Below are 70,851 nucleotides of genomic sequence, written 5' to 3' on the forward strand. Positions count from 1 at the left end.
TCATTCCTGCTTACGATCTTTTAAAGGCAGGTCACAAATTTACTGTTTCATTTTTTAAAAAGAAAAGTCGTAACACGGCTGGTCACTTTAGCTCTAGCAAACATCACTCAGACTTGAGTAAACTGTGTATTCGTTGGGGATTATTTTTAGTCAGGGATTAATGGAAATCTGGTGCTCTGTTGAGTAATTCATGGCAGCAGGACGGCGCATGGTGAGCTGACTCAAAATAAACTACCGGGCCCGTGTTCACGTTCCAGAGGGAACATGTCATCCAGTGCTGTGGTGGGTCTCACTTTCGCTGAGATTAACTGATTATATAAAGGCTACATATATTTATTTATAATAGTTTTTGAAATATGATGGAGCTCTACGGCACAATAGAATAGAACTATATCTGGCTTTGTATGGAATTTGTTGACAGTAGGAAAAAATATAAAATATCACAACAGAAGTATGTCATTATTCTCTACAAATAGAATGTACAATAACGTATTAGCACATTTTTAAAATGCAAGTCTCTGTAATTCTCTAAATCAGCACCAACACTGTGACTCCTCTGGCATTATCTCATGTTATCTCAGGTAAACAAAGAGGCACATCCAGACTGTGCTGCTGTACCTTCTGTCTGAACGGACACTGCCTCTCTCAGAGCGAGGGCTCCCTGCTCCAGACATCCCGCTGCCGGCGGGGCTCCCTCCATCTGAGCGGTGGACCCCGTCCTCGTCGTCCTCGTCCTCATCTCGATGGCCACGCTCCGAGCCGCTGTGCTGCTCTGCGTCAGAGTGATCGTTGTCCCCCTGGTCGGAGTGCATGCTGGCTTCCGACTGATTCCCCGACCGGTCGGACTGGTTGTCGCTGCCGCTGCGTTGGCTGTGTTGCTCGTCCTCGCTGTCGTCTCCAAACAGCTCCTATTATGAAGAAGGAAAGGTGAGTAACTTTAGCTGATGCGGAGATTGCCCTCATTTCTGCACGCTGTCCGACCCTACCTGTCTCCCACCCGCGCGCGCACACACGCACATTCATAATTTTGCAAATGAAGAGACAGGTTACTTAGTATTTCTCGCGTGTTGGATTTTTGGCGGATTTTTCCATTTCCCCTCTTGGTGTGATAATAAGCAGAGTCTAATGTAAGTGACTTCCTCCCTTTACAAAGCGTTGGAGGTCACTGAGGGAGTTGAAGCAGCGTTTGCAGAGCTGATTTTTCGACAGGGGTGAGACCGGCTGGCAGAGCATGTCTGACTGCTGTCCACTCTGTCCACACTGCAAGACCTGAATCCCCACTGTTTGTCCTGGGCGTCATCAGTCAAACACAGACACACACCTTATTCATACTGGGTTTTCCAGCCTCCTGGCCGTCCTCTTCATCATCGTCGTCATCCCGTTCCCTCTCACTGTCGCTGCCACTGCCTGAGGCGTTGCTGGCAGATCGAGGTCTCTCCTGCTCCGAGTCTGAACCGGAACCAGAGCCGGACTCTGAAACACAAACGAGCAGACTGTTTTTTCTTCTGGCACATAGTACATTTCATCAGTTCACAGCGGGTGAATGTTGCGGTTGCTACGTGACACATTTAAGCACTTTACAGTTTTTTCTTGGTTGCTTTTGTGAAGTTCTTGATTGCCAATCATCATTCTGGAAACAATGCATGACCCAGTCTACGCTCATAGATCGTTTTTCTCATAACAGTACAGAAAGACTTCGCTCCTTTCTCAGAGAGTAAGCCTTTGCAACCGGAATAGATTAAGTTGCTTTTTTTTAAATGAATTGTATTTCTCCAAAATCCATTTATAAATGTATAAAATGCCTCACAAAATATTCCGGTCAGCTGTCAGTACCTTTCAAAATTAGATGTTTCATCCATTCAACATCACAGCGTATTGCTACAAGGGAAAATATCACATAAAGTAATGTGGCCATAAGACAGCAAGATCTGCGGAGGTTGTTTAGATTTTATTTTACATCTCATGTCTACAAAAGTAGATCATTTTCTTTACTGTGCAATACATGTTTAGTATTTTCTGTTTATCATATTTGATATTTGATTGTATTTTATGTTAGGGGTGGGCAATAAGACAATATATATGCCATGCCAAAAAATTTGCAACCCTGTACATTTATCTAGAGATCTTACCATACCGACTACAGTCTGGTAGCCATCATTTTAACATCTCGTGGGTGTATCAGGTCATTGTTAGGAATGTGACAAATCAAGGAGCAGGTCTGCCTTTTGGCAGCACCGGATATTTACACGAGTCTTTGATTTATCGGGTGGTGTTTCATTTTCAGCCTCAAACAGACATTCCTGTCTGGTTATTTCATCTATTAATGATTTTCTCCATTGATTTTCTGGAAAATGCGTTGTATACTACATGCAGTACTTTATTAGGCACCTTTACAAAGGTGACCGACACTGTCAGAGAAAGATGAATTATACGATATGACTATAATCGAGGTTGTAGTCTGCGGTGGTGTGGTCCTGGACTGCATTTTACTGAAAACTACCACTACAACCATATAGTTAAAAATAATTCTCTCTGACATTGTCAATTAAAACATTTTTATCTTTGTAAAGGTAGAAGTTATGGCTGAGCTGCTGTATTGCTTCGCATTAGATTGTACAGATGTACCTAGTAAAAGTCAATATCAAATTGAACAAACATTTTGTCCATGTCGTGCACCCTAAAGCAAGCTGTGAATAAGTTCCACACCGGATAGGTTGAAGTAACCTGAATGGGTATTTTTTACAGCTGCAAATGGTGGTCGTATGCGAAGAGGATCTGCCTGATACTTTTGGTCGGCAGAGAAAAAAGGCAAAACAAAAACAGATGTCACGCTGCTGACAATGCTGCGCCGGTCGCGAATGAAATCGAGGCTGTTTATAATGTTCCCGCGACCGTCATTTCGAGCGACGTCCACCTCATTCAAAGGCAGAAAGAGTTCCGTCCGTTTCGTGAGCAGGCACTTTCAGTCAACGCTGGCAACTCGTTTCCAACAAGGAAAACGTGTTGGGGAGAAAAGGAAACAACCAAGAAAACCAAAAACCCCTGAAGTTAACGTTCGCTGATCTCGTGCGCATGAGACGAGGGCAGTGTAACGTCCGGGAAACATCGTTACCTCGCTGATCATTGTCGCTGTCCCCGTCGCTCCCGAACAATTCGTCCATGTCCGCCATTTCTGCCGAGCTGCAGCAGCGAATCGTGACCTGCAGGAAGGAGATGGCCGCCGGGGCGCCGAGGCGAGGTTTTGTTTCCGAGGTCAAGCTGGGGGCCGACCTGCGGGTGCAGCGGGCCCCGGCGGCCACGAGGGGGCGGTATGCGCCACGGTAAAACTCACGGTCCGGGCCTCCGGGCGCGTATCTGTCAAACTGCGAAACGGAAAAATGTGGATTTAAGTGGAAGATAGAAGTAAAAATCGTTAACTTTCACTCCTACTCATAAACTGTTTATCATATTACTTTCGTTTCTTTTTCTTTCTTAAAAGTGTTCTTAAATTTAAGAGAGCTCCATGCCTCTGTTTTCTGTGTCTTTGGGATAACAGTAATAATAATTATTATCAGAAGAATAGAGTGGTTTTAGTAACATGTACCTGATTATTTTATACGTCTGACAGTTATTTTCTTTATTAAATATTTGTTTTAGTGTTCTAATGCACATTTTAGCAGCTGTAGATTCATTGGACTTGCCGTCCAGTGTTTCCTTGGTGTATTCTTAATTATTTCCATTGGTCTGGGAGCCATGTGACTGAAGATATAAGCTCGGCAGTTAATTATGTTTCACTTGGCAGCTGCTGAAACACTGAGTCTCATTTTCCTAAACCCGTGGTAGGGCTAAACTGTGAAGGTCTGCAGTGTGCTTTGTCACCTATGTTTGACGACGCCTGAAACCCCTGACACCCCAACACAAAACCGGCAGCTGACTGACTGAGTGAATTACTGGCATCTCTCAGATCGAAATCTGTGCTACCAAATTAAAAAAAAATAAAAGATAAAAATCCTTTAATCCTAGATCTGTGGTGCCTCTTAGAGGCAGGAGGTAATGTATAATAGGCTAAAGATAATTACTGACAGCACGGAAGAGAAACCATGTCGGCTACCAAGTGCTCTGTCACCCTGCAGTAAACCCTGTCTTTCCCCTCAGCCATTATTTATTGATGCACTGACAGAGATCTACCAAATACCGTATGTACATGTATTTCTGTTGCAAAAAGAAAAGTCTAAAATGGCAGCAAAGCAGTCTTACGCTCAGTACACTGCAACCCCTTTAGCCAATTGCCACCATCCATCTGATTTTAGCAATAGGCTACTGATGTATGTTTCAGCACCCACATATCCTCCCAAAGTTTCTGTGTTACATGCAAGGCATCTTGTTACAGCGCACCTATTGTGTGAACCGAGAGGGTACATGAAATCCTATCTCCGCTATTTTGTAGAACAGTTTAGTAAACAGAGGATGAGCTCTCCTTGATCCTTACAGTCAAAGTTAAGGTGAGGTTCTTAGTGAACAAAATGTGTTTCGTGTGTGTGTCTGTGTGTGTATGTGTATGAGAGAAAGGAGAGAAAGAGGGGAAGGGAAATGTTTTAGTTTAGCACAGGTGAAAAGGAGATCAGGTAAAGCGTTCAGTCTCGGTGCAGCCGCAGACACAAGACTGAACAATCCGTGTATCTGTTTGATTTTCGTATGTGTGTATGTGTATTCCCACCACTACTTTTACATTTAGCCCGAAACACCACAACTTATCACACTTAACATTTACTCAGTATAACATTATGTATGTAATTAATTACTTCAGTCTTAAGTGCTATCATTCTGATTCTTTCCTATTTCTCAAATTGTAATGCTACCACTGTCACTTCTCTCTGCTTTTTATATATGACAGCCACTCTGGAGTTTTTTCCTTATCCAAAATCTCGAGTCCGAGCAGAGATGGTGCAATATGCATATGCTGTGCAGATTGCAACAGCCTGTGAAGCAAATTTGCAATTTTAGTCTGTACAATATAAATCACCTTGACTTGACTTATCGCTCTATTTTAAGTGTTCTCTGTGGCTTTGTTTTGTTCGAAACTAACCTATGTATGGAGTTGCTCAATTATCATGGGGATGTCATGCATAATTACAGTTGTATGCAAAGATTTGCGCACCCCTGGGAAAATTACATATTTTGTTGATTTTTGAAGTGAGAGGAAGTAAATTCAGCCCCTGCATACAGTACTTAGTACCTCTTCGTTTGCCAGCTGTTAAGCATGGGGGAGGAAATATTCTGCTTCGGGGTTGTGTGCCAGCAGCACAGGAAACGTTGCACAGATAGGGGGAAGAATGGATTCAACTAAATATCAGCAAATTTTGGATGCAAATGTCCTGCAGCCAGTCAAGAAAAGAAAGAAACTGAAAAGAGGCTGCCTTTTGAAACAGGACAATGATCCAAAGCCAACCTCAAAATCCACAATGAAATACTTCAAGAAACGAAAGCGTTTGGAAAGGACGGTGCCCTGAGTTACACATCACTGAAAATCTGTGGGTAGATCTTATGCTTCGCCTACAAGACAGCCCAAGTATTTCAGAAATTAAACTTGTGCTCTGCAAGGAGAAGTGGATAAAATTCCCAAATTCCTAAATCAAGAAAGAAAGAGTCTTAGATGGCTACGAAAAAAGTTTGCAAGCTGTGATTTTTCTCCAAACACTGTTCGCTGCAGGGGATGTATTTACTTCTTTTCGTTACAAAAGTCAACAAAATATGTAATTTTCCCAGGGGTGCCCAAACTTTTCCTACAACTTTATCATAATGAGTAGTGAGGCAATCATTTTCAGATTTTCAGCCCTGGTTCAAAGGATACAGTTAATGCTTTTTTCATGGATGATGACAGTTTCTGTTCTGTTCTTTTCTTTTTTCTTCTTTTCTTTTTTTTTTTTTTGATTTGATTTGATTTGATTTTATTTCATTTCATTTTATTTTCCTTCCCGTCTCTCATCTTATTGGTTCTCCTAGATGAAGAGGGCGGGCTAATTTACGCCATTGGGTCACACCAGGCAGAGTCTTTGTCTATTGGCTCAATCAGATGTCACTCACAGAATGTTCCGTTGCTGTCTTCCTGTGTTGCCGCCCTTGGGCTGAGTGAGAAATCAAACGCTGCAGATATCGTATTCATTTGAAAGACTGGTCTTAGTTGGAGATTCTCCCGCTAGGTCCCGTTACCCTCAGGTAAGGAACTAGAAAGCTCGGAGGTTTTGGAATTCAGTCAGCGTGCTAGCCATACTGTTTTACACACTGTCACTTGCATATGCGCTCCGTAGCTGTTTAGCCAAACGGCTAGTAACTTGACTCAACTGCAGAGGCTAGCCTGTTAGCAGCTAGCCACATCCAATCGGGCCACTTCGCATGGTCTCGCTGCATCCGACAAATGTAGCTAAGTTACCAAAGTAGGCGTCCCATTAACGGCTTGGTTTGGCTTTAACTGTTTGTCAGCTAATGTGTGGCGACTTCAGCTGGGCAATGATAATCAGGATCAACATGTCAACTGTCAGCGTGAAAATCCTAAATATGTCAAGAACATGTCAGCTAACGTCGTTTAGTCGCCCACTGTGTCTACAGGAGGGGGAGGAGGCAGCCAAGTGAACACCAGTAACTTACTTGATGTAGGTAAGGCTATTAATGCGATATGATTTCCTCGTGTTTTATGGCAGCACCAAGTGTCATCTAATGATTCAGGTATCTGTCTCTGTCTGTCTGGGTAGGATATGAGTTGCAGTATTTTTAAGGACAGTGGGGAGGGTTCGGGAAAGCCTGTGGCTTCAACAACAGTACCACGCATTAGCTAGGTGGGAGGTCAATGAGTCCAGTGACACACTCTTTTGCTCGAGAGCTAATAGGAGTGCTTATGTGCGTGTGTGTTCACAATGGTAACTTGACCAGCAGGGCTCAATGTTGAATGAAGGGTGTGGTCCAAGCCCTAAGGAGGACGTCTGCTCAGGGAAATGTGGTTTTCCTTTTTAGCCTGAAGGCAGGTGGCCTTCCTGAAGCTGTGAAGCAGGTATTGTAACCGAGTGGAATGCCGTGATGAGGCTGACAAGGCATTTTTTTTGCTGATGCCTCCCGTCGTACCACCCTTTGCGGTACAGTGTGATAAAGTGCAGATAAACGGGCTCCTCAGATAGGATTTGTTTAACCTGCATACCTTTTCACCAGTGAAACCTGGACGTAGGGGCCTAGTTTCACCCTTGGTGTAATGCAGCCACAATAGTGAATAGTGGCTGTTATTAGTCTTCACAAAGGCGCGGAAGGTGCAATCTTTCTTGAACCTATATTATTCATACTCTAGCCCTTGCAAGTCTTTGCTGAGCTGAAAGGCAGGGCACTCCCTGAAATCTGTTCTCATTATATAATAATTGAGTGTGTGTCTGGAGTGTGTGGCTAGAACAGGGGAGTATACAAATCATGTGTGTTTGTTTGAGAAAACACCCTACTTCCTGCCTTGCCCTTGCCAGGTCTGTACAAGAGAAGAACAACTGAGTGAATGAACAACATAAATGTTGGTTGTTTTCTTTTTCCGACATATGGTTTTTACTGACTGTTAAAGTGGAAAAATAACAATCACTGTGGGTCTAATAAAAAAAAAAGCCTGGTCGGCATTCACTGATACATGGTCAAACATCAGTACCATAACTATTTAAACACTTTTTATTCTCCTGACACCTATATCTTCTTACTATTTTACTTGTTTTGTGTATAGGAGTGAATATATCCTAGTGATAGCATGATCAAACCCTCCGTTGCCACCTATTCCATGTGTTTTCCATCATTTCTGACACTTGCAGGCGCCTTAGTAGGCTGAACATGGAAAGGATAGAGGAGAACTGAGTAACAACAGCCTGGAGAGACAGAATGTTAGATAATAAAACTGGAGAAGAGTAGGTGGGAGGAGGAAGTGCAGACTCTTATCCCATGGGTAGTAGAGCTGGGTCATTCTAACTATAGTCATTTTTGCTCTGTTGGGGCGTTCTATAATAATGTAATAACCAGTCATTACTTCCTGTTCATCACAGAGCTGTAAACTTCTGTTCATACAGCTTCTGCCTCTGAGATCTAAAGTAGCACAGGCAACCTGGATATTGATTGCAAGAATTATACTTGACAGAGTTTTTTTTTTTTTTTTAAGCTGTTAAGAGTTCTATAATATAAGCCATACCTGGCATGGTGTACTTACATACTTAATGGCCCAAATAATCTTAAAATTTGTCTGTGTCTTTTCTATTACCGAATTATAAACAGAACTTGGTCTCTTATGCACACATACAGAACATGAGTGCCTTTTTCTATTAAGGTGGGTTTAACTTCGTAAATGTGGTAATACATCTTATAGCCTTGCTTAATTCAGTCAAGTTTTTATCACTTGTCCCTTCAGACTGGTTATTGCATTCAGGGGAAGAAATAAATCACAAAACGTCTAGCCTGCGTGGTGAACTTAAATTGTGATATATGTGGCTCTGTCCCTGTGCAATCCTCAGTAGCACGTTTATGTGCCCAACAGTAGCCTGAGTGTACAGGTCAGTCAAGGAAAGCTCAATGTGAGTATAGAATGCAGACAGGTTTGCAGTATTACTGGCTTTGAGCCATCTGTTGTTGTCTTGAGGGATTAGCAGAGTTGAGAAGGAGAAAGGAATCAATCAGATTGGACTAATGGATCCTCTCTGTGTCTCCACCTCTGCCTGAGCCCACCCATGGCCATCATTATCCCTGTCTGCATGCTCCATTACTCTTCTGTCTGCACACTCTATAGTACTGGGCTTCACTGTGAACGGTGGTTGCTGTTTTAAATGTCTTGAAATATATGTCAGTCAAGTGGATAGTGGTTTTGAGGAAGTAGATAATATGGTAAACCGTGTTATTTTGAGCTGATCTTATCATAAGAGCATTATATGTGCGTTTGTATGTGTGTGTATGTGTGTGCACTTGTGTGACTTACGCTTATCCCTGGCTCTAGCATCTCTGCTTTTTCTAGATCCCGGCCAGAAATGTCACCACATCATTGCATTCTGCACATCTCAGAATTTAACTGGGTGATTTAACCAAAATTGGGACCATTCAGTCATAACTCATACTCATACTCACACTGGCTAGCAAAGATTTGAATTGTGCAAAAGTAAATGACAAGAGTTAGGTCTGGACATGAGGCTTTTTGGCAGAAAGGATCAAACATGTTTTTTAGATTCTGGAAATCTGGCAAGCTGTAAAGGCAAAATATACTCATGATTACAGTAAAAAACGCAATATGTTTTTTGTGTCTTGGGACATTTCATTGTTGATTATAAAAGATGAACAAAACACCCCTTTTCAGAAAATAGCCAGCAAAAGTTTTGTAATGATATAATGAGAAACAAATCCTGGTGCTGTTCCATGAACTCAGCACGAAAAACTACTGTATTGTTTGCATCACGCAGAACTGTTTTCATATTATTTGGATGCATGAGATTTAATCTGTCAGATGTAATGTTAAAGTTAAAACTTATTTGGATATATGTCGGTTCTCTAGTGTAGTGTTGTGTGTCCATGGTTCTTCAAAAATAATGATTTCTGAATTGATTTCAGCATTATGTAATTTCTAGGATTTTCTTCTGTAAGGCTATATAAATTCAATTTTTTATTTACATTATTTTACAGCCTGCCACTCTGATTTGGGCCAGATTTTAATAGCCAATTAGATCGTTGCACCACCTTACTTGCCTACCATCCTTAGCTTAGCTTCACTGCAGTGCCATTGGCTTCACATCAGTAGCTCTGATAATATTTGGCAGTAGCACTTTACTAGACATCACTGTACTGACTCTGTTTTCCAGGCTCTGATTAAACTGCTGTATAGCAGAACATTAGGGTGAGATTATTATTGTATATCATATCGAAGCAGAACATTAGGGTGAGATTATTATTGTATATCATATTTATACGCTTTGATTAAAGCCATCAGTGTTGACATTTTATCCCAGCTTCATCTGCTGGAACTCAGGGTTGCGAATGCCTCTGCCATGACTCTCATAATCGAATCAGAGAAGATGAGGGTAGTTGTAGAGGTCTAATGGATGAGGTGAGGGCAGAATTAGCCCAGGACAGAGCCTGGTTTGTGGAGACGAAGGAATGAACAGTACGAGAGACACACACTGTGTCAGACTCTTCAGGGAGTTCTTCTGAACTGGAGAAATCACTCAGGCAGCTCCGGGGAAATGGCACTAAATGTTTAAAGAATCCTTGGCTAAACCACAGAGTTGAAACACAGGGTTTTTTCTTCTGCTGTCACAGAGTTTAGATTTCGTGCTGTATTTTACAATTGACATTAATGAGTTGGGTTGATGGAATATTTCTTTGTAGTCTAGTGCATTTACAGGTAGCAGCTGCAATTAAGTACTTGTACTTATTCTGTATATACACAAACACAATTTTAGTCACCTTGAAAAAGAACTTTTTTGACTAAAGCATGAGCCAAGTATTTGGGCAAGTACAAGTTTCAGTTTAAATGTGTATACGGTTAAACTGAAACTTGTGTGTGAGTGATTAGGACTAAGACCATCTGTGAAGTCCTGCAGGGACATCACGAGGTCATTTTGTGTGTGGACTATGGCGTGGGAGAGGGTGCTGAAAAGTGCTGAAGAGCCTCTTCATTTTGTTTGACAGGATGCACCCTCACTCCCTAACTCATTTACTTATCTGAGCTTTATTTAATCTAACTGTGTTGTTATGTTCTTATAAATGTACTTAGAGTTTACTGCATTTCCTGCCCGTGTTACAGTTTGTTTGTTTTGTCGGGCCCTTAGTCCAAAAAAGAAAAATATAGTCATGCATTTTCACATCTACTAGAATAGGCTTCTTTGGTTTCATCCTTTAAGATGATAATGTTTTCTAAATTAGCACAAAGTCGGTGTTCACAAGGAGATGCTGGTGATTCTCATGATCAGATGATTTGTCCAAGTGTGAGAAAGTTCTTCCTTTGTTCCAGCTGTGTTTGTGTGCTGCATCATTGCAAGGCTTCATTATCCAGCCCAGCTGTGATCAACTATTGTTTCACAGGGATGAGATACACAATGCTTATCTCTGTTTACAAGATTACATTGTTTTAGTCAGCTAAAGTAAAAGGAATCCTCATAAATTTTTATTTGTGTTTGTTCCCAATATTTTTCTTAGGTAGCCTCTCCGTGGTCTGGAGCAGTGAGCCCAAGAAGGAACAGTGTGGCTGTGGTCTGCTGCTCAGTGTTGCTTAGCGAACTATAGCTGGCACCATGGCGTTGTCGTACAAGAAGGACCTGGACAAGTACAAGGATCTCGACGAAGATGAAATCCTCAACAAACTATCAGCGGAGGAGCTCAAACAGCTGGAGACAGCCCTCGAGGAGATGGATCCTGAGGTCAGGGCCCGGTGAGGGTTGGAGGAGCTCCAGGGCTCTTAAGTGGGAGGGAGTTCCTGTGGCAAAGGGATTTATTGGGAAATGGCCAATTTAAAAATGAAAAACAATTCCTGCATTTTATGCACTACGCTCATAAAATCCTTTTCAGCCATAATTCATTTTCTCAAATAAGGGACACTGCTGCAATCTTAGACATGCCCCAGTTTGCAAAATATTAAAAAAAATTACACCTAGTTTTACCTGGTACTAACACGTTTATGCCACTTGTCAGGGTTGTAGTAAGTCACTGGTATCATAGTCTGTGAATGGTAGACAGCGGACATCGCTGAAGCAGATTAAGGGAAAGGGAATCCACCAAAAAAACACATTATACCATGTCATCACAGTTAAACTTCCTGCATGCAATGAACTTCAAATCCATCCAAATTAAAATTCAAGGATGAATTTTTGCAACTGCACCGCTTCCAGTCTGTAGCCCCTATGGTTGGGAAAATAAATTAAAGGGGGAGTCTGGGTTGCAAACCCTGCCAGCGGGCTGCCAAATGTTTTGTGTAATTATTTGTGAGTAGAGCTGTAGAGTATAATGAAATCCCTTTCGGGCCCCTGGATGTTTTTTTTTTTTTTTTTTTTTTAAATTCCATCTAAATGGAGTGAGAGAAATCCCCCTGCATGGTGATCACACCGGGTACACAGGAAACTGTCAGCTGCAGAGGGAAAATATGATTTCTGGATCTCATTGTCAGGTAAAATTTGGTGTGCTCACAAAAAGCAGCTTCTTGATTGCAATAGTGGCAGTGTGCACAAATTATAAATTGTCACGCATCCTTTTTCACCTCCCCCAGGTTTTCAGTCACCTAAAACAAATGGTCCATAATAAGTTGTTTTTTTATGCAAGTCTTTAAAGTCATGAGATTTTGGTTTATATGCATCAAGTTAAACTAGATCAGAGTATGTTTACTTCCTGTTTTGAGGAACTTTTAATTCGTGTCTATTTTCCACGTGAAACAAAAGCTCCTAAATCTGGCACTGATGACAACCACCTCACAGACCTGACGGTGCATGGAATATACTGGCATTTGCTTTCAGCGCTCTATCTGACAGAAGTTTGTAAACATGCCAAATATTTAGTTTGGAGTAGGCAGCATTTTCTGCCTGTTTCTGCCTGCTACATAATTGTAAAATATGCTTTAAGAGCAGAACAAGCTGCTTGTCTTCATTTGATGTTACAGTGATGAAAATACCTTTAAAGAGATACTCTGATACTACTAGCAGGTGTGGGGGCAGTGCACTGAAAAATTTCTCCCTTTTATTTTTTAATGCATGATTCAGTTGCAGAAATGATCACATAATTGAACACATAGTTTTTCTGAAGGCAGACAGATACATTTACAGCTTAAAAACATAATTTAGTTTTTACCAGTTTACCAGTCTATGGATAGAAGATTTCAGGTCTATAGTGAGTGTACTGCATTCTTCATCAGTTGACAGGTCTAATGTGTCTCCTTGTTTCCTCTCCCCAGAATGCTCTTCTCCCAGCCGGTTTACGTCAGAAGGACCAGACATCCAAGAATGCCACAGGACCATTTGACAGGGATCGTTTGCTCAAATACCTGGAGAAGGAAGCCATGGAGTACAAGGACAGAGAGGATGTAGTCCCCTTCACTGGAGAGAAAAAAGGTGTGTTTGTGTGTGTTTGTGTGTGTTTGTGTGTGTGTGTGTGTGTGTGTGTGTGTGTGTGTGTGTGTGTGTGTGTGTGTGTGTGTGTGTGTGTGTGTGTGAAAAGCAGGTCATTTCTACATGAATATTTAGAGACTTAAAAACCAGCATCGACTTAAAATCATTGATGGATGCTAAGGATCTGTAAGTTTTAAAGTATTTGAATGATTACTCATCTCCATGAAGAACCGTTCCTCTTCCTGAGGTTTCTTCTTTTCCCTCCCTTTTATTTCCGGGTTCAGACTACACAATATAAAAGCTAATAACTGCCTGACCCGACTGACGTACGGCGTCTGGACTAAAAAAGGGCGTAGGACACGACAATTGATAATTTTGTCTCATTTAGTGTATCATGGTGGACGGCAACCGATGCTGCATCTGGGACGCCTCTGGAGGTCCACGGAGACTAGCGTGTCAAAAAGGAGCACAGAGCGCTCTTCAGTGCACATATGTAAACATAGCATAAGTGGAACTGTGAAACAGATGAAAGGTTTGTGGAGCTATGGCAACCACACCTCTGCATTTTTACTGTGTGCTTGGAACACAAGACAGCCATTATCATATGCGCCGCTTCGGACTCAATCCTGCATTCTTCTTCCTGGAAGCTGGTCTGTAGCACCTCCTTCTGATGACATCATGCCGGCCGTGGCAGACGGCAAGCTGTGTTTCGTCGATGAACAACGCATAGTCTGTCACATCTCTTGGCCAAGTCACAGCAAGAATTTATGACTATAATCACCTAATTTGACACATTGGCCATCTAATCAGTTAGACATATTGTGTAGTCTGAACCCGTCATTAGAGTTTATAGAGAGTTTTTCCTTATCTAAACTGAGGTCGAAGTGTTTTTAACGCAAATTTGTGATTTGGGGTTATATAAATAAAATGGACTTGATATGACATGCATTTAGTTGAGTTGTTGCAGTGCAGTTTGACTTGAAATTAACCTCAGTCCTTACAGGTAAAGTAGAGATCAACGCATATGAAGAACATGATTTGCAATTGGAAAAAAAGTTACAATGGTCAAGTATTGCAGTTGAAATGATCACAAAAAAGCTCAGCAAATTCCAGTAATGATGATATATTTAGCATACCATGTCTAACATAAATAAAATCAGTAATCTGGTGCTACCACATGTTAATACTGTATTTCTCAGGGGAAGGAGAAGCAAGGCGTGTCTGTGTATGCCTGTGTCTGTGTTAGCAGTACTGTTAATACACAGCAGTAAGTACTGTTCTGCCGTCTTTGCGGGTATTATTAATGCATGTCTGCTCTTATGCAACATACAGCAGTGTGGGGGGAGGGGTGTTTGTAACAGGGGATAGGAGGTAGGGAGTGTCAAAGGAGTAGATGAGGTTAGGATTAGATGCCTTGAATTAATCTATTTATAAATCTTAGTTGGTATATTTATTTTTTTATCAGTTCAGGGTCAAAAGGTCAGTAAGGCTTGACTTGATGTGCTTAAGGGTGAGGCTCAGGTTGTGTTTTTTTTTTTTTTGTTTGTTTTTTTTCTCAGAAGATTCTATGTGAATCTGAGCCTAAAGCCTTGTTTGAATGGGAGTGATTTCTCAAATTGACAGATTTCTTTGTCTGTTTGTTTTGACTTTTTTCATTGATTGAAGATGCATACTGTCCAGCTGTGGACCTCTGTCCTATGTCTTACAAAAAGTCCAAATGTCACAAAAATAATTATTAATTTTACAGCCATTGGAAGTGGATGTATGTAATACTTACTGAGTTATTTAATGAGGCTTTTTAGCAGGCAACTGAGCCTTTAGTGTTGGTATTGAAGGAGTGAAAGGACACAAGGTATTGAATGTGGGATGCATCATCTTTACACCAGACTTCATGGAGTTGTCTACCCAAAGGGGAATGTAATTTTCAGATGGTATCACAACCCAGTTGTTGTTTTTGGCAGGATTTTTATTTTTTACACGAAAAGATTAAATAAGTCACTGCTGATCCAGATGGAATCAGTGTTAAAACTGAAATAATCTGACTTTCTCGAGAGAAACCAGGTCCATTCAAACAGGTCTTAAGACATACCTGTGGTAGTCACTTTCTAGAAGAGAGAAAAATGAGATGCTTTATCTGACAGCATGACAGAAAAAAACAGAGTAGTAAGTAAGTAGAGTAGAAAAATGACTGGGTAGAAATTCTTTTCCAGAGGAATTCCTTTTGTTGGAGTCCTAACGTTACTCCCTCTCTGGAAAGGAAATATGGAACTGACATCTTCCCCCTGACCCAACCCTGGCCTGTTAGAAATTATGATCCCCGTGAGTGTGTATGTATGTGTGCAGCCATGCTGGTGTGCACACCCTATGACAACATGGAAAACTCAAATCACTCTGGTGGTTCTGTGGAATGTAGCTGGTTCTCTTCCCCTTGTTATACTCACCCCCTGCTGATAAATAATGTGGTCATGAGTGTGCGTGTCTCCTTTCAGTAACGCACATAATTTCAGAGGAAAACAGCCTGCTTAAATGCCATGGCAACCAATGCTCCCTTTTAACCACTTAAATGTAATTACTTTGTAAAAAATCAGTCCTTATTGCTTTTCTGTAATCCATATTTTCTGATTGTCCATTCCTTCTGTTTGTCGTTGATTTCCTTCGAGGTTTGTCAACATTATTAACATTGTGAAGTTCTGGCTGGATAGTGGTTGAGGTTGATTAAATGTTGAAAAGGAAAATGTGCATTATAATTGTATTTTAGAGTTGCACACTTATTGGTGGCATGTTCAGTGGGGTTCGGTTGAGGTTTAAATTGGGCACAGTTAGTCATGTGTGGGAGTAAAGGAATATTTATTACTTGTTATACTAATTGGAGCATTCAAGGCATGCTTCCACTGGAGTCTGATGAACATCATTTTTGTTGAGGTTACAGTGAAGGGTGTGGCTGTTGCACCAGTGAAAACACAAGCACATGAGGTCTGTACCGCATGACTCCAGTGTTCAGTTTGCTTCTTTCACAACTGAGGCATTGGCATTTGCCAATAAGCGGCTCTATGTAACAGGGAACTAATACTGCACAGGCGATAAATCAGGTACTGCAAATTTACTGCTCAAGATTTAGTAATAGTTTAGTTTAAAGGATTATTCTGGTTTAATACATCATATCTTTGTCATTTTTGTTCTGTTTCTGTCGTTCCCTCACCAAGACAATTGCTGTAATGTGGTGAACAAACCCACAAGTAGTGCATTAGTCGATTAATCCATTCGTTGATCAGAGAAACATAATCGAATGATAATCGAATAATCCTTTAGGGTCATTTTTTTTGGCAGAAAAGCCAAACACATTTAGCAGATCCAGCTGAAGATTGATGCATTTTTTTGTTGTGCATGAAAGTAAAATGAATATCTTTAAATTTTTTGACTGTTGGTTGGACAAGACAAGATGTTTAAAGATGTCATCTTGAGCTATAGTCACGTGGGAAATTCTTACAAGCATTTTTCCCATTTATTTTTTGACATTTTAAAGATTAAACAATGACTCGGTTAATCGATTAAATAATTGGCTGATTAATCCATAATGAACATAACCATTAGTTGCAGCCCTACATACAAGTGAGCCAAATTTATTTGGTAGAATGAACAAAAGCCAAAAGTTCATTTGAAACATCCATCCCTGTGCGGTCGCAGTAATCCTGTGCAGTTGGGGATTATTACCACCATTTGGTTGTGCTCAATTTCAGTTATACCTCCAAAAATGTTAATTTGCTTTAACTGCTTTTTTACGGCCTGTTTGATTTTCTTAATGCTTATCTCTCTTGCCTCGTCTGACTTTGTTGAAGAGATGTGAATGGATTCCCAGACCTTATCATTAGAGATGTGAAACCAATCCTAAAGATCAGGATTGGGTGCCAATCTGGGCATATTTTAATTGACTAGTACTGGCTGAAATAAAGCAGATCAAAATCTCATCATTTCTTTAATATATTCTACCTTGTTTTGCCCACCTCTAGCCTGCTAGCGTTGCAGCACTGCTCTCCTTTATGACAACCTACAGTGCAAGAATTGAGTGAAAATTAGAGCATGTAAACCTCTGTTCAGACAGAGAGGGTGTTAGAATTTGTAGAATTCACTAAACTCAGTTATTAACGAATCTTTAATCTATCCTCCCCTCCTTGCAATTGTACAAAACTATTCAGGCTAGCCTCTTCTTGTTTTTAGCCAACACTCTCTGTTGCTTATTGGATCGGACTCAGAATTGGCAGATACTTAATATTAAAGGACGGGTTGGAATCGGGGCAGAAAACCTTGATTGGGACAGTCCTACTCAGCAATTAGTAAAATGTTCATAAACCATAGAAATTATTTCCAGAATTTCAAAAATAAATTCCAAGGAATAAATTGGAATGATTTTTTAAGGTCCATACCATTATCTCGTTTTTAAAAACAACAAAAGAAAGAAAAGAAAATATACAGCACTGCTATCAGCATGCACAGCACCAGGATGATGTATTCTGTGTCTAATTGTTTCCATCAGACCAATGGCAGTGATGAATGACTCGTCACAAAATCTGCTGCCTTGATTGGGGAAAAATGATGGCCTTTTTTGAATTAATGGGACGGAATGCACATTTTCAAAGAGGCTATATTTTCAGGCTTCTCCTGGGATCATGAGTGTCCAGTCAAAACCCAGCCTTTTCTGAATCTGTCTGAGCCTCCAGATACTCCTGTTACAGACAGACGTTGCTTAACTGACGTTCCTGTTTTCCCTCCACATTTGTACAATGTTTTACCCCAATGTGTTTTCCTCATTTTCTTTTCCTTGATGTGCATGTTTGATCTTGTGAGATCATACAGATGACAAGACTTTGGGGTTGTCAGTCCCTTGGCCCTGTCATTCCTAGCTTCTGAGGGGCTAAATGTCGCTCCAGAGGGACTGGCACAGGATGCTGCCTGATGACTGTATTTACTGTTTACTGGCTTTCAGGAAGTGCCAGAGCCCCCACTAGGGACCAGTTTGAGCAATTTGACAGCCTTTACTGACTTAGAAGTAGGGAAGGGGGGGGGGGCTGTTGTTGGGGTGTTTTTGTTTAAGGAGACAGGCGTATAGAGACGCTGGATGGTCTCTCTGTTCAGTGCAAGTGTTTGCTGCCCAAGCAGTGAAGTTTAGATTAGACTCAAGTCATTGTTCCATGACTTCCTTCGCTCCTTCCGTTTCTTCGCTCAGATAGGTTACCATGGCAATACCACAGTTGTCAGAGTTCAGCTAGTCTGAATCACTGATGGTTAGGGAAGGCTGTGTAAAATAGCAGGAGGACCAGACTTATTTAAAAAGGAAATTGTTGTTGTTCACACTTCACCGCCTTGTCAGAAAGATTACCATTATTATATGCTGGCCTAAACAAGAATTTTAGTGAATTTTATATCAATTTAACTGCATTCAATCACAATGGATATAATGATGGATGTAATGAGGATGAGAGATTAAAGCTCAAGTATAAAGGAGAGTGTTGACCATTTCAAAGTCCTGCTCTGATGTGTGTTGTCTGATGTCGAAGAAAAAAAGTAAAATGTGTCGTTGCTAGAGATACACGACCTGATTAACGCTATGTATGTATATTAATTACACAGTCTCTTTATCTGGGAATGGGCCCATTTGCTTCTAGGCACACCCGCTCACACAATCACACAGCAGTTGGCAGTCATGCAGTCTTATGACTGTGGCACAAGGCAAGAAGATACAGTAGGAATGGCTGTAGAAGAATATTGAGTCACATTAACTGACAGTTAACAGCTGGAAATGTTTTATAGAAATGGGAGGTTGTGAAACATCTCTTAAACCCTTCACCTGGCCTGCATGTACCCGTTTCTTCTGTCTATGTTGATGTTAAAGTACTTTATTGCCTGCAGATTTTTACGAGGGCTGAATCATCTCCTTTGAGTTTAGAAATGGAATTAAATTCTCATCTCCTTTCCTTCTTTCTCTGTAGGTAAAATATTTGTTCCTAAGCAGAAACCAACAGACGCATGCCAGGAAGAAGTCACAACCCTCGATCCAGAATTAGAGGAAGCCCTCTCCAGTGCCACAGATACAGAACTGTGTGATCTAGCAGGTAAGAATGAATAAATACCTTGGGGAAAACTACTAAGAAGTTATTGTTAAAAGGCTTTAAAAACATAACTCTGTATGAGTGTGTCTTTGAAAAGGAAGCTGTTCAAACAGTGATGCAGATGTGAGAAACTTTCGGTCTGCCTGAGCCTTGTCTATGCTCGGACTTTAAAACACAAGCTCCTTTCACTCTGGCTATCTTTCCCATGGCCCCATCCTTTACTCTGTGTGTTGATGGGGGGAATTAAAGGGCTCACTGAGCAAAATAAAACCACTTGTCTGCTATGGCCTGTAGATCTGGTTTCCCTTCATTCACTTACTGGTGCCTATTTGAACCCCGGGGAAAACATGCGTACACACTTATTCCTCACCACAGCTACTGAGTCTGGGTTTGCTTTTGTTTGCAGCAATCCTGGGTGTTCACACGCTGGTCACTAGCAGTCAGACATATGATGGGACTGGAAATAAAGAGGGTTACAACAGTAAGTACAATCATAGAATTTAACTCTGTTAATTCAGAAGTCCCAAAAGGATCAATATCTTGACTCCTGCCTGTCTCTCTTGTAGATGTGATCAAAGGGGAGAAGATGAATCCAGTGTTTGATGAACCCCCCAATCCCACTAATGTAGAGGACACCCTGCAGAGGATAAAAAGCAACGACAGCTCCCTAACAGAGGTCAACCTCAACAACATTAAGGTACACAGAACCACAAGTTTTCAGAGTGTGTATATGCTCTTCTATCCCTGGACTAATGCCAGTGCGTCTCTGTTGGGTTTTTTTTTTTTTTTTCAGAACATTCCCATTCCCACCCTGAAGGACTTCGCCAAAGCCATGGAGAAGAACACGAACGTCAAGAAGTTCAGCTTGGCAGCAACACGGAGTAACGATCCAATCGCTGTGGTGAGAGGGAGCGATTAGCAAGCTTTAAACTGCTTTGTTCACACCCGACAACTCCATATTTATGTCTTATTTCCTCTTCCTTGTCCCAGGCGTTCGGTGACATGCTGCGGGAGAACAAGACGTTGCGAAGTTTGAACCTGGAGTCGAACTTTATTACAGGGGCAGGGGTCCAGGCTTTGGTTGATGCGTTGCGAGACAATGATACACTCATAGAGATCAAGATAGACAACCAGGTACAAAATGCTTTGTGACACATACATCCACTAGCAAACCAGGATCTTAAAATCTTTTAGAAAGTTCACAAAATTCCTGTGAAATTAGATATTATGAGAATAAAGAGTTTTCTCTTTATTCCTCCTTGTTCACTTGTTTTTATGTTGCTGTCATCATTCAGGATCGCTGTAAGTGATTACAGGGAACTGATGACTGAGGAAGTCTTTGCACTTTAAATAGAGTGCTTTCACACAGCCTAAAGTAGTATAATATGTTTGTGTTATGCACCGGGCAGTTGAAGAAAATGCCAAACAACACAAACAACTCCCTGAATAAAACATAAAAGACCAGTTGAGCGTTTCAAGAAGTAGGAAAGATGTTAAAACTTATCCACTGGTTTCTTTTCTGCTGTAGGTCTGACTCTGATGTTCAGATCTTGACCTATATTTGTGTGTATTTCAGAGGCAGCAGCTGGGTACTACTATAGAGATGGAGATAGCTAAAATGTTGGAAGAGAACAACAGCATAGTGAAGTTTGGCTACCACTTCACCCAGCAAGGACCTCGCTCCAGAGCTGCCGCAGCTATCACCAAGAACAACGACCTGGGTATGAAACACACACATACTGCACATACATACATACATACACAACAATTTGAGATTTGTTTAAAGTTGCAAAAAGCTGGGTGAGTTGCTGCCCATCGCACTGCCCTCCACGTCGTATCTCTTTATATGGGAGAGAGTGCGTCATGACAAATTGTGGTGACGTAACCATCCGAAACATCTCAGCAGTCTGTCCGGCTTTACCACGTGTAGTATCAGTCCACAGTGACAACCTCTGCTCTCTTTTAGCTCCTCCTCCTGTCAGAGCAGCGGTAGCACAGGTCTGATGCATGGGTGTGGCCACCAAGTGTGTCAATGCATCCAGGATAACAGCAATTTCTTTCACTGTGTTTGAATGGAGCTATTCACTGCATTAACAGTATGAAGATTGACACGGTGTGGTCTTACAGCTTTGAAAGTGACTACATCTAGCTTCTTGTTTTCTGTACATGCTGACACACGCTGTTGAAATAGCTGTAAACTTTGACCACATAGCTATTGATGACTCACATAGTGTTTTCATGATAAACTAACAGACCTGTGGAGGTTGAAGGTTGTGTTGCATGTTTGCAGTTGTTCATTCTTATGGTCAGTCAGCTGATTTTGCGAAAGATTTTTGCTTTTGGCTCCTTTTCACTCTACTTTTCCTCTGTAGTCCGCAGGAAGCGAGTGGAAGGGGACCAGTAGGAATGGAGCTCAACCTGTCTCCCAGCCAATCCTGTTTTTTCATCTCACTGTGTGGAATAATTTCAGCCAATGCCCTGGTCTCATCTCACTGTGTGGAAACTTTAGTCTTGTGCCAAACTGTGGGGCAAGGCACGCTCAACCAGAACATACATCTGAGAAGAAGGGAAATAACTGGAATTGCCCTCTCCTATACACATGTTCATACTTTTGTTTATTATTATGTTGTTATTGAAGGTGTAAATCTCATTAGTTTTTAGTCATTTCATTTCAGCTGCTCCCTTTTTTTTGAGCCTTTATACGGTCTGTCCAGACTTTTTACATGCTTTTTTCATTTTATACTATGCTATAATCATGTGAAATAAACATGAACATTACCAAGTAACAGAAGCAAGAATAACAGCTTTGTAAAAACAATAACTAACGCTGAGAAAATTCTGTATCCTCTACCATGATAGTTTGCTACCGAGGCTTAAGCCTCCAGTGGAATTCCTGTACTGAAACAGCAGAATTTGTCATCAGAACTATGGGAATAGCTCTGAGGGTATGACTACTAGCCTGCAAACCTTGTCTAACCGTACCACCATCTGTTACCATGTAATAACCAGAGATCACTGTTGTGCATTTCATGAGCAGTTTGGTTTGCAGGTTTTGTTTATTGGAGTTGCCTTGTAAAGCCAGCATGACTGTCGGGCTGGTGTGTGCAATGGTTGGTGTGTGCAAGAAATGTCTTAGATAGATATGGGCTTATACTATTGTCAGCCTAAAAGAGGATTCTTGACTTGAAAGTCTGCTAAAGACAACATGCTGTTGGCCCCCTCATATAATACTGTAAGTTTCAGTGCATAATGTCTATACTGCTTTACAGTTTTATTCTAATTAAAGATGTTGTTTTGGTACAGTTCAAATTCTGATTAGGTCCATTCTAATCACTAATATCTCTTAACAGGAAATTGAGAGGTTTTGATATTTCGGATCAAGTGAAAGTGGGAACAGGATATTAACTCCATTCTAGACAGAAGAGGCTTTGATCTGCTCTCACAAATATTGTTCTAAATGTCTGCTCAATACACTGGGTTTCTCTGATGCTTAACCATGCCAAAGACTAACACATGCAGTGCTTAAAGTATCAATATTGGACTCAGTGGTTAATGGTTCAGGTTTAGGCTTTGTCAGCTACAGTCACTTCCTCACAGTACAGATCTGATAAGGGAGTAGTGGGTTAACAAACAATGATATAGACTCTTTTTTTTTCTTTATTTTTTTTTTTTTAAGATGTTACCATGCCATTAAATCCCTTTTTGTGGGTCATTCATAGAAAAATGTTCAGCAAGTAGTGCAGTGAGATGTGAGTAAGAGTTGACAAACAGTTTGTGTGAAACTTCTCAGTTTTGCTTCTCGGGTTTCAACTTCTTGAGAAATGTTTCTATGAATAACACCTCCCGGAGGGTTGTGCACAGATCTTCAATTTTATTTCTCCTACTTCTTCACACAAACTCTTTCACTTGGCTTTCAGCGACATCTAGACAGTGGCATGTCATTCATTATGTAACAGATATCAACATGCTATGTGTCCCTCAAAGTGAACTTCCCAAGGCACACTAACCTGCTTGAGATGGGAATAACAGGACTAATTCAGGAGTTACTTGAAACTTGTATATACTGTTTATGTGTAATAGGAACAATATGCTGGCATGAAGTCATCACTTGTGAACATCATGTTTCTATCGACCAAAAATGTTTTTTCATCTTAACAGCCTCACATTCCTGGGACAAGAGTTGTATGTTTTATATCTGTATTTCTTCCATGACCATATTTGCTAGTATTTCTCTTGAACCTTTTCATTTTTACATTACTGTGCTTTGCTGGTGGACAGTCAGCTAAAATGGAAAATTGCTTCTCTGCTTGGGCTTGTTAATAATATTCTGTGATTCATAATATTCTATGTATATTGATTGTAAAATGCCATCTCAAAAGTGTGTGTGCGTTTGCAATTTGAGATGGCATTTTACAATAAATATACATCTACAGAACTCACTGCTGAGATTTTTTTGTACCTTAATCAAAACCCAGGTGTAGACTCAACATAAGGAATATGTACTATTATAAAACCACAAGACTGGTAAAACGCACTGCTGAATATAAAACATCCTCAACAATAAATGTTTTTACATACTCTGTCTATGCTCCATTTTTTGTGGTTTTTCTTTAAATTAATCCTTCACATCTATTAATAAGACATAGATTATTGACCCAATTTCCTCTTAAATTTCCATGAGTAGCTTTTAATAAAATAAAAAAAAAAACCTCATTCAAGATTGGAAAAAATATTTCTCAGCGCAAGGTTCACTTCTGGAAAATGTTCATAGCTTTCAGCTTCATGTACTGAGTTCCATCAGCAGATGGATTTTCCTCAGGTGTAGACAAAAGGAGTACATTCCACTCACGGAATAAGGCCACCAAATGTGGCTGAGAGCTCCAGTATATTTCAAGCAAGTGGATATATATATATATATATATATATATATTTTTTTTTCGGTCAAACTACTATTTCCAAGGTGAATAATGAAACTTAAAGCTCAACTATATTGTAGATGTCTTGTGCATATTCACAATTCCGTCTGGTTTTATGTGCTTATGAAAATCTCGGCATGTTAATCTAAAACTGAAAACTAAAATCAAAGCTGGCTGTGGCCAAATCTCAAATTCAAGGAGTATTTTTAGTGACTGATGGACGGGCGTTTTGGTTTGGGAGGTACTCTAGGTGGTGTACATATGCACCCTCTAATCAGATCCAGTTTTTGAGATCGTTTGCACATGCCTGAGAGATGATGTCATGTATATGACTCCATCCCCTCTCTGGCTTTCCTGTGCCAGAGTGCCGTGGTGAGTTGCTGTCAGAGAAAACTCTGCGGTGGGGTTAATGAGCCAAGAGTTTCCACTACTCTATGACAATAGAAAGAGAACGAGAACAGCAGGTTTATGTCATGTCTGTTAAACGCACCAGAAGGCATCAATTCAAAGGAAAAAGCCAAGCCTGCAATCAGAATCTGACAGTAAAATATACAGTTGTGTGCTTATGTAAGTACAGTACAACTGTTCCCTCAGACCATGACTATTAATAAGCACCGCTCCCCCGCATGTGGAAAAAAATAGACTATAACTAACAGCTTCTAGTCCACGTCTTTATTTGAGGTTGATGTTCAGAGAGCAGCGTCATAAATAGGATCTTATGTTTGGTTTTAAGTAAAGAGCTGAATCTCTGGCAATCCTTGAAGATGGAACCTAAAAAGAGATATTCATAGGTCATATAAAGCTTATCTTGCAAACTGATTGTACATCAGCCCAGGTTATTACAAAACTGAGACTAGTTGCATTTAACAAGCAAAGGCACCAGCTGATAATGAAAAGAAACCAAGCCATCAGTAAGTGAATATGAAATGGATGATTTTCTTTGGCACGGGCAGTCTGATCAGCCATGATATCAGTGCAGTTTTCGGTCAAGAGGTTGGATTGGGTGTAGCCCGGGCAGCGATGCTGTCGAGGATTAAACATCATCGGACTGGACTGACTCCAACAGCAGAGTCCACTTGCCTGCGCATGAAATGGAGTGATGCAAAAAGGAGCAGATGTTGGACAATTACGGACATGAACTCGTGTCCTCTGATCCTCCCCAAAAAGGTCTGTGCCGACATATTCGGCTCTTCCTCTGCCACCTTCCACGCAGGGGGCCTTTGTTTCATAAACAGGTATGTTCACCTGCAGTCCTGCAGTTGATTCCCCGTCAGAATGAGTGCTGTAGGGAGTCCACCCAGCCAGTCCTGAACAAAGCTCTTTTGAGCAGTCTGTCTCTATCATGACCTCATGCATTTGGTAAACAAAGGCTTGCAGATTACATGGCAGAGGAGAGAATGGGAAGGGCACTTGTACTGTACTTTATTCACAAACAGCCAAAAGTGTGAGTCAATCACTGAATAAATAAAGTACTATACCACTGGTGATATGTTGATTTTTAGAGGAAAGCGGTTGACAAATTGCACTTACCCCCCGTTTTAGGCAAGGAAGAAATAAAAATCAGATTACAAAACCTGTCTATTTATTTTTGAGCATTTTTTTCCATCGCTGAAGCCCCTCAAGGTCAGAGCTGACATGTTAGTAGGACCACAAGAGAAATGATGATGTCCTTCAAACACTGCCTCATACTGCCTGGGTTATGTAATCATCCTAACTGCAAACAGTGGACACTGAGAAGAAATATACAACATCTGTGAGTGTGTGTTTGAGCTAATCCTTGGAAGCCCGAGCCTATGCAACTGTTTGGCAACGTATATCTTTGGTCTAATTATTAGGGAAAAGCAGACGGATCACTGTTTATATCAGAAGTGATGGTGGGGTTATTGCTCTTTAGCAATTTGAGTTCAGGGAATAATAAAAGCATGAGTAGCCCTAATGAATAAAAAGTGCATCCTTCCCTAAATGTCAGATTTAATGTGAATAACAGCCATCTCCATTACAAGGCAGCCAGAGCAACACTGTAGTATTCATTTTCCTTCCTTTTGTGTTAAAAATAGTAAGTTCTCTCAGCCTCATAATGTCAAACACATTCTGCCAAGTGAAACTGCCAGTACAGTCCCTGCTCAGAGTGGAAAAATGATTGTTAACGGTGCTATAAAACGACTGGCGCATAAAATCATCTCTGTGGGCTTGATTGTAATACGAAGTTTAAACTTTTTAGAATGTGGATGGATAAAGCATAATTTTCCATTATATGAAGGAGTGGATCCCTTTAGCAATTTGTTTCTTACTATGCAGATTCGAAAACTGCCATACTACGAATTCTTCAGCTTTGGTTGTTCATCCGTCTTTCATAATGGCTCTGCTTGTTAAATATTTTTGGATAAACAACTCTCACGGACGAATCCTGTGTATAACCGAACCAAACCAAACCAAACCAACCGACGACGAAGCGCCCATTCTTCTAATGTGTGTGGACAACTTAAATGCAGATAAATAATAATGTAGGTAAAAAATGTGTGTAGTGACCAATGCATGAACAGGTTTTTTAAAAAAAAAGCGTTAAATCGTCAAAGACGAACACTTTTCACTTCATTTATGTGTTTCAGAAAGTTACAGGACTGACCGTTGATTGACTGGCACCATCTGGTGGATGAAAACGTTGACTTGGCACAAGGTGCAATGCCAAAAAATTTCCAGTAGGGGTCAGAAAAAAAACGTACTTATACATTATTGTAGATCTTAGTGAGAAAGATCCTGCAGGTGTCCTCATCATCCTAACATTGACCTTATGTAGATGTATGAATTCCATTTTATTGTAATCCATAGACAGCATCCATGTAACACCTATAAACTACCTGTTTGTAGATGCTCCCGTCCAATTCACTCGGCCAGCCAAGTTTATTTTCCTCTAACGATGATAGACTGCCACCAACTTCGGTGCCTTTCGCCACCATAGAACCTGAGGTCCTACAGGCCCACCGACGTGGCCCTCTGCCTACCGAGTCTCCTTGCAGGCGAGGAACTGACAGCGCGAGCGGCATTTGCACTGATTACAAAATCTGCTCTCCCGAGACCTTGTGGGTGCGGTTGGGTCAAGAGACGGCTCAAGAGATTGTTGTCATGGCAATGTTGTCTCACAGTGTCGTGGCGTCTCCTGCCCCCGCTCTTTTTGTCTAGCCTTTGTTTCCTTTGTTTCCTTTGTCTGACCTGCCTTATAAGAGCAAGAGGAAGTAGGGTGATGCCGATGCAGTGATCCAACTGTGGTCGGTCTGCCAGTGCGACCTCCTGTCGTTGTTTGGAGCTCACTGTCGATATGGATTTAAAAACAAAGATCATTTTTGGGGGAAAGTTGCATCATTTTAAATTTTTTATGCCTTTACCTTCACACAAAAAAAAAAAAAGAAAAAAAGAAAAGCAGGGATTTCTGCTTCTTAACTTTAGCAGACTTGTACCCAGATGCACTGAATAAATCTCGGCCAGAGATGTGGAACAAATACAGCATGAATAATGAACTGATTTGCAGTTCAATCTAAAAACTGTCATCTCACACTGAGAACATCATGTATAATTAATGCATTGAGCTCCCTCCTCCTGGTCTCTCTTTGTACTATTACATAAGTTTAATGACCTGATTTCAATTAGAAAATGCCAGAGAGTGAGATTACCGCAGCATCATCTATAACCAAGAAAGACTAATTGAATAAATCAATCATCCAGAGATCCTGAATCCACTTGTTGCTCCCCAGTATTTGTTCCTCCGCAGATTAAATTTCATGTCGGTTGAAGCTGTTCACAAAGAAGCACCTGTAGCCTTTGTGTTCCTGTTAAGTTACGTATTACCACCTTTCACCAACACTACATTAAAATTACCTTGTATGTTAATAAAACTTGTACCATTATTGATTTCCACTGCCAGCAATTTATTTGTATGAGTGAGTTATCACATGGCTTTATCTTCCAGACACAGTGATCCAAAAAGGACCAACAACTTCAGAGAACTCAGTGCCCTTCTGGGTGCTACATAATCATGAACCACACCAACTGCGCAGAGGACAGGGACAGGGGCCATTGAAAATTTCCATCATCTACCGTCCAGTAATGAATACATGATGAGAAGAGTTCTGTCCTCTGAAACGAGTTCATAGATTCACATAACTGGGTTATTTAACTGGGTTTTATCTTGTTGTTCATTTATGGTCTTTCATTTATCCTTCTACAATGATTAAACTGACCTGTTGCTCCTTTTCAGTGTCCTCACAGGGTGGGGTACTCACACCCGGGCTGCAGGGTGAAAGCTGATAAGAATAAAGGATAAGCAGGTTTTCATCACACCAGGTTTAAAGAAAAAAAAGATGAGATGATACAGAGTTTTATTACATGTCAAATTGTACAAAAACTCATTTATGTTTGCTATGATCAGTATCATTGCTCAGGCTATCGACAGTGCCATACAGTGAGAACATTAATATACTGAAAAGTTGACGTTCAAAGGGTAATTAGTAGTATAACCACACACATATAGTCCACATTATTTTGATATAAAACAGTACAGCCGGAATGGCAAACATCCATTACGTGTTCTCGAACATGCCAGTATTTACTTTTAGCATCCAAAATCCTATCATATGTTTTAAAACATGATTTTGAAGGAGGTAATATGGACCCTGCAGATGGGGTGTAAGAAAATTAAAATATATTTTTTCATAATTATAAAAAATGCTTGATTTTCCATTTGGGTCTATTTACCGTAACTGCATTGACTCAGTTTAATTCTTTCTTCCCATTCTAAAAATAAAGCTGAATGTTTTGTTTGAGCAAATGTCATTATAATTACTGGAAATATGAAACAATTAAATAGTCAGTTCCTCATTTGGCAGACTTTATGACACTGATATCCCCCTGGGAAAATCCCATATTGTTCATACGTTCCACTGTGCCGTGATAATCGAAAACACATTATTTTCCTGCATGGCTGATCATGGGACCGTTTACCAGGTTCCTCTCAGACGCCACCCAAAGTGATCCTACTAGCATTGGCTCCAGATGTCGCATGCAGTAGTTAGTGGTCACAGAGACCTGTGGAATGTTTCCACCCAGTGTGAAAAAAGATCTCTCCAGCCCTTCCTCATTATTTGTTACACTAGAAAAGTGAGTTAACTAATAACCAACTTAATCTTGGACCTAAGGGCCTTTCACTGTAGCCATCTAACGAGGGACTATTTTACTGCTGTTTTACACAGTCAGTGTAATTTACAAAAAGTATCTCTCTGGTAAAAGAGATAACCAGCATAACTCTGAGTCCAAACTCCTGGACCAGTTTTGTATTAGTTTGTGATCAATAATTTGGTGGTGCTGACTATATCAAACACAGTTTTATTCAGTAAAATACCCTATGTAAGGATGATACATGCTAAAACAATAAAGCCCCTAAAACTAGATTTTAAATTGGGGCCCCTTTACAAGTTGGAGCCTTGTAGAGGGGCCACTGCAACGGGCCTTACGGTCGTGTATGTATACTGGGATTTAGTGGTGCAAACAAATTTGCAGTCTTTTAATTGCAAACTCACTGACACACAGTGAACCTGGTTTCTTCGGTGCCTCTGAGAGTCCGGGGCAGTTTCCCGCTCTGCGCGGTGGGTAATCCAGCCAATCCTGGAACTTTGGTCTAAGGCGTGGGCCTTGCATTTCTATTTAAATAGGTGACAAGAAATACAAAGGTGACTCGCAACACTCTTTCCTCTCTCCTCTTTCCTCCACTGGCTCTGCACATGAAACCGCACTTTGTCATATCTTCACAGTGTGATGAACGTCTGGCTTCTTTGGAATGACAGATTGATAAATTATAGCTTTGGTAGTTTCAGTTTCGAGGTCCCCGCTCCGCTCAGAAAGGTGTTTCGGTCAATGTTACCTCTCTTGGATGTTTGATCTTCACTGCACAGAATGGTGTGCGGGCAGATTCTACACTAGAAGACTGTTTCTTAAATTCACCTGCTGAAAGTGGAGAGTTTCTCTGTGCTCATCTAAAAAGCTGAATTTAAGGCACGATTTCTGACATCGCCACTAGATTATGGGCCAATCCCGGTTCAACAGACAACTTACACGTGTGTGATGTGGAAAGTTGAAGCTCACATATTAACAATACTTGCCTATGCATAGACTCTCGATTTGTCAATGAGGGAGGGAACCCAGATGTCATTTTAAGACTTTCCAACCGGGTGACTTTACTTTTTTTTTTTTTTTAAGGAAAAAAACCACATCATACACAAATTATCATTCAAATTCTTATTTTTTTAAAATTTATATCTTATCTATCTTTAAGAAAATACTGCACGTTGCTGTTTGAATTAGTCACACCTGCACCAATCAGTGTGTAATTGTGATCGGTTACGTGTTTGTAGTTAACCAAACGACTGGGGCAGTTTATTGCAGCTGTTTAAAATTAGCTAACCTTAGCTATAATAATTTAAGTCTGGGACAAGCCGGGCCAGGGAATGTTAACGTATTGTCAATACAGATCGTACTGTAGTTTCCTTTACGCCCCCTTGACTTTTTTTTTTTTTTCGGCTAGAAAGTGGTTGCAAATTTATTAGCAACTTTTCCTTTATGGGGAAAACATGACGATTTAGGTCTATTTGAGATCTTCAGTTGAAGCACGTTTTACATTTGAGTTTACTCCATCTTATTCTGAATATGTATACGCCATAGTCATTTAGTTTAAAAAACAAAAACAAAAAAAACAAAACCCTTCAGCCAGTGTTCGTAATGGTCGTACCAGTCTAAGGCACTGCGAATTATTTTGAAATCGCAACCGGAAACTGTATGATGGACGTTCCTCCTGGACGTGTTGACGCTCCGTACGTATCAGGTTTATGACAAAAAGCGAGCCGAGTGGCAGCGGCCCCCCGAAACATGTCTGTAATCCCCGGGATGACACGGTGAACACCACCGGGGATGGGAATTTCCCCGCCGCTTAGACCAGCGAATCACCAGACCGCGGCGAGGCCACCGGGGCGTTAAGACGAACAGAGGCCACCGGGCTCTGCGTTTATTCAAGAGAAGATGGCGGAGTTCTCGCCCGTCCTGCCGATGCGGGATGGAGGAGGACGACTCGGTCAGCCCATCTTCCCCCGGTCCAGGTCCGGTTCCGAGTCCGAGAGCGAGCTGTCCCAGAGCCTGGCTCGCACCAAGATCCGGTCGTACGGCAGCACAGCCAGCGTCACGGCCTCCCTGGGGGAGAAGTACATAGAGCATCGGGTCACAGACAGCGATACCCTTCAAGGGATTGCTCTCAAATACGGTGTCACGGTAAGGTCCCCGCACAACCACCGGCTCGGGCTCGGTGTCCACGTTGGCGAGAAGACATGGTGGCTTATGAACTCAGGCGCGATGCAGTGTACCACTAGTCTATTCGCCGACAAGAGGAGCCAGCCACAGCATCCCGCCCGTTTGCTACATCACGTTTACTTCTGTGTCCACTGATCTGCCAGCACACCAGGGTTTGATTTCCCCCCTGCGAGGTCCAGCAATGGACCAAAGTGAACTTGAGGCCAGAAATGCCCCCCATTAAAGCCGAAGGTCCTCAGACTTCCAGCATTCTGGAGAGAGTTGTGGCCCGGCACGTTACCATTATTTATGTATTTCACTTCAGCCGGTGGGAACAGGGGCATACCTCTCGATTTTGTAATTTCATTGTCACAAGGTGTGCCATCGCCCATTAAAGTGAAGAGTGGTGGCAGCTCCGGGGAGCTCCCGACAAATGCAACAGGGATCATTGTTGTTCAGTGGTGGACAATGGCGACAGTTAGTTTTCCTTTAGGTGGCTCGGAAGTTCCAGTCACAGTCCTGTCAGCTGTCCTGGGGCCTGAGATCCCCCCAAAAAACCCCAGTGGGCCCGAAAGCCCCAGGTTCACTGTGTGTCAGTTTGTGATTTGATTAAATGCATTATTAAGTAACTAAATGGGGCCAAGCAACAAAAAAATCCCGATAGTTTAATCAAGCAATCCTCTAGCTACTTTCTTAAAAAAAAAAATGTATTTTAGAAAACATTCTACATTCCACTTTTTGGACAATTGCCTGTCGTGAGTCATCCGCTGCTGATTTTCATCCCTAAACACACTAAATGTCAAAAATGTAAAACATCAGTCTGATGTTTGATGAGAGGCTAAATCTCCATTTAAAGACTTTGTAAGGATTTTCCCATCCATTTAATTTAGCATGCTCAGACAGCTGCTAACAAACCGTAAAGACTCTCACGTTACAGATTCAGTGAGTTTCATTGTAGAGTGTGTGTCTAGAGATGGTCTGTATGCTGTTTTGGGGAAAATTTCTATCCACATAGGAATGCATGTATCAGGTAAAAGCCTTTTACTTTTGTTTCACTCGCAGAGGAATCAGAAAGATTAAAAGACTGACTGACTGTCAGGTGCACACATTATCAGCCAATGTTGATAAAAGATGTTGTGTTTTTCTAATGTGTGTATTTATATAGTGAGCTATGGTGAATTCCCATTAAGGTCTTATGTGATAAGGCACAGGACAAAAACAGAAGTGATACTGGACATGGCGGTAGTCACAGAAAAGCAGCTGTTAACAGTATCCTTTTTGTCATCACTCTGATACGACAGATGGAGCAAATCAAGAGAGCCAACAAGCTGTTCAGCAATGACTGCATCTTCTTGAGGAACAGCCTCAACATCCCCGTGGTGTCGGAGAAGCGCTCCATATTTAATGGACTGTCGCTGGAGTCTCCTGATGGGGACGGTGACGCAGCGTGCCCGGAGGCCGAGACACCTTGCATTGTGACGCAGGATATCGAGGGACCCTCGCCACCCCCTTCTCCGCCCGCTGAGGTCTCCAGGCGCCCCCAGCCCCAGCCCCAGCCAGAGGAGCTGTCTGCCAAAGACTTCTTACACAGACTGGACTTGCAAATTAAACAGTCAAAGCAGGCTGCGCGTCGGCTGAAAGAAGAGGAAGTAAGGTGAGGTGATGAAAAAACCCCCAGCCAACTGCTACTTCTTTTCTGTGTGTTGATGAGAACAACTCTTTGAGAACAGGCTGTGAACGCTCACTGCCTGTACTTTTCCTTCTGCTTTTGACCGAATTAAAATACGTCACCCGGATCAGCTCTTCCCTAATAGTCCGGTCGGACCCGTGCGTGTTGAGCATGGCATCCAGTCAGATGGTGTTTGTTGTATGATTTGACTTTTGCCTCCATACAAATGATGGATACCTGTCACTGCAAATGGTTTGGTGTCTTCCACCGAATGATCATGAATGCTAAGTCACCTTTTTTCTGCCTGCCAAACCGAGTAGTGGTTGCTGGTTTATAGAGTTTGGTAGACAGGATACATTTTCTGTGATAAAGCCCCGCATCTTGGAGGTAAAGTTTGGGTGTTTGTCAGTGTGCTGTTGTCACTGATCACAGCCCCTTTTCCCAAAAGCAGATGATCACAGCTGATAGACTCACATTGGGACTAAGATCACCTTAGGCTTAAGGTGCTTGTAGGAAAATTGGGCCCAGGCTCCCGTCCCTTAGCTCAGTAGGTCAGGTATTGTCAGAAGTTCCAGTCGGCAGGAACACGGACCAAATGCAGGGTTGGATGTTTTCACAGATGGTAGATCCAAGATAGGAGTTAGGCTCTTCCAGATCTGATATAGTAGTCAGATGCCACGTTATGCAACGGTCAGGTATTTAAGCAGGAGACTTGGCTTGCTGAATCAGGCCTGAGTATGTCTTCCTGACACTGCATGTTTAGACAGGGAACACTTTCACGTCTGCTCGGTAGTAATAGATGCCTGGCATACACCCATTCATAGAGAGACAGGCTTTGTTGGTGCTGTCGGCTAAGTCAGGACTGAGTCACACTGCAGCGGTCTGCTCTACAGACACATACGCTGCTTTTCCACGTCGGGCTCTCTAAAAGTATCGTACTCATACTGTTTTTTGTTTTCAGAATGGATACATGCCCTCCTGTTGGCCTCAGGGTAACATTACCTGACTGCTCTGGTAGCTACACCAGCATCAAGTGTCCATTATACATAGTTCCTATTATCACTGTGGTCTGAAATCATGTTTCATGTTACAATTTCCCCTGAAAGAATAAGCAGGGTCGGTCTTACCACACAGATCTACTAAACAGTTCATACCGTATTATATCCCTATAATTCAACACTACTATCTGTCAGCGTAAGTGTTTCCTTATTATATCGCCACTGACTGCATAACATTTCCTATTAGTTTTATCATGAGGGGCCAGTAACTCCAGAGTTGTCTTTTGTTTTGAGAAAGGCACGTGCCTTGAGTAAATGTGTAAGGCAAAGTTTAATTTCTCTTTGTTTACCTACCAACTGAGGCCAAGCCGAGCTTTATGTTAAGCCCAGTCTCTGACTCCAGCCACATCTAAGGCCGGCTGAGGAGCTGCGGTGTGTTATAGACAAACAGAGGCTCACTTCCTTGTTTCCACACAGTCCCAGAGCAAACACAGACCGCACGCCTGCTTGGCTTTCTCCCTAGGATGAAACAACCCGCAAACCTCTGAAGCTCGACTATGGGCAGTAGTTTAATGGAATAGCTGAGTGATACATTTCCCTTAGAAGAGCCCATATCATCATATAGCTCATAGTTTGATATCAGTAACTATGATATCACTATGGGTTTAGAGTATGGCGTTTTTTTTTTTTTTTTTTTTTTTAGCCTGAAAATGTCACATTACTCCGCAAACTCAATCAATTCTCTGCATTCCTGCAACATCCTGCCTATCTCTTACATTTACTGTAATCATTTTAATGTTTATTTATGCAGCACTTTTTAAAACAGGAGTAACAAAGTGATGATAACGGATAATAAAAAAAGAAGATTATGAGGATAATAGGGTAATAAAAAAAACACCAAGACATTGAGCACTCAGAATTCCCAGATCGTAATTTTAACTGGTTGTTCCATGGACCAAGGCACGGCTCTTCATTAAATTTCATGTAAACGTTGATACACTGTAGATGGCGATACCCTGTTGACAGAGAGACTAACTAAAAGGCAAGATAAAATGCGTCATTTGGTGGTTCCAAAGAGCTGAGCAGTGTGAGATTAGACAGGTTTGCCCTCCGCTGCGTCGTTAGAAGAAATCGGTAACTTTGGAATCTATCGGACCAGTTGGTTTTTTTTCCACGAGGGGTTTCTTGGAAGGTTGAAAAGACTGATTCTCTGCTCCTTTGGCATGTTTTCCAGTCAGAGGTCCAATCTGTAAGATAGTCAGGGAAAATCTACACCTCCTATAGCAACTTTCTTTGAGCCTCCTACATTTTCTGTTCCTCTCTTCAGTTTTTCCTGCAACTCTATGGTGTAAATCCTTCCTTTCCATCCTCTATTGATTCTAATCCTTCCATATTTCTTCCGCTAATTAATAATATTTCTCGTCAGCTACACTCTCCGCTCAGCTCTGTGAATCCTTTGGACATACACAATAGCTCTTGTGACGGTTTGCATTTCTGAAGTGGCTTTTTCTAAAATTGTGGTGAATAACCAAAAAAACAAAAACAAAACAATTTTAAACTCTTTGATGGGGCCCAAGATATTGGTGTGTTGTACTGTGAGGCTGTTTTCAGATGAGCCCTCAGCTGTGACCAAGAACGATATGGCTGTTGATTGGCCTCGTCCATTATTCACACTCACCTAGACGCTGTGGTGACCAGTTAAGCAGACGGCAAAAGAGAGGAAAACAAAGTGTGTGTGTGTTCTGTGGGTGTGCGCGTGTGTTGGCGCGTGTGCAGTTTAATTAAAATGTGTTTCCACTGTGCAAAATTTCCAAAAAATTAAAGGTTGTATATCTTTTTTTCATTTGCAGGAGGGATGAGGAGAACTACACGGCTCCCACAACGTCATACCAGGAAATATAAAAGACCTGTCTGTTTACCTGAAGCCCTGTCTCGGGCACACACACACACACACACACACACACACACACAGTACCACAACCTACTTCCTTTTTCTTTTCTTTACCTTTTTTGCTTTTATCAAACCACGCTGAACAAAAGTGTCATGTTTGCCTTTTTATTTATTGATAAGCAATTATTATGATGTATATGGTTGTCATTGTTTTGTACAGTTGTACTGGGAGACTTAAAAGCGCGGAGGAGCATCTGGTATTAATAGCATCCGAGCACATGTGCCCATCCAGTCAGCTTACACATCTGAAGCTGCTGTATAATGTGTAAGATAGTCAGAGAAAATGCTGCATATGTTCACATACACACAAACGCAAACTTGCATTCACTCACACACACACACACACACAAAGCACTAAGCAATTCCAGAAGGATTAGCCTGTTCAACTTGCTAAACGCTGCTCATGTTCTCAATCCTCTCCTAAAATAGTATCATTGGAAAGCATATTCAGGCCTTTCTAAAACAGTGTTTATCCTGTATGAGCACACCCCAAACAGAGGCGGTGGATGGACTCAAGCCTTTGTTGCATTTGCCTCATAGATGCTTTTATCTTTAGGAACAGAAGGGACTGCTCTATTTTTGAAGTGTGAATGCATTATTTATGTGTGTTGACAACTGTCTGTAACAGCTGTTCTTTGTGATTTTACATTGTGTTTTGGTTTTATTTGGGGAGAATAAATATGTATTTAAACCAGACGTGAAGATCTCAATTTGTTTTCAGGACCACGCAGGCTCTTGTGAGCATCTGGATGCCGTGTCATTGGTGTCTTGTCAGTGCTGCTTCATTATCACAGTTAACTACACCAGGTAAAGAAAAGGCAATGTTTTAATTGCTTTTACATTTTAGGAAAAAAATCACAAATATTTACATTCAAAAATACTTTGTCTTGTGTCTCTACAGAGATGGAAATGTTGAACTCATAGAGACATGCAGAGAGTAGATGATGCAGACATCCCCCCCCTAGTGGGCCGAAAGAATTACAGCAGAACACAACAGAGGAGCACGGAGGGCAATGACATGATACGCAACAAATATATTTTTGGTAAATAAAAAGCAAGAATACATTAAGCTCTTACATATACGCTGGAAAAAATAAAGATAATAGTCTATGACAGGTTACACATAATGAGTACAATTTGATAAATGTGTATTTTGTTGCAAAAATGTTTCGGGAAACAAGTTGATGACAAAGCTACGGCATCGTACTCTCGTAACATTCATTTCTCACAGGAGTCAGGTTGGAGTAAATGCTAGCATTTAGTTGGACGTATGAGTTTGTTACATAAAACATTTGGATTTCTCTCAGCAATAAGCTGTTCTGGGGATTATTCCTGTGTAATCTTGATGTGCAAATATGATCAGTTAGGGAGCGGTAAGGAATAACTTTACTGTTTTGTTGAGTGTTATTAAATCTTGTTTGTTTCTTTAATACATATTGGGACTGTCTGGGAGGGTAAACCAGGTCCCCTAAGCAGGTAGTTTTGAATACACAGTATATACTTTACCATGCCATGGGAAATAACTGTAAGTAGTCAGGGTTTTGTTGGAGATCTTAGTGTCAGATTCATTCCTGTGTTTTAGGCCAGAGGTGGGTCGGAGGATGAATGATAGCGTTACAGGCTGCTGTAGATCCTCTTGATGGTGTCGCCTTCGTCCTTGGCGATGATGCCCTTCTCGATGTAGGAGTCCACCTGCTGGTCCATGAAGTCCTTCAGCTTGGACAGGTCATAATCTGGAGTATCAGACGCGACGAATGAAAGGTTTATAAACCGGAACCTCAGATAGGAAGATCATGAGGCTACGGCGGTTGGCAGGATAGATCAGACATCAAAATCCTGAAACACTGTCTTCTTAAGACAGCACACCCAAACAAGCTATAATCTGATAAGGTCAATCGTGATCATGGAGGATTAAGGTCAGAGTTAGCAAGTTTGTCTGGGGTTAAGGAGATATGACATACAAGCACGAAATAAGAAGGCCAAAAGATCACAGAATAAAACACAATCGCCGAGCTATACTTCTTATAATGAAATGATTCCTTGTATTCAATTCAATTTCAGTGTAATTAGTAGCAGGTAGTAATTTCCAACAAAAAAAAACAGGTTATTTCATATACTAAAAGATCTCGATACACCTTTAAAAAATACCTTTTTTTTGGAAGCGCCATTTGTATCACCTTACTCTAGACAAGTCGTTGTCATTTAACAGAGTACCATAAGTCTGCAGCAGGATGTGGCTACATTTAGAGATGAACACAACCCAACTCTTTACTATCCATCATGGTAACAAATGAGTTTTCAGAGTGCAGGCAAACAGCTGCTGCACCACTTCTCCCTGCTCCAAGTGACTCCGAGTAAAGGAGGAACAGAAGGCTAGAGGGCAGCCAAGAAGTCACACAACAACCTCTGCGCCTTTTCTAATGACATTTTATAGCAGTAGCAATTTACTGCATTGCTTCAAGATACAGTTGTTTTGCAGATAACAAACATGGCGTGTGTTAGAGATTAACAGAATGTGATTAGAGACCGCACCACTTCTCTCAATCTTGGTTGTGAGGAAACCAAGAGCCAAAACCAGGATGTTGCCTCTACGTCCATCTGCTCCTCTGGCTAATCTGTATGTGCGTAGGTGTGTACACACAAACACAAGCACACACACACGCACGCACGCACACACACACACACACACACACACACACACACACACACACACACACACACACACACACACACACACACACACACACACACACACACAGAGTCCACTGAGGTTGTCCTAATGGCTGCTTCTGGTAGAGTAAACACAATAAATGGCCCATGGCCTACTCTGTTACTATGATACTGTTTTTTGGTTGAAATGGCTTTTGTTCTTCTCCAGCTAACCTTTTCTGAAGAGAGGGAAAAAATATAAAGAGAATGAGGATGAGGGGAAATTTAGAGAGCAGTTTAATATGGTGCAAGGTGTGTTAGAAAAGTAGGTCCTGATGATGAATCATTGTAGTTACTTAGAATCCCGCTATGGGAAAATTGGCTGATTTTTCGGGGGCTCATTTTGACTGTGTGTGCTCAATCTGTGCCTGACTGTCCTGACACCATTATCTGTCTGTCTCCTCTGCCCAGATCACTGACAGGCAGGGAGGCTCCTGTTGTCCCAGACAACCACTCTACACACTAGAATGCTAATGAGGTGTCCTATATAGAGCCCGGTCGGAGATGAGCACCAAGCAAAAGTCCCCTGCTGCTCTGGCCCCTTTGCTCTCCTCTACGCTGCAGCATTATAAACTCACTCGCAGTTTTTTTGTGCCGTTTTTTTTTCTCTTTCTTCTGTGTTTAAGATGCACACAAGAATCTGGGTCAAACTTTGTTTTTTTTATCTGTAATTCCTCTGTCTTTGTTTTTTTCTGACTCACTTGAGGCTGGTTCGACCATTGATTGGCTCAGATTAGATCCGGCCAGTGAACATTAACGGTAAACATACTGTAAATCTCACTGAGCTAGAACTTTTGTTTTTTCCGTCTGGGACGTCCTACTGTGATGATCACCAGTGGACGGATGGCCTGAATAGTGAGAACTCATTAACATTTCATTCTCCTCTGCTTAATTAAGCACCACTGGGCATCGATTTTAAACTGTGGAGAGCCCAACAGCAGGCTTCTCCTGTTAGATGAGTGCACTGTTGTGTGTGAGACTACCACAGTTTTCACAGTTCTGCAGACTGCCTCTTTATGAATGCTGACTTTTACAGTATGGGTAAGGCAGTAAATATAAATACACAAAATACTATACATTTTGAGACGCGAGCACACATTTTATCATGGCTTTTCCGGTTGTGGTGATAGAAGTGGAATAATAGAGGGAATAAATCAACAGATCTTTATTTTCCTGACCAAGGCAGCTGTATCACGAGTAATTAGGACAGACTCATCAAAGAATTATCCATATTCATGAGATCTGGAGTGAAGCATCTATCCTGGTATCCCACACTCATTTTAATTGCAAATTGGGGCTAACAAAAGAGGCTTCAAATTTTCTGCTCTTCAGCGCAAACGTGTCCGACCTGTCTGCGACAAACCACAGTTTAGTGACGAGATGAGGGTTTGCAAATGAGGATGAGGATTTCTTGTTCTGGCTCTTAAAAGTCTTAAAAGATTGGACAGGGGAGAGCAGTTTAGAGTAACTAGGTGGGCAAAATGGAAATGTTAGTGTATTCATACATAACATAACTGATCCTTTTCGCACACGGGGATCATTCAGCGAACACATAAGATTCAGGTCTGTATTAGGTCTCTCTAATCTATTTTTAAGTAAAGGTGTATGCCTCACCATCTTTGCCTTCTTCTTTGTTGTGTTTCTTCAGCCACTCAATGTTCTTCCTGATGGCCTCCAGATAAGTCTCTGACTTGCCAGGCCGATCTGAAGTTAAGGGAAGGAAGAAACGAAGAAAAGGAACCATGAGAATCATCTTCTTTAATGTATTGGAAGATAGAAAATAATTCTTTTGTAGTACATTAGCACCCAGAAGAGCCTAGTTTCCACTCAACAGTAAGACAGTGCTACCTTAGACTTATCAATTATTTACACCAAAAAAGTTTCCTACGGCAGGATTGCACTTTCATATTAAACCAACAGCACAACAAGAAACATTGTGAGCTCACTGTGGGAAAACTGTAGATACATATATATATATATATGACATCTAGTTTAGTATTTTTTATATGATCAGTTTGAGATTAAAATTGATATTAACCACCAATCAAGATTAGATAGTTGCTTAGCCACAGATTACATTTGGATTATAACGCATGCCCTATTTTTTCCATAAATGTTATTTTACTCGGCTCAGTGCAGCCTGTTAACACACAGACAAAACTGTGTACTCGACATTACACAGGATTTACTTCATTTTGTGCTAAAGCGAAGGTTCTGGTGGTAATCCTGCTCCATGTTTCAGTTTGCCTTTCTTTTTTATGCGCGTCTGTGTGTGTATTTGTGTGGATTAGACTGACGAACGGATGCAGTACAGTGTATGCCACACACTGTACTGTACCCGTTCTTCAGCGGGACAGAGTATAACGGGAGCCGTGACAAGCTTTCCTGTGAGCGTTACTGGACTTGGCTCGTTCAGGGACAAATAGGGACTTAACGGTGACTGGCCTGGACTACACAGTGTTGTTTATGTCTTGTCAGCCCTTCTGAGTGAAAACAAAAGGTCTGAAATGAGAATTTTCACTGAGGTGGAGTGAAGAAGATGTTTTGCTTCATTGAACAGGTGTGGTGGGAATTTGCTATATTTGAGAATCCTGAATTTATTCGAGACGTCTGACACAAAACAAAACAATAAAACCATAATGCCCAAACAACAACAACAAAAAACAGCCCTAAAACAAAAAGTGAGTCATGCAATTTACTGGACAAGGAACAAAGTTTGTAATTTTTGAGGAGGCAAAGTGGTAAAATTGTATCATGTTATTTCAGAAAATGATCGGGTCACTAAACAAAAAGCTATTTCATGTTTCCTCTGGTCGTCAAGATTGGGAAGTGGACTGACTGGACTCAGTTGGTGGCTGCTCCTCCTTGGTTGAGTCTTTCAGGTTCTCATATTCCTTCTGCATCTTGGCGGCCTCAGCCTTGGTGTTATCGTCCTCATCCAAGTTTTTCCCTGCAGAAAAAAAAAAAAAAAAAAATTGTTCAGTTGCTTGTAGAGATAATCATAGCAGTAGTTCCAGATTTTGATGTTTATTTTCTTTCTGGCAGCAACTAATTAACATATTACATATTCTTTGTTTAATCTGCACAAAAATTATAGTGTAAAAATGGAACAAAACCAAGGTAGAACACTTCATTTTCATTTTTACAGTTAAAAGGAGATATACTGTGTTTATTGGTAAACTTTAGAGGTGCTTGTAGATTTTTCTCCTTATCCTCAGACTAAGCCAGGCTAGCTGTTTCCCCCTTGTTTTAAGTCATTAGGCTAAACTAAGCTAACTGGCTGCTGGCTGTAGCCTTATATTTAATGGACAGATCTGAGACTCGTATTGACCTTTTCATCTAACTCTCTGCCTGAAAGCAAGCTTAGCATTTCCCAAAATATAAAACTACTAATAATGTCAAACTATAATACTACCAAAATGATGTGTTTTGTGTTTTTTTTTCCCCACATCTTGCTTTTTAAATTATTTTGTGTGTCCTGTTTTTATTCTTTTTTCTTTGTTAAAGCACTTTGAGCTGCATGTTTTGTATGAAAGGTGCTATGAAAATAAAGTATTATAATAATTATTATTATTTTTTTATATTATTATAGACAGAGAGACAGATAATCCATTGCTCACCAAATTTCTTTTTTGTTAACTAAATTATTCCCAGATGTAGAATAAACCACATATAAGAAAAAACTTTCTGACCATGTCAAATAAAATAATATGATTTTATTGAATTCTTGTTTTAACATCCTTAGAGGGTAGCCCGTGAGGCTGTTTACCGTTGGGTCCAGTGAAGTCAGGAAGCCCAAGAGACTTGCCCAGCTTGTTCTTGGTCTGCATGGCTATCATAGCATCCAGGTTCTCTGCAGATGGGTTAAACAGGCCAAACATTTACGTCAGATTTGATCAGCATTGTGTCGTCAGTTCACTCTACATACGATGAATAAAAAACCTCTCAAGCATTTGAAAGTCCCACACTGTTCCTGTGTGACTCAGCGAGCGATTATCGTTAGAAGAAGGTTTCAACTAATTAACGTAATGTAGGTTTAAGAGTATGATGATAAAGATAAACGAGTCTTGTTTTTTTTCACTATAATTTTTTAGTAATTTCTTTATGCATGGCAAACTGAATAATTAAGAAAAATTATACAGCATAGGAAAACACCATTACAGGGAGAATTTCTCCACAATTCAATTGCTGACACAGCCTGCTATCACCCCCCTGGACTCACTTGTATCTAACCTCAAGCTCTGCAGCATCAACTATTGAACAGCACCTAAAGCCAGGGTGCCAAATGTATAACAATAACAACTACATTTATTTTAGGAGTTGGTTAAATTTGTCGTCAGGGTGTGTTATCACAACTACTACAGCGGGGTAAGTATTATCCTGTTTTCACAAAGGGATTAGAAAATATCAGAGACCCCAAATCAGTCAGGGAATGACACAATCAGATTATGTGGCTCAAAGGGAGTTAAATGACAACTAGTCCTCTCGGGATTAGCAATTGGGGTAAACATTATGTGGAAGCAGATGTTGTGGAGATACACACATCTCAGAGGTCAGCGGAAATTTCATCCTCTGTTTCAAGTTCTATTAACACTTTACTTTAAGTCCCCTTATTTAGCATGCAGAGGCATTGTATTAAACAATACTTTAAACATTTATTACATGATTTATAACACACTATAATGTAGTCGTACACAGCTGGGGCATCTTTAAGTGTTTACTAATGTATAGAATTTGTTATCACTTTGTCCTATGACGACACAAATTTATATTGTTACTACTACTGTGTTTTTCTATATAACCATTGATTATCTGTTCATACACGGCTGTGTTATATATAGTGTGTTATAAACTATTTATTGAATGTCAATGCTTGTAAATACTAAATAGGGAGTATTACACAAGTGTAATAGTATAGCAAAGTGTTAACGAAGTTCCTAAGAACCACGCCTCCAACTATGTGAATTATTATTTTGGATTATAACCTATATCTTGGAAATTTGACATTTTGGTCGTTTTACTTTATGCACTGATGGAACAAGAACACCTCTGCGAAAAGTCAAAAACTGTGAAGAGGAGAAAATATGACAAGTTAGCGCGGAAGGAGCTTTTTTTTTTCTGACTTCAGTCCAGATCTTGAGGGTGCTGTGCATGACAGAGTTGTAGATATCTGGATATTAAGACAGAAGGACGAAACAGAAAGGCTTGATGCTGCGCTGTAACTGAGCATCAAGGAGCCTTACAATTTCGTCTCTAATCTTTGTTCGCTCTAGCCTTTTTATTTTTTTACAATCTAACCATCTCACTTTCCCTTTGTGCTTTCTCTCCCCACACACACACACACACCACCACCACCACCACCATCCTTTCCTCTCCATCCCTCTCTCTCTCTATCTATCTATCTTGAGGCGTGCACCACCCTCAGGCTGATTAGGCATTGACTGGCAGCTGTGTGTATTCAGTTGTGCACCCGGGTGACTCATTGGACCATCACAGCCAGTTGTGGGTGGAGGTGGGGCCATTAACATGTTGCTAGGCAATGGTGTTCTGTCCGTCCTATTATCTCCTCACATATTATACTTCCAAAAGGCCAAAGGGGTTGCCTAGGAAACTCGCATCTTGTATAATGGTATATGCCTGTTTTCTTCTAGCGTGTAACGTCAGCATTTTTTCAGTGTTACAGGAAACAACAATAGCCAGCTGCTGTTAGGGGTAATCTGGGGTATTGATTAATCAGCCTACACAGGTCAACCTTAGTTATAATACTTGATCAGTTGATCAGTTATAATACTTATAGTGGGATGTACACATTGTAAACCTATTCTAATTAGCTAAAAATTATATTTCTGATTGGTGTTAAGACTAGTGCTGATTTTTTTTTTTTTAATTTAAGTTCCTCATAAGTGAGAATTGACTTTTATATCACAGTAAAGTGAACATCTTTCCATTTTGGATTATTGGATTGAAAAAAAACAAGCGGTTTGAAGACATCAGCTTGGGCTACAGAAACTTGGGATAGGCATTTTTCACAATTTCAATATTTGGCAATTTAACAGTTAATGAAAAAATAATGTACACATTAATCAATAATGACAATAATGATGATATTGACTAATGTAATAAATTATAATACATTATTATTATAAATACCTTACTATTAATATTTATATACAATATAAATAATGTAAACTAAATCCTCTCCCATTTATGAGAGATAATCTCTCTGTGTTGTCTGTGCTGTCTGGGACTGAATGTCATTTGAACAAGGAGAGAGATTTTGGCGATGGCAGCTGTCCCTTACAGGTGCCTGACCTTTCTACCGGCTGCCGATGTGAGGGCCGGCCATTAAAACCAGCCTGGTTATGTAGGGTGCTCCTGACACTAATCTGTCTGTGCAGGCTTCACACTCCACTGCACCAGCTGATTGAAACGTTAGCTCGGCTGAACACACATGGAACACGATGAAAAAAAAAAGCACATATCACACACAGGGACAGAGAAAGGCATGTACACTAGTTCGCTAATGCAATGGACAGATTGAACATTTTAAACCTTTCGTCCAAATGTAAGCCACACATACACAGGGCTGTGCAACATGGTTGTCGTCAATATCACAACATAATTTCATCCACTGTAATGCATAACATTAGCAAAACTCTTTGAAAGTGTGAACCAAAAACCTAAATAACCCTTTTTGTTACTTTAGACATAAACATAATTTTGTGAACCCTGAACATAAAATGATCATGCAAACGTGAAATGGTGCCACAGAAAGAAGCTATACAATAGTTTGATAAAATAATCTTAAATCAAGGTCTGCAACTGTAGCTTTTATGTGACTTTTTCCTGGACCTTTCAACCACATAATGTTTGTAAGGTGCGATTGGAAGGTTTGGAAAAAGCCAATAAACTGACCTGGAGTTAACTCAATTTAACCCTTTGTCAAAGGTTGTACTATTCCCGAGGTCAAGAATGAACTGTCACGCTGAAGATATGCAATATTATCGGCCTGTCCTACATAATATTTGACAATGTTATTTACCACAAATGCAACGAGGGCCGTGGTGTCTATTGTATGTTTCTCTATCTCATTATCTGGCGCTGAATGTCCCCAACTATAAATAAACAGTGAGTATCCTACCCAGATAGGAAACCCCCTCCTCAGGCGTGATGGTGCCGTACTTCACCATCATCTTTACGAAGTCAATCAGCGTCTTCATGATGGTGATCAACGTCTCCCGCTCCTGAGTGTCTTGATCTGCAACAGCAAACCAGAGGACGAGTTCAAAACCAACATCCAGCACTGATGTTTTGTTAATGGTAATTGGTTACCATGGTGTTAATTTTACCACATGCGGTTTGACTGTGGGGCTCATGATGGCAGGATTATAAATAATTAGTTATGTGTGTGTGTGTGTGTGTGTGTGTGTGTTCATCCGCACTTCCTAGGAAGATGTGCGGAAGGGAAACAAAGGCGAAAGAAACAAGTGTTGACTCATCCCTGAGAACAATATTGCCATGACAACAACAGCTACCTAGTCCAGTTCTTGATCTGAAGAACATCTATCTTTGGATAGAGGATGCCGTGAAGCAATGATTTCTGTGGCTCGGATCTAAAATGTAACAGCAACCTCCTCGGGGTGTGTTTGCGTTTTTACCTGAGTTGAGGCTCCTGAGCAGACGGTAGAAGTTGGGAAAGTACTGCAGGTCCTGGAGCCCGTCTTCAGGGCTCACCTCATTGCCTTCCTCAGTGTCTTGGTCCCAGGTGTTGTCAGCCGCATCGCCCCCGTCTTCTTCTGCATCCCTGTCCACCTCGTCCTCAATCTCATCGTCATCTTCTTCCTCGTCCTCCCCTTCTTCGTTGTAGCGGCGCCTGGGTGGCTCCCATGTGTCCTGTAAATACCAGAGTTGTTGTTGTTTTTGTTGTCATCCTTATTGTTATCATTGTTTTCAATACCATCACTTCTTCGCAGGTTTCTACCGTGTTTGTGTCTGAACCCTGGTCGTCCTGCTCTCCCCCGGTTTCTTGGTCGTTGCTCTCCATGTCCTCAATTTCGTTGTTCTTGGCGTTTTTGGTGATGAGATCCTGGAGGGCCTCAGCCACCTGGTACTCCAGAGTATCTGCCTGACTATCTGTGATCTACAGAGAGACAAAGAGGAAGAGACAGACCCGAGAACAATTGTGTATATTACCAAGATGCTGTGGAACAGTACAACTTGTACTGATTGCAAACCTCCATGTAACTATCACTGAGAAATCCACCTCGGGGAGCAATTTGGACACCACCAAACTACTTATTGAGTGCCTAAAAAGCAATTCAGAACCAAAATCGTGGAACAAACCGCAATTCACACATCTCCTTTCCCGGTGAGGAGCGAGGGAGTGCAGAGAGAGGGAGGGGAAGCGTTCCCGCTGAGAAAATGTCACGCTACGTGCCGTGTCGATTGAACAGCATATGAGAGCACAAACTCGCAACCTACCAGGCCCAGTTTGAGCAGCTTGGAGACGATCCTGTCGAACACCCCTCTGTCATCCTCCATGTAGATCTTGTTTGCGATTTTCTGGACAATGTCCTCTGCTGTCAGGGGGGTGCCGTCGACCTGACGGAAGGTCTCCGGGTCATCTGAGAGGAGATGACACTTGTGTTATCATTTGTAGCTTTCTAAACATGCTCATTAGCTGTGTGCAGGTATAAGGCATGTCTTTCTGCTTTTATCCTTGATCTATTTGACTGAATATACTTTTGGGTTACATCGTATTGACTCTTGAATCTTTTTTTCAACTTTTCTCTATCAAACTGCACAAAATTTGAAGGCGATTTCATGTATCCACCTTCTTCTCTGTCTCTCTATTGTACCATAAAATGTTAAACCTGGACCTGGAAGATTTCTTAGTAATAGAGGATTCTTACTCTCCTCACATTCAACATATCTATATCTGCCTTACTAAGCACGAAGTGAGCAAATGTTACAGCCTGACTCTTAAATAACAGCCCCCGCTGCTTCCCAAGGTACCGAAATAAACAGTGCCGGAATACTCTTGCCTGTATTGGAGGGTTGAATCATCGGTGATGTATTTTACCTTCAAACACCAGGTCCATTTCTGTCTCACACTAGGAAATAAGAAATGAAATCCAGACTGCGCTTGCCAAATTTAGATGTAGCCTAACCTGATGAGCCACTTGTCATTGCCGGGCTGACCGCATGAATCGATGAAGTGTAGCACTCAGCTCTTTGTGTCCGAGTCACGTCACCTCAGAGACTCTGCTTTATGCTGATGATTTCAGTGGATATCAAATTCCATACGTATGCAGTGAAATGTGTGCTGATGAAAACTATTGTAGGTAAATACCAACTTAGATGTCCAATATATACATTTATTTTAACTGAACTCACAAAAATTACGTCAAAGGCAATTGAAAGACTGCATTGGGGCCAAAAAGAGTGACAATAAGACATGTTTTTCATGTAATTTTGAAATGAATCTTACGATAACAAATAAATTTGTCACAAATGTTGGATATTTGGAGACTAGAGTAGACTGGCTGCATCTTTGCCATTGTACTTTTCATACATTTCTCTCTATGAGATGGAGATGAGAAAGTGATGCTGGTGTCTAAAAATCCAATCCCATGCCTTTGCAAGTCTTCTATAAAGAGACACAGTGGCCTAGCATATGCTTTCACGACGGCAGCGTCTGAGAGGGAGAAGATAATCTTTCTCTCTGGCATGCACGTGTTCTGTCTTTGACTCTTCCTGTCTGTCTCTGCTTATCTCCATCACATGCACACGTTTCCTCTGCCTACTCCCTCTTAAAATGTCTGCCCGGTGGCCTTCCGGCGATAGAAAGGAGCATGCGCCATGAGGCCTCCCCTTCGGCGACGGGGGCAAAGGTTACACACGCGGACGGGCTCCGACCCAACACAAGTGGTCAGCAGCTAACCCGCCGCAGCTTCACCAACAGCGCCAGTGCAGGCGCATGGTGACAGGTGTGCGTACCCTGGTACTTGCCGTCATCCATCCCGTTCTTGGTGGAGTCGTAGTCCTCAGCCAGACGTCTGCTCTTGGTGGAATCGGATTCATCAGGAACGTACTGATCCTCCTTCTGGACCGGGACCTCAGACTCCTCCTTCGATCTCTGGCCACTGGCCAGTGACTTGAGCACGGTCAAGTCATCACGGTCCTGCTCTGACTCTGTTTCCTTGGAGGCGGTGGGACGCCTGCTCTCTGAAAGGGGGCAAAGCGGAGAAATACAAGTGGTGAAGATGAACTCTTCGCGGGGGAATATGTTTCTGATTGTCGTTATTTCTCAGTACACATGATGCTGGTTTTACGGGAAGTGCTGAAACGTGAATCCACTCGACAGGCAAGAATAAAGTCATTCATTGATTGGGAATAAGGTTTCCTCTTACCCGCTGACTGCACTGCAGCTTTCACACTGTCCGCCTCAGCAATCTGAGGAAATGATGAGCATTAACCAATAATTTCCACACAGGATATGAGCTCTGATTAATAATGCTTGCTGGGTGATTACCAAGGTCATTTGACAAGTGACCATAAAGACCATTTGGCTGGATATTGGATGGGAAAATTAGCTATGGGAAATGGAGAAAGAGGGGCTTACCTGCTCCTGTAGTGGTCTTTCTTCTGTCAACTGTCTGTTGTACACAGTTTTATCTGCAACAGAGAAAAAAAAAACTTGGAATTACTAAACTGGTGGCTCAAAGCAGATTTTAGTATTATAAGCAGACCCAGGTTTTGTAAATTACATATATTAACTGCACATAAATTAAAAAGGCTCCCTAACAAATCCCTGATGAGATAATGCACTTCTATTAAAACGTGTTAGAATTTTTTACATTTTGATTGATTATTATTTCATCGTCATTCAATACATTTATTTTTATTTTTATTTTCATTTTTTAGCTTTCAGAATTATGTGGTCGTTTCTGCTCTCCCAACTCACCACGGCAAAGGCGGCGCTTAATCGGATTACCGGACAAAAGATTAAACTGCGGCGAAAATAGACCACAAGCGGCCTAACAGGTGACCAGTTGCGTCGTTAAAAACCCGGACGGTCACTGCTGAGCCGGAGCTGAACTTTTTCCAGGCGCTGCCTTTTTGCTGTATTTTGGTTCACAGCTGATTTTAAAACTGGAGCTCCTCAGACAGTACACGAAAACATTATAAACCCTGAACGAAGATGGAGAGAAATTGCAATAATATGCCTTTAACCGCCCATACCTTTACCAGACAAAGTGTACAACGTGTGATGTGCCAAATTGAATTGACGATGAGCAATGTCATAGCCTGTTTTCTATTTTTTGCGGGTACCATGTGCGCTGGATAGAGTTTTGTGACCTTGTTGCACTTTGTGGCGTTTGTCAATCCTCCTGTGGGATCGGTGACTGCCTCCAGTAACAGTCCTCTCTCACATTTCTACGATGTTATGGCACAAAAAAAAAAATGCTTCACGGCTCGCAATTCTTTTTATCTTTTTTTTTTAGTCGCACGGTTAGAGGCGACGGCCAACTCACCGTCCGTTGAAGCTGTAGGCGTGGGGAAGGCAGATGTCTGGCTAAATACATTCAGGGCTAGAAGCTGGAGAAGGACGAAAAGGCCAACGTATTTGGACGCCATCCTGGGGTAAGCTGTCTCGTCCGGGGGGGGGACGACTTCTCCTGGCTGCCTTGCTGCCTGCGGTCTGGCTCCCGCTCCAGAAGCGAAGTGCTGAATGTGTGGACAGCTCCGCTCCGCTGCGCTCAAGCCGCGGCCGCTTGCGCCGAAACTGCCGCGGAGGCTGCACCCTTAGGTAGCCGCTCTGTCGGACGCACCGGGCGGGGAGGGGCCGGCCCGGATCTCCGCTGTTGCACCGGAGCTGTTGACGAGTTCGCGGTGCTGAAACGAGGTCACCTCTCTGCAGCTATAGCCAGATAAGCGGGGAGGCTCCTCAAGCCCCGTGTGAGCATCACCTGCCAGGGCAGCGACAGAGCCCTCTACAACAAGACCTGCCCCCCTTCGACTTTACAGAGGAGGAGGAGGTGGAGGAGGAGGAGCGGGAGGAGGAGGAGGAGGAGGAGGACGCTGCAAAAAGTGTCCACCTTACCAAGATATTTCGTCCTAAAATGTCCTAAAATGTAATATTTCCATCGATAATCAGGGGAAACAATGCACGAAAGCAATTCAGTGATTTCACGTATTTCTAGAGCCGTCAGATTTAAGAGGTAGCCAAGGCTGGAATAACAAGAGTTTCCTTATTACCAGTGAAGTGAACGTTTTCAACCATCATTGTAAAAAATCACCCCCCCACCGCCCTTTTTTTTTTTTTTTTTTTGCACAAAATTTCGCCCGTGTCACGTCGCAGGGTGAACGCGGTGGGGCTCCTCGTTCGACCCCCCTCCCCCGTGCTTATTGCGAACCCGCAACGCAACGCCGCCACCCGTTGCTGTGCGGCTGAACCGAAACGCCGAGTCGCACATCTTTTGCAGCGTCCGGGCGGAGGAGTCCACCCGTTCCGTGCGTCACCCACGACCTGCGTCACGGTCGTGGATCTTCCGCTGAACCCGCCGTGAAGACGGCAAACAATTAGACGCGCAAACAAAGGGGGGGTATATTTATATACCGGGACAGTTTAATGACCATTTGCCTTCGTAAACTCGGTATATTGCTAATCGGGTGCAAGGCTTACGCCTCTTGCGGATGATCCCGCAGGTGTTGTCGGTTCCCAGTGGCCCACTCAGGTCCCGAAGTGGGGCTACTGAAAAGGAAGTCAAGGGGTTTCATTTCCCGCCTCTTTCATCAGACCTCAGCAAAAGGAGATGCAGAAGAGCATGTAGTTGGATCTATGGTCCTCTTCTCTCAGCTGATGAAACTGCACCTATTATAACAGCGATAGAAAGGTCTTCTAGCAGGGGGTTCCTTCAAATCTAATGTTAAAAAAAAACATGTTAAATATGAGGTAAAATAAGATGTCATCGTGAAAAAGCTCGTGGTCTGCAGTACCACCAGCCACGCATTTCATTTCTCACCGGGTGAAAGGAAGAGGTGGCGTATGGGACCCATTCGCAGTTGCTCTCTGGCTGATGGGGCAAATGATTTTGGATTTTGATTTTGGACTGCTAACCCCCCTGGTTTGCGAGAGCGTTTTGGTGTGAGATTCAAACGCACCCCGGTCAGCGACTGGCCGCTCAGAGGAACCGTTTCTGCTCACGCCCGGGCACTTGTTTGTCATTTGGGACAGGCGGCCAACAGCTTTTAGCCATTAAGCCTTCACTTCAATGCGTTTCCCTTCGGTAGCAGAGTCCACGTAGCTGTGATTCAATGCTGTTCACTGTCAGTTGTCCCCCCCCCCACACACACACACAATATGTAGGAGGGAAGCTTTGTCAGCTCTCACCCTGTTACGCTTTAGTATCATTGTTGGCTGGATGTATCTCCAGGCTATTACAGTTCAGCTTGCTCTTGGGTACATTCAGTAATATCATGTGATATGTTTCAACATTTCCTTTCTCACAGCAGGCAAACTGGCTTGTCATAGTTGAGACAAGCACGGGTGTTATCAGTAGCTTTACCCGTGGCGCCAGTCTATCCAAGCAGCGCGCACAATACCAGCATCCTGAAAACGACGCAGCTAAATGGAGTTCACTCACCATTCATTTTTATTTTTTTACACCTGTGCTTTTCTTACCGTGTAAAAGCCCCCCCCCCCTGAATGATTGGGACCTCTGGTCAGATTGAAGCTGTGCAGGGCGCAACAAAGTCCTGGGTCCAGAGATGAGGTCCAGTCATAAGTGAAAAGACTCGCGTGGGTGCGTAGAGGCTTTTGTAGGACGAAAAGTAAAATGCGTTATGGTGCAGTATGTGGACTGTTAGTGTTGTTTAAAGAAGGCGTCGGGTGGTGAAAACAAGGAAACAGCACACAACCCACACAAAAGGTATCAAGCAGTAAGCGCTATGTTCACTCCATTCGGGTCCTGTTAATAAATGAATGAACCATGGAAGGTTAATTGTAGTTAGCCTTTTTTTCAGGGAGGATCGAGCTCAGGAAATGAAACATTAACAACAGCGGACAGCATGACGAGCAGTATTTACAGACTCGTAGGGGGGGGGCAGACAAAAATAACAGGAACGCTTTAAATTAGTTATAAAGTCTAATACAACAACATCATGTGGCCTTAAGAGATAACCCAGCACCCTTTTCTCAGTGTCAAATGTCGAACACCACGAACTTCGAAGCAGTAGTATTGTTTTGCACAAATGTGTTGGGTTGTAGTATAATGTAAGACGTTCCTGGTGTTTTTGCCTTCCGAATACACTATTCAGTTAAAGATATGGGTATTCTTCGTTTGTTTCACCTGTAGAGAAGGGATAACAGGTAAGCAAAAAACTCCCTATAGACTCACTGTAAGATCACCATCATCATCATCTTTAAATATTATTCATACTTCATACCCAAAATGTGCCATTTTAAGACCGCCGCATTAATTCTGCCCTATCACTGGGCCCGGTGGAGTGCGGGATGGGACGTTTGCCACCTCCTGTGGGATGACTGTACTTCCTGTCCTCCGCCTGCCCTCAGCGGCCCGAGACCAGGAGCACTGCCAAGCGCCGGCCTTTCAGATACTCTATTGACACCCCCCGGAGGAATATCACCAAAGGCGAATAATCCTCCAAAGCAGCGGTCGGTGGAGGGGGGGTTCCGAGGATGCGCGGCAGTGTTAATTTGCCTAAACCTTACAAGGTTTTTTTTTGTTTTGTTTTTTTAAATTACCATTTTTTACTACCAGTCCCTCACATTCGCTTTCTCCCACTGATCTCCTGTATGTCCGTCGTGCACAAGATGTACTGCACTACTGACATCTTGTGTGTCGTGGCTGTAATTACACCCGCTCTTCTGTTGCGTGTTTCCTCCAGAGGCATCTTGACAAAATGCCAACATGTAAAAAAAGAAGGAAAAAAAAAAAAAAAGAGAGAGAGAGAGAAAGCAATTCACTATTCCGTGGGGAAAAGAGTTTATCTGTCATCTACCACAGTTGAGAGAAATGATATTTACAAGGACTTCCTGACCTCTCTTGTAAACTACTGGTCTGGCTCTCATTGCACGCTTGGCTTGTTCACATACTTTTTTCCCTGTAAAGGCTGCAGCAGTTCACTCTTCTTTTTTTTTTTTACCCCAAGTTCGCCTCTGTCCCAGTATACTTGCCCATGACACATTTTCTCAGAGGTGGTTTCTCTCAGCGGCCTTTTTAGAGACTTCCAGAGATGACCCAGAGGTTTTTCTGTTCCGATACTAAGATATGACCGTTCACTAATGCACCTGCTATTATAAGTGGGCCACCTCGTTGTTAATAAAACAATTAGCATTACTTGGTTTATGTTGTCCTTGGCATTCAACAACAACATAACCTTAGCCACAGACGCACTGTCGGAGCCTCGTGTGGGACATGTAAATGCTGAATTTGAACAAATAATCGGTCTTTGTTAAAATGAAGAGTCTGTCAAATTGTCCCACACAGTATTTGATACCCATTCACAGTAACTTTTTTCATGCATTAGCTTTTTACAAATGATGAAAGAAATCACTTTGAGCAATGAAAACTAGTGGAATACCAGTTAGCCCGGAAGTGCAATGAACTGACTTCAACTCAACGCCGATGTAGGCAATTTACTTTTCTGATGTTTAAGTAATTTATTTGTCACGTTTTATCCACTTAAGTCACTTCAGTTTTGATTTGGTCTTAAGATGCTTTGTTTTGTCTCAGTCAACATTTTCATCAACAAAATAATGATTTGTATGTGTAGGCTATAGGACATTATTCCCAGATCAAGTATTTGCTGTGTACAGCGAATAAACTTCCGTCCTCTGTTTACTAAATATTCCACAGTTTTTGAATGGGATCAAATCGCTTCAGTCAGGTTCCAAAGGTCACACTGTTTAGCTCTTGATCGGAAAATATGTCGGACTTCATGGCCCTAACACTTACCATCATTGTTGCCCAATAAAATGTTCAAAGTTAAAGCTCACTTGATATGCTTGATTACAAGTGTACTCCATTTCTTTCTAACTCCACACCCCAATATATCTTCGTGTTCAAACCTGTAGTCCTCAGCCTCAAATGATGCTGCCTCAAGTTGAAAGAACTCGAGGCAAATGATCACATATGCAGAAATACCCCCCAAGACCTGTACACAGACTCTGATGTGTAAAATTGGTGGAGTTCCCTTTTGAGTGCTTCCAGCGAACCACTTAAAACACTGCTTATCATTTCTGGAAGGTTGATGACAGAAGTTTCTCAGACTTTGTGTAATGCACCTGACCTGACATCCAACTGTAGTTGGTTTAAATTGGTTAAAAAAATAAATAAATAAAAAAAATAGAAAAAAAACAAACACAAAAATATGAAAATCATTGTCACTGGCTGTGTGTGTCAAATGAGTGTATGTTTGAGTGGAGAAGTGGTTGGGCACACTGTTGACATGGTATTTATTTGTCTTTTTCTGATGTTTGAAAATGCCCCTCGGACTCTCTTTTGGGAAGGTCTAAACAGAGGCTGTCTCCAGAGGATAAGCCAGAAATGGGAGAACACAAATTTTCTCCTTATATCAGACCCGGAGGCAAACCGGAGGCAAAGGACTTCAAAGACTGCAGCGGTGACTTAAGCATTCCTTTCAGATGAAATTCAGAGGAAGGACAGCTTTTGATATCTCATCCATTAACAGCCTTATTCAAACAGTATGCAGGGGACGTTTCATTTGTTCAGTGTTTTCCTGGTTTATTGGGACAAACAACTCTTTTTGTGGACACGTTGATTCATTCTCTTATTCAGATTACAATCCGTGGTTACCAGGCCTGTGCAAATAGGTCCCTTTTGAAGTGCTTTCTTTGTTCCATTTGAACAGCAGTTTTGACAGAGAGAGAGAAAAAAAGCCGCGAAACACCGAAATCCCTTTGATAAACCTTAATATGAACTTCCATCTAATTAGTTACACTGTTTTCTGTGACCGACAGCTGTCAGTTTGAGAGCATCTTCCTCAGTGAAATATTAATCTGTGTTAGGAGTTATTTCACCACTAGAGGTCTATGCTTTCCTCTTAAACAGTGGAGAACAAAGGGCTGATAAAGAAGTTACAAAGAATCATGAAAGGGAAATGAGGCTGAAAAATGCACTAAAAAAACCCCAAATCTCAATTATTCTGTTATTTGTTTGCATGCTTGGTTAATGAAAGTTAAGCGTGGGAAACAGATGTGCCACTGCACATCTGTTACACTGCCAAGTCCTTGGTTTGAAATTACCTTTTATTCAGTTTGGCTAGCTGTACTTTTTAAAAGTTTTTCCACCTCCAGGCGGTCACAGTGAATGAGCCAGTAACTCTCTGTGTTCCTCAAGGACATCTTGAAAGGTCACACATCCTGCAGCGGGGCTCACACGTGACGTCCCAGCGGTGTTATCAACAGTTGGGCCCCTCATTCACCAGCTGACATTAAGGGCTGATGCTGCTGACTCCTTCCTCGTCCTCTGATTCCTTTGAATGGCATTTTTGGGGGTTCATTAAGCCACAGGCTGTTTTAGCCCACCAACGCTCCCCGACATTGAGGAGATACATGTATTTTATGTTTTGTTTGTGAGGAGTGTCTGTGCTCTTGTTTAGCTGCACTTCTGAGAACCAGTTTGAGTTTAACACCTCATAGTAAGAAATGTATTTGTTTTTGTTGATGTCTAAAGGGGAATTCCATCGATTTTGCACATAATATGTCATTTTATCACTGATGTGTACTACTAAGCCTGTAAAAACAGTTTTAGAATGTTTTCTGTGGCTCTGGAGGATCTTGCTTGGCTTGGAGGCTGTGTTACAAACTTGGGACATGGAGGCTGAAAGATGTGGGTTTTGCAGGCAGTTCGGCCACAAAGTAAAAAAAAAACAAAAAACAAATGCTCTTGGTTGTATTATTGAAATTGTAGTATGCATTGTAGTAACATTGTTGGAGCTTGACCCGCACTATAAAAGCTAGCATATCTTGGGCCATGCTGCTTCAGTTTTGATGGGACTTTTTAAAATCTCTCTCTCTTTTCAGTCCCCCGAACTTTACTGCAGAACTAATGTGGCCAACTAGCCCTTTAAGATTAATCTTAGGTTTAAGGTGAAATTAGATTTCAATTAAGGGTTAAAGGAAAAGTTTGACATTTTGGAAAATATGCATATTTACTGTCTTGCCGAGAGTTAGAAGAGAAGAATGATACCACTCTCATGTCTGTCCATTATATATATTAGGCTACAGGCAGGATACCACAACAAACATGTTAATTAGTGAGCTTTAACGGTGCTGGTGGAGGTTTTTTTTCCGACGTTTCGAAAGAGCCAGGCTAGCTGCTTCCCCCAGTTTCCCATCTTTATGCTAAGCCAAGCCTACTCGCTGGTGGCTCTAGCTTTTTTTTAATGGCACAGACAATCTTCTCATTTAACTCTGAGCCAGAATGTGCATGTGCTGTACCAAACTGCTATAGTGTTGAGTTTTCCTTGAGGCTTATGGAGGTTAGATAAAGAGACTGTATCAGTCTCCACAATCCCCTCGCAGTCAAACCCAGGACAAGATCAAAAGATAGATGTGTGTGTGTGCATGTGTGGTCTGTTCTTCATGTAACAGTTCTCTGATCAGAACTTATCTACATTATGAATTATGTGTTTGACACATTTTTACAGCTCTCTCATAATCACTTCAAGAGGCTGCAAACAGCTGGAGATTTTATTCCAACAGCAGGAGACAAAAAGAAAAAAGGGAAATGGTAACATTTAAATAGACTGTAACTGCATAACTAACCTGAAGTGTGTGTGTGTGTGTGTCTGCCTGACAGCAACTCCGTGAGTGCAAATGGGTGCTCAGTGGGTGGGTGGTCTGTCTGTTTTGTGTTTCTGTGAGGAGACAGAGACATAAAACTGTACTTCTTCTCCACTGGCTGCCAAATAATTCAGCTGGAGTCACACCAAGCCACCAGTAATATGTTTTCCTGGACTGGGGAGCAGAATAGACCAGAGGGCATCTAATGAACCAGAAATGACAAATCACTGATTTTCCTGCTCAATTCAAAACCAGCGTTGACATATTTATGCCTGGAGTGCATGTTGGTCAAATGGATGGGAAAGTAGTAGCTTAATGAACCATTTGTGGCTTATTTTCCAGATCTGACCCATCCATGCTTTCTCTACCATCGTGGCTGTTTCCTTTTGAAAAGGGGCAGCAAAATCTTTAGGCATTTTAGTTTTAGTAAATCTGAGGCATTATTATGAAAGCAATTGGTTAGCACGCAGGCAAATCATTGTTTTTCCTCACATACTGTCTAAGAAATGAGAGACGATTATCATTACGACTGCCAAAAAGAAGGAACAAACCCATCTGTCCTATAACGTCTTCCAGCTCACATGGAGGTATTATTGTCAGAAGAACTGCAAAATGATGTTTACAAGAAATCTTTAATAAAAGACAAGTGTTACACCCTTGTAAGCAAGATTGAAACACAGATACATAATACACACACCATGTCATAGTTGGTCTTATGTACAAACACATTATTCAAGAGAATCCCATTCAAACGCGTGCACACACACACAAACACAAAGAGAGTGCGACAGGTCACTAACACTGGTTATCTTCCATATCCAAATATACCTAATGCATTTTTTTTTGGCCATTGGTACGGTACACTTTTGCAGACAAAAGGGGATGACTTGGAATGCGTACAACGTGAAACAGGCTGTCCCAGTGTGCAGCAATGATCCACTGAGTAGAAAGACAGTCTAAAAAAAAAAAAAAATCCCTCGTCGAACCACAGCATCTGGATGTTACAACTAGCTCCACGGAAACGGATGCAGAAGTAACGGGAGGATGAGAGCAAAAAGAAGGTCAAGGATGTGAGCGGTCAGCGGTGAGCAAGTGAAAAGGAAATAGAAGGAGGCAGGAGAGACCAGCAAGAAAAGGAGGAAGAGGAGAAAGAGCTAGAGGTGAAAGAGGTCAGGTGTGAGAGGTTAAAGCGTTCCTTCGTCCAGCAGTTTGTTGATGCCATTGCAGATCTTCCTCAGAGAGAGTCTGTACTCCTCTCCGTCCCCGTACAGCTCGGCCAGGAACTCCCCGTGGGCAAAATGGTTGAAAACGTGATCGATGCGTGCATGCGAGCGTGCGGTCAGGTGCTGCTCGACCAGGGTGTGAAGCAGGTCCCTGCACTCCAGCAGGAGCTCTGACAGAATATTCCTGTCAAAGGTGTACTCCACCTCATAGAACGACACCGCCGTCATGGCCGCCTGGTTCATCTTTTTCTTGAAGCGCTCCACCGTGTCCAGCTCGTCGGGGCTGAACTGGTGGTTGCGGTATAAGATGCCGATCTTCAGGGCGATCTTGATGACGTCCTTGATGATCTTGTGGGCCTCCTTCTTGCTCTTTGTGAACTCCCGGCTCGCCTTGTACAGCTCATCCAAGATCTCGCTGCTGGTGTCATCTGTCAGCATGTTGGCCACCACCATGGTCGCCATCTTACTCAGGATCTTCTTCTGGGCCTGCAGAGCCAGGGAGCGAGAGTTAAAACTCTCCTGTCCTGAGGGGAGAGAAAAGAGAAAGACATAGAAAGGAATAGGGTGTGAGGTTAGTATCAAAAGTCAGAAATCTTGACTGTAACATCACTTATTTAAAGGAACAGAGGACCGAACAAACAAAACAGTGGAATCACGATTTTACTGAAGCAGCAGCTTGTCATGCTCTGACACTTTAAAGCAGTATTAATAATTTGTGTTGACCACTTGGGGGCAGCAGAACAAGCTGGATAGTCAACACTGACATATTATCAACTTATAAAGGTTATATGGCGAACGTGTCAGCAAACAGTTGCTTATTCACACATCCAGCAGACATGGAACAACGTTAGCATTTATTTGTAGTTATTTTTGTGTCTACATGATGAATGCAAATCCAATATTCATTCTTCTTTAGCTCCATTTTGTGTACACCAACTCCTGAGGGAACTACTCGGCTCTTTAGCTTCTGAGTGCTCCACTATGTTCTCCAGCTAGTCTTTTTTGTCTGTCCTTCGTGTAGTGCTGGGCAGAAAGCGTACTATTTTTTTTTTTCACTTTCTTCCTTACTGTTTTTTCTTTTTTTTTTTTTGCTTAAAACATCTGCCTGCCGAGAAAATTATCCTATACCTGAATAGATTTTGCCCATTTGAACAAGCGAAACCTGGTGTTGAGGACTTGATTGAGGCACTGATTGGGAATATCAATCCAAAACAAAAATTGAATCCTGTTTTCACAAGTTTGACTTAAAGCAAATTTGTAATTCTGGTATCTTCCCATTGACATTAGATACATTTACAGATTAACAGACAGTGTGTTGATATTGAATGGATAAACTTAGGTACTTTTTCATAAGTACAGTAGACTGAATATTGAAAACAGTCTGGTGGAGGTCATTTGTGGATGACCTATGTTCCCCAAGGAGTAGCAAGGTATAAGTCAGGTAAGTCAAGAATATTGGAAAACACTGTGCATAGTACACAATACATCTCTGCACATGTTATTATTTGGTATTTAACCACTGCCCTTAAATTTAAGTATGTTTACATGTAACAGCTGACATCCATCATGAAAAAAAGGCTTTTGAACTCTCTTGACCCACTGTAATAATAATAAGTGTCCTTCCTTTCTCCAGTTTTCACTAACAATACTTTGTACTTGCATAAAGAACTCTGTGAGCTAAAAACAGCCTGAACTAAGTACAGATTTCTTAGTTATTCAGAAGAAGTCACTGTCTTTTTCCAGTCTTTTTTAAACTGGTATTAGTATTTAATGTCATCTCAGTAAATATTGATGCATTGATGCAAACTTCTCTTGGATGATTCAGTTTTCTTTTTGGCATGAACAAAGGCTATATCCCCTCTATTCCAAACTGGGATATACAGAGCGTATATTAAATGATATACTTTTGGAGGGTTTGTAGATAGAAAAAGTAACTCAATACAGAACACAGACTCAACAAGTGAAAGCTGAGGAGTAGATGAAACGCGGTGCAGCCACATTCTACGAAAGGGCGGCGTCCTTCCTGGAGCTGGCAGTGGTGTGGCAGGCTGACTATGGGAGGAATGACTATCTGCTCTGGATAACATCAAACAGCTGTACACAGATAAGAACCTCTCTGCACACTGTTTCTCCACAAGTCCAGATTGATCACCGTTTTATGCCGTGTCCCACTGCAATCTCAGTCTATCATAGAGGAGAACATCAAAGGTATCCCTGTGTCCTCATACAGCCATGCCAGCAGCCCAACATGTGTCTTTGTGAATGTGAGGAGTAGGAGGACGAAAAGGGGTTTTATTTAGGTGCCACCCAGCTTAAAATTACACACCAGATAACTCCTATTATGATTAAAGCCAAGGAAAGGGGCTTCACTTTTCCCTCATGTTCCTTGGGCACATTGTCAGCCTCTTCCTCTTCCACATGTATGTCCAGAGAGAGACAGAGACACAGAAAAAAAAGAGAGAGAGAGAGGGGGAGAGAGTGAAAAAAAGAGAGAGAGAGAAAGAGAGAGTGTGTATGGGGGCATCACTGCCCAGTGGGCTCAGCACATAACAGCAGATGAGCCCAAATTCAAAGACGAACACCTGCTTTGTTGTCATTATAATTTTATTAAAACAGACAGCTATGTACTCATGCAGAACCCACACCATTGTGGCATCATCTGGTCCTGTGTGTGTGTGTGTGTGTGTGTGTGTCTATATGTGCTTGTGTGTTATTTAAATACCCACATATAAAAGAGGTTGAATGCTGCACAACAATTGGGAAAAACTCTGTCTGTGGCATTTCATGTGATGTATATAAGTGACATTTCATGTGTTGATCTGAAGCCAATTGACATTTCATGCCTGTACACATAATTAGCCCACCATGACATTTAACAACTAATAAGGCAAATGTCTTTGTCTACAGTCATTTCCCAATACAAAAGATCTATTGTTCCTTTTTTAACTGCTCCCTTGTACAACCTCATGCAAGTGTGGGTGAGATCTATTGTACTGTATGTTAGACAAAAATGAGGTGGGTGGGTGAGTATGGAGATCACAAACCTGGTCAAATCTGTAGAAAGAAATTACCAGGATTCTTTAACTCCAAAAGTGTTAAAATCAAAATCTCCAGTGTTTATATGATTTAATATATGATATTTTTATTGCAGTTTTTGTTTTTAACATTTTTGTCATCTAAGTCACTGAATGTGTGTGTGTTTTTTTTTTAAAAACCTGGCACTGCACAAAAAAATAATAATGCATCGAAATCAATGTTGTTGCTAATTATTGACTTATCCTAGATTACGAAAATAAAGACAAACGAACAAACAAAAAATCCCCTTTGCATTTAGTATACGGAAAAAGCAACAGTGGCATTATGTAAAAAGAACGGGCATTTCAGGAGTTAAAATCCTGAAAACGAATGCAAATTTGGTAGATATAATCAGGACTGACATTGGTTAAAAAAATTGAAGTCAGTGAATGCGGAAAATAATGTGAATATATGATATATTTATTGCAGTCTTCTTTGATGTGGACTTTTTTGTCCTCTAAGGACCTCAGTGTAACTTTTTTAAAGGGATGCACAAGGGTTAAATCAAAAGCCGCTGTATTAACGCAGATGGGTAAAAAGACTGAATATCCCTGTGAAATATAATAACTTGACTGAAAACTCACTGAATAGGAGTAGGGTTGCTTGCGTCACTAAATGTGCAAAAGCAGCTTGACTCAAAACCCCGAGTGACAGCTATTCATTTACAAACAATGTGGTCTCTAAAGTTCCAGGGCGGCATCTTGACTATAATCCATATGAATACACTCCTTTTAGCTCCGTTTTGGTCCTCTCCTGAGAGGAAATATCTGACTCTTTAGCCGCTAAATGCTTCACTTTCTTCACCAGCTAGTTGGCAAGTTTGTCCGTCTGCTGGGCAAATAGTGAACAATGGGTTTATCAAAGCTTTTTCCTTGAAAACATCCGTCTGCAGCGGATGGAAACAAAGTTGATGAGAGAGGTGAGACCGAACCAAAAAATTTACGTTGCGGGCCACGCAACCAAAACAACAAGCTGAAGTGTGCTATAACTCCCTGCAGAGCTGAGGGGGAATTGCAGAGTTAAGTGATAATGCTCTGTGTGTTCACTTTGAGCAACTCGTTTCACATTACATGTGGTCATTTGATCAATTGGTACATTCAAGGATGGTATAAACTGTAAATTACTGCTCTGTATTCTTTGTAGTGTGGATGGATGTATCTGGCATTTACAAAGGATGTTCACAGTGCAAATCTGTCCTCACTTATGCCATTACCACAACCAACAGGCAATACTAAGAGTAGCCTCTAACAACTCTCAACAAATCATAGGTTTTCTACATTCAGCGTCTGTCTGGAAGATATGAGTTAGTGTCTTATCCCTGCAAGTTGCTGTTTAGTGACTGCTGTTAAAGGTACCAGATGTAAACTAGATGGCCTGAGGTGATGAACAGATATATACAGTAAGCTTCCCAAGAGCAACACGGCAAGTTCCATGATATTTGAATAGCAACATCAGGATATATAACTGTGGTTTTCATTAGGCAGATCTGTGCCTCTCATCAACAGGGTCTCTTTGTCACTATCATTTCCTGTTTCTCTGAAGCAGCTCTTTGTTCCAGTGAGCCTCTGATATTCTGAAACCCAACTGGATAGATTTCTGAAACCCTGGCACACTGATAAAGGTGACAGCTTGCTCCATAAAGCCCGCCTTGTCAGACCAATGTCCGTTCAGGCTATTTGGTTGGATCCTACCAGTATGTGTGACCAAGTGGCTTTTCTAAATGAATTTCTCTTCTGTGATATAAAATAACCAAGATCTCCGGCTATCACTGCCAAGATGAATTAAACTTGTAACTGAAAAGAGTGCTGCAGGGAGGGAACTGATTGGACCTTTTCTGTTTTTAGTGCAGAGCTAAAACTGGACTAATTACTCTCCTGCCACCCCCCAACACACGGCCCTGGAGCCTTTTTCTGAGAGCCAGCAGGTGGCTATCAACACACTTGCCTTGACTCCTGTCTCAAGTCTGTTTGTACATCCCAGAGTAGTGAAGAATGTAAGCAAAAATGAAGGAGTGAGGGGGGAAAAATACTGTGAGGAACGTACACGAGGCTGCTTGAGGTGTGAGTCAGAGTGGTTGGTGATTCAGAGTCTGGCTTGAGATTTTAGCACGTACAGTAAGTGAGGGTAGATGATTATAAGAGTGCACATGGAGACACTGAGGGGTCCAGGCTCTCTGTCACACACTCCCATACAAGCCTGTCACGCAGAAGCCGAGATGAGCGACTTGCTTGAGCCAGGGTGTCAGAAAGAGTGAGAGAAGAGTCCAAGCAGTCGGGGGAGAGACGGCCACAAAACCATCAGTCCTGTTACTTATCTCTCTACTGCTCTCATGCTTTCCCACCTGCCTGCTCATTATTTTGCTCATTATCTTCTTTGCATCAGTTATCCTTAGTTTTTATGAAATAAAGTGGGTACTCCGTACACTGAAAACAAACCAGGAGCTGAGTTTCTCTACCAATGCAGGGCCAGTCGCAGAAGCCACCAGTCCATCAGAGTGGTTACATAAGAGTGTTTTGGGAGTTGGTGAAGTTTACTTTTAACATCAGGATTAGTAAGGTGCTCGCTGCTCTCTGCCCGTGGCTGTTGACTAGACAGTCTCTCTTTGTTCCGCCTGATGTTTTTAGAGCACTGAGTCAACAGTTTCTGCTGTGCTGCATCAGAACATACATCCAGTGTGGATCATGGAGACCAGCCAAACCTTCCCTGCTAAAGGTGGTGCACTGCAAGAAATGTGGACTGATTAACTTTTCTTCCAGTCAGAGACCATAATATGAAGAAATTGACCATTTATAGCAAATGGCAATACACAAAAAAGCAAAAACAAAACCAAAAAAGAAAAATAATCCCCTTTAAAAGAATAGATTGGATTTTGGTTAATGCTTATTTCCTCTCTGGTGGAGAGTTTGAAACATAATAGAAAGTTGGTACCGAAACAGTAAATGTAAGGCTACAGCCAGCAGTTGTTTGGCTTAGTTTAGCACACGGACTGGAAACAGGAGGACAAAGCTACTGGCACCTCTAAAACTCTCTAAAACATGTCATATCTTGATTGTATAATCTGTACAAAAACAGAAATGTAAAAATGTCGACCTGCAGTTTTATGGATGGTTGTGTGCTTGACTATTTTTTTGGCCATGACCAATAACTTGTTTCTGCTGGTTGCCAGGCAACTGCTCAGGGCCAAGAGAAAAGTCCGGCACATAACCCTGCATTAAACAGATTTGTAGTTTTTAAACCTTTTTTTGCTGGTAAGTGGAGTTGTTAGGATAGAGCCAAGCTAGCTAAGCCTGTGCTAAGCTAAGCTACCCGGCTGCTGGCTGTATCCTTATGTATCATAAATGGATATAAAAATGTGGAACCGATCTTTCTTTCTAACTCTCTGCCAGAAGGCGAAAAGGCGTGTTTGCCAAAATGGAAAATGACTTCTTGCGTTAATAAACATTTACTGCACCTAAACATTCAATACCCAATACCAAAAACTTCGCTGATATGGAGCAAGCTGGGGTGGTGGAGAGAGCTGTGGCAAGAACAGAACAGAGACAATCACATATCAGGTTATAATGTCTGTGATGGTCACCTGCATGAATATGCTTAGACATGACTGATCACCTGATGATTGAGCAACTTCAGTGCTCTGCTTGAACATATTGCAAGATCTTACAATTACTGTAGGCTTTCTGAGATAACTGAGATACCAAGAATAAGTCGTTTGAAATACTGTGTGGAAAAAACATTTGTGTGCTACAGATCCCTCTGGTATCATCTAGAAAAAGGAATCCATAAAAATAAGTATTATAAGTATTATAATAAGTATAGCTTTATTTGGACGTTAAGTGAGCTGTTCCATCAGCAGATTTGTTATTGATGATAGGTCATAAAACTCAACACTCGATGAAATTACTTGCTAATATGGACATTTTCTGCAGTGTGCTGGGCAGCTGGGCTGTGAGACGGGGTCCTGAGGCTTGTGTTGGTCTTGTTCCAGAGCAACCAGAGGAATGAGCCATTAGCGGGACCAGCAGCTAACACTGACGAGGGCCGACTGGCCTTTACTGAGTCAGCCCTGGAGGCACTTGTGGGCTTATCAGCCGGATCACTGCAGAACATACATGTCTGACTGAGGCAACTGTGTGAGTGTGTGTGTGAATCTTTGTGTGTCTTTCAGTGGCTTTTTGTGTGTTGGGCTTCATGTCTCCGCAGCAGGAAGAAACACCTTCAAAGTAAATAGAATGCAGTCAGACAGCAACACAATTTAGAGGAAAGACTACTTATTTACAGTGATAATCAAAGATGTTGATAGTAATGACTGAATTGATCTGTATTTAGCCACAAACCGGTCAAGGTAAGATAAAAGCCAAGCCAAATAAGATCATACAAAATGAAATTAGTAAATAAAGTACGTGATGTACATCAGCAGAAATGTATCAACATCAGGCTGTGATAAGGAAACAAATATGTGTAGATGGGTGTGTATATATCTGTATATATGTAAAGATAAAGGAGTGAATAGCATAACTGGTGCACTGTTTGGTACCAAAACCTGCACATTATACATCTGAGATGTACCATATCTGCGGACGTTTATTTGACCATTTTGAGAAGTACTTGTGATGCTAATGGTTTGATGTATTATGGACACTCTATGGATACAATTTTTCATTCTTTTCATTTTTAAAATTTTAATTACCTGGAAATAAACTGAATTGAACTGAAATGAATTTAATTAAAAAATAAATAAAAAACCAATCTAAAATGGCAACATCTATTTATATATAATATATAAATAAACTAACAAAATATAATATATGTAATGTGTTGTATAGTACAATATATGGTAATATGTAACAACATACAAAAATTGATTTTCAGCTCTATTTGATGTAAACAGATATAAACCACCACAAACACAATAATAATCAAATAAAACTAAGCTGAAAAAAAGAAGAAAGCCAAACAAAACAACAACAACAAAGATAATGTAAATGAACTAAAATACCCCTTGGCTGGAGAGCTGCAAGTCATTTGCTTCTGCAGCCACTAATAACATGATGTTTTTGGTCTGATTTTTCCTTTCGGAGCTTTTTGCGGGGCTCGAGATCCTGACCAAATCAGGCAAATGAAACACAAACACAGACACTCACACAGGGAAACACAATGCTCGATCAGTCCTTCTCTGTTGCTTGCTCGGGTTGCTAATGACAACATGCTCATATTTAGTACTGGTCAAAACCAGGTCACCCTCTGCACAGGTGCATGGGATGGTTTGGATGGATTATTAATTATTATTATTAAAAATTTCTCCACTGTACATTTACTTTCCATCTGCGACATACAGATTTTTTCCATTCACAGGCAGTAATGTATTGTAAAATTGGATTGCCAATACATCCCTGTCTGAAACCAGTGGTTGCCAAGCCGTTCTCTGCATCCTGTAAATGCTAAAACAGCAGTAATTTTCTGGACATTTTCCTCTGTGATATTTTCTTTTATAAAGGGAACAGCTGAACACTGCTAATCCCCTCTTGCCTCGTGTGTACTGTAAAGCTGGACTTCTGCAGGAGTTGCATACACTCATGTTTCACATACAAGAGACAGACTTTAATGTCTGCCAGGCTGCGTGCTCATGCTGTGGCAATAACTCCTGGAAAAGCCTTCAGTAATCATGTCTGTCATTGATCAGCACTGCCATTTCAAAGTGTTTAAACACAACATCAACAATGTGTGAATACCAAGAAAATGTCAGGGAAAATGCTCTTTGGACAGGAGAAGAAAGCAAGAACGACAGCTTGACTTCCACTTCTTTTGCCTTGGCCTTTTTCATCAGCTTTGGTTTCCAATAAGGAGTCGCTGCAGACTCTCTCTGGCTGCATTTACAAGGCTTCAGGAAAACAATGGAGCGGGTCATTCAGCAATAGTAAAGGGGTTTTTAATAGCCTGCAGGGTTCGAGTTAGGCAGGCCCAAGAAGCCAGGGGACTGGAGTGGGGAGCAGAGGATGGTGTGTTGTGCCAACTGGTGCCAGAGCTCGACTGGTGGAGCTGGAGGAGAGACATATTTACTTTCCAGTGTCCCTCTCTAGGCGGCAGACTTCTGACTTGTTGATTTACTGTGTTTGTCAGTTCACTTCTGCGATTTCACCTCCACACACACAAATGCACACAGACATACTGTATACTCAATAGAGTAGACAGAGTGTCTGAAGATACATCATGATGCAGGCCTTCATATACAAGGAAAGTACTGCGAAAGTATTCAGGCAGTGGAATAAATTGAGGCTTTTTTGTCATTTCATGTCTCTCCTCCACTCACTCTGGACCTGCAAAGGCTCCGTACTGCTATATTTTTGACTCCCACTGCTCAGATCAGAGGATGACTCAAACACACCCGCCCCTACACACCCGCTTTTTCTGATGTAATGCATGTGTGTGTTTCTCTCTAGACAGAGGTAAACTGGGGACGAAAAAGACTGAGAAAGATACGGTTTCTACTGAGAGACAGCGAGTGAGACACAGTATAGTGAAGTGAATTGATGTGCATTATTCATGACATGTAAAATCTGACTCTGAGCCAGTTTCCAAAGGGCACTCTGCTGCTGAAAGAGGTCATTCACCGTGCCATTAACAGCTGCTCAGGATGTAGAGGGGTATTTAGACCTTTAGGGTTAATAAATAACTCCTTTTTAATGCCTTAATGACTTTCATTTGTGTGAAGTAGGGCTGCCGCGTTTAAAGTTCATCTCTTTTTGTAGATGTGGCTCATTACAGCTAACTCATGCTTTACTGGGAGAAAGTGTAATGGCAGGAAATACAGCTGTAGCCTTCTCACAGATCCCAAGGGCTTGTAAAACGCATTCTGCTGACTGAAAAACATATATAGGTCATAATTATTTAATAACATAATTTATTGGATTTTTATCAAAACTGTTTATGTTATGTGTTAATGTTACGAAATAAATATCGGCTGATATGCCACTATCAGATCTTTTTAAAGCTCTCAGATACCGATTTCGATATTGGCCTTAATCATCCATTATTTGTTAAGCTCTAGTCATAACAACTAATTATACACATGTTGATTGTTTATGTTGATGTAATATCTATAGCGGGCTGTGTCTGTCAATTTTCGAAACTAACAATCCAACGTTCACACCTGCTTCATGCAGCGATTGTCCAGGTGTGCAGAAAAGTTCATGTAAGATTTGAACATCTTTCTCTAGTTCTTAAAAAAAAGAAGAAAAAAAAATCACACAAAAATGTGCACCGTTATTTCCACATTTGAGCCATGATCATCATGGAGTAATGATGAAACATTTTTGCTTTCAGGCGTGGTTTGATGACATGTTGTTCAAACTCATTTGTTTATTAAGCCTTAAGAGAGAGTCTGCTAGTTGTGGACTTAAACAAAGATTCTGACGGTGTGGTGTGGAATAAAAAATCAAGTCAGTTGGGATTAATTTGGTCTGGGTGAAACCAAGATCTAAATCGAAAATCTAAGTCAAAAAAGAGGTGGATTTAATCGGATGAAACAGTCACAACTAGGACATAACAAGCAGTCTAAATGAAGATTGGAATATGATAACTGTGCCACTACACTTTAGGTTTAATACTTCTGTACTTCTGTATTACTTGTGTGTATTGGTCAGAGTACATCGGCAACAATGGGCAGCACAACAAGGTTTGACTCAGCATTTCTCGCAAGTGCACAATGGCTGTAAATCACACAAACAAACCTGTAACAGCAAACCGGTCTATGTTAATGTAGCTGTAATGAAGAGGTCTGATATATGATGTTTGAAACTACTAAGTGTGTTTATCCTAGGACTGGTCTAAGTGTCTCTACCGTGACCAACAATTCAGGGAAAAGCACTTAGGAGCCTCTCTGAGTCAGGAGGGACACAAGAACGGATTGCCTTTGGCCGAAGTACAGTCTTATTTAATGCTCCATCCCTCATCTCTTTCTTTGTCTCTCGCTGTCTTTTAGTTTAATGGCCATGTCCCTGTAGAGCCGTACCAAAGAGATGAGGCGAAATGAGGCAGTGGCAGGAGATGTCTGATTGATTAATGTGCCGCTGGCTCGATCGCCCGTCACAAGGAACGGGGGGGCGGGGGTGGGGGGGGGGGTCAGCGATTTGGCCTCCATGTTTGGCTCTGCTCTTGGCTTTCATGACAGTCGCACTCCTCATTATGAAGACCAGAGAAGCGCCTGGTCCACAGAGGATGAGAAGCGGTGTACATGACATCCTGTTGGGACACAACATAGACTCCAGGGCCCTGTGAGATCCCTGCCCTTTGACCTCTCCCCTGCTGTAAAGCTAATGTCTCCACCAGCTGTGGTTCGCTGAGGTCTGCCATTGTTTAGCTAAAGAGCCAGGCCATGGTTAGCTGGTTATCTAGGCATGGGAACTAGCTGGAGGCTATCTTCCCTCTCTGCTTCTGTCCTCTGGGAGTGTCTCTGGAAAAGTACTCTGCCATCAGCTAATACTGTTAGGTGGGTGTTGGTTGACGGCGAAAATACTGAACATTTTCATATAAATAAATGATATATTTTCTACTGCCTTTTGATGTTCAAACTTTAACCCGGTTTTGCATTTATGGCTATGAACAGCCAGTCACAGGTGGATCTCTGGAACCATCTCGGCTCACAGGAAGTGATGCTTTTTACATTTGTCATCAACAGCAGCGGTTAGTTTGAAACACGGTGAAGAGGAACTGGGCCGATAACCACTGTGAGCATAAATAAAGACAGGTGAATTGACTACAGTCAGTCTTCACTGACGAAAAATGCTAGGAAATGATAGACAGTACAGAAAATGCTGTTTGATTGACATGAGATCACTTGGAAATGCAGCTGCGCAGGTTTTTGCAAAAAAAGTCTAGTAACTAACCATCTCAAGGACTTATTTGATTCATAAAGCAGTTGCACTCTATTTATAGTAAGTTGGTGCAAATGTGTGGGTGTGTATGTTTCTGTGTGAGCTGTAATGACAGAC

The 70,851-nt window shown here is 41.6% G+C and overlaps 5 protein-coding genes and 1 long non-coding RNA gene across 9 annotated transcripts in view; 2 read left to right on the top strand and 4 right to left on the bottom strand.

Annotated features, from left to right (window-relative positions):
• leo1 (LEO1 homolog, Paf1/RNA polymerase II complex component) overlaps positions 1-3,214 on the bottom strand; it is a 10,855-nt gene extending 7,641 nt beyond the window's left edge. Inside the window, exons 1-3 of the mRNA XM_040147377.1 lie at positions 3,113-3,214; positions 1,322-1,473; positions 619-908 (exon numbers count right to left, since the gene is read on the bottom strand). Of these exons, the coding sequence (XP_040003311.1) occupies positions 619-908; positions 1,322-1,473; positions 3,113-3,170 (500 nt within the window). The 5' untranslated portion in view covers positions 3,171-3,214. The remainder of the gene's footprint in view (positions 1-618; positions 909-1,321; positions 1,474-3,112) is intronic.
• Positions 3,215-6,068: 2,854 nt separating this feature from the next.
• On the top strand, positions 6,069-23,736 carry tmod2 (tropomodulin 2). The gene is made up of 10 exons (XM_040131381.1): positions 6,069-6,195; positions 11,164-11,384; positions 12,905-13,061; positions 19,043-19,165; positions 19,569-19,643; positions 19,729-19,859; positions 19,956-20,063; positions 20,153-20,296; positions 20,739-20,883; positions 21,535-23,736. The coding sequence occupies exons 2-10, from the start codon at positions 11,259-11,261 to the stop codon at positions 21,564-21,566; spliced, it is 1,041 nt and encodes a 346-aa protein (XP_039987315.1). The 5' UTR covers positions 6,069-6,195; positions 11,164-11,258; the 3' UTR covers positions 21,567-23,736.
• A 4,262-nt stretch (positions 23,737-27,998) lies between these two features.
• Positions 27,999-30,190, bottom strand: LOC120792805. The gene is made up of 4 exons (XR_005707889.1): positions 29,990-30,190; positions 29,649-29,768; positions 28,314-28,376; positions 27,999-28,209 (listed from the first exon to the last, which is right to left on the bottom strand). It is a non-coding gene; the product is annotated as an uncharacterized LOC120792805 (long non-coding RNA).
• On the top strand, positions 29,693-36,718 carry lysmd2 (LysM, putative peptidoglycan-binding, domain containing 2). Of its 3 annotated transcripts, none has more exons than XM_040132151.1 (3): positions 29,693-29,798; positions 32,706-33,058; positions 35,922-36,718. In XM_040132151.1, the coding sequence occupies exons 2-3, from the start codon at positions 32,706-32,708 to the stop codon at positions 35,971-35,973; spliced, it is 405 nt and encodes a 134-aa protein (XP_039988085.1). In that variant the 5' UTR covers positions 29,693-29,798; the 3' UTR covers positions 35,974-36,718. The 3 variants fall into 3 exon arrangements, with proteins under 3 accessions (XP_039988085.1, XP_039988077.1, XP_039988069.1); XM_040132143.1 differs by lacking the exon at positions 29,693-29,798 and adding an exon at positions 30,228-30,296; XM_040132135.1 differs by lacking the exon at positions 29,693-29,798 and adding an exon at positions 30,515-31,386.
• Positions 36,624-50,484, bottom strand: scg3 (secretogranin III). 2 transcript variants are annotated; one of them, XM_040132112.1, is made up of 12 exons: positions 50,269-50,371; positions 49,356-49,408; positions 49,144-49,186; positions 48,731-48,958; positions 47,213-47,355; positions 46,713-46,871; positions 46,390-46,624; positions 45,873-45,989; positions 42,501-42,584; positions 41,571-41,681; positions 40,346-40,435; positions 36,624-37,755 (listed from the first exon to the last, which is right to left on the bottom strand). In XM_040132112.1, the coding sequence occupies exons 1-12, from the start codon at positions 50,369-50,371 to the stop codon at positions 37,637-37,639; spliced, it is 1,485 nt and encodes a 494-aa protein (XP_039988046.1). In that variant the 3' UTR covers positions 36,624-37,636. The 2 variants fall into 2 exon arrangements, with proteins under 2 accessions (XP_039988046.1, XP_039988055.1); XM_040132121.1 differs by having other exon boundaries at positions 37,637-37,755; positions 48,743-48,958; positions 50,269-50,484.
• Positions 50,485-58,189: 7,705 nt separating this feature from the next.
• The window catches only part of tnfaip8l3 (tumor necrosis factor, alpha-induced protein 8-like 3), a 21,379-nt gene continuing 8,717 nt past the window's right edge, over positions 58,190-70,851 (bottom strand). The window contains exon 2 of the mRNA XM_040129018.1: positions 58,190-59,313. Coding sequence (XP_039984952.1) covers positions 58,751-59,313 — 563 coding nt within the window. The 3' untranslated portion in view covers positions 58,190-58,750. The remainder of the gene's footprint in view (positions 59,314-70,851) is intronic.

This window comes from Xiphias gladius, chromosome 1 (assembly GCF_016859285.1).
Source record: "Xiphias gladius isolate SHS-SW01 ecotype Sanya breed wild chromosome 1, ASM1685928v1, whole genome shotgun sequence".
NCBI classification, from domain to species: Eukaryota; Metazoa; Chordata; class Actinopteri; order Istiophoriformes; family Xiphiidae; genus Xiphias; species Xiphias gladius.

Excerpts from the sequence above, each read along its gene's own strand:
- tmod2 (XM_040131381.1), top strand. The coding sequence starts at position 11,259 with ATGGCGTTGTCGTACAAGAAGGACCTGGACAAGTACAAGGATCTCGAC. Across the intron at positions 13,062-19,042 it reads CTTCACTGGAGAGAAAAAAG|GTAAAATATTTGTTCCTAAG; the intron begins GTGTGTTTGTGT and ends CTTTCTCTGTAG. Across the intron at positions 20,064-20,152 it reads GTAACGATCCAATCGCTGTG|GCGTTCGGTGACATGCTGCG; the intron begins GTGAGAGGGAGC and ends TCCTTGTCCCAG.
- lysmd2 (XM_040132135.1), top strand. The coding sequence starts at position 31,141 with ATGGCGGAGTTCTCGCCCGTCCTGCCGATGCGGGATGGAGGAGGACGA. Across the intron at positions 31,387-32,705 it reads CTCTCAAATACGGTGTCACG|ATGGAGCAAATCAAGAGAGC; the intron begins GTAAGGTCCCCG and ends CTGATACGACAG. Across the intron at positions 33,059-35,921 it reads CTGAAAGAAGAGGAAGTAAG|GAGGGATGAGGAGAACTACA; the intron begins GTGAGGTGATGA and ends TTTCATTTGCAG.
- scg3 (XM_040132112.1), bottom strand. The coding sequence starts at position 50,371 with ATGGCGTCCAAATACGTTGGCCTTTTCGTCCTTCTCCAGCTTCTAGCC. Across the intron at positions 45,990-46,389 it reads GCTCAGGAGCCTCAACTCAG|ATCAAGACACTCAGGAGCGG; the intron begins GTAAAAACGCAA and ends TTGCTGTTGCAG. Across the intron at positions 41,682-42,500 it reads TGACTTCACTGGACCCAACG|GGAAAAACTTGGATGAGGAC; the intron begins GTAAACAGCCTC and ends TTTTTTCTGCAG.